The 70150-nt window shown below is 51.0% G+C and overlaps 1 protein-coding gene across 8 annotated transcripts; it reads left to right on the forward strand.

Moving 5' to 3' along the window:
- Positions 1 to 6692: 6692 nt before the first annotated feature.
- ASCC2 (activating signal cointegrator 1 complex subunit 2) lies at positions 6693 to 57226 on the forward strand (the record flags this gene model as incomplete). Of its 8 annotated transcripts, none has more annotated exons than XM_080717868.1 (19): positions 6693 to 6773; positions 14548 to 14706; positions 15042 to 15212; positions 16225 to 16354; positions 21269 to 21336; positions 22475 to 22585; positions 23577 to 23689; positions 32599 to 32673; positions 34213 to 34320; positions 34503 to 34571; positions 34756 to 34830; positions 35995 to 36175; positions 38716 to 38930; positions 39763 to 39882; positions 45655 to 45748; positions 45830 to 45951; positions 46884 to 47001; positions 47894 to 47973; positions 56842 to 57226. In XM_080717868.1, 19 exons carry the CDS (start codon positions 6693 to 6695, stop codon positions 57011 to 57013), a joined length of 2262 nt encoding a protein of 753 aa, XP_080573994.1. In that variant the 3' UTR covers positions 57014 to 57226. The 8 variants fall into 8 exon arrangements, with proteins under 8 accessions (XP_080573994.1, XP_080573995.1, XP_080573996.1 ...); XM_080717869.1 differs by having other exon boundaries at positions 46884 to 46986; XM_080717870.1 differs by having other exon boundaries at positions 45842 to 45951; positions 46884 to 46986.
- Between the last annotated feature and the right edge of the window lie 12924 nt (positions 57227 to 70150).

Below are 70150 nucleotides of genomic sequence, written 5' to 3' on the forward strand. Positions count from 1 at the left end.
GAATGTACCTGAATTCCATCACCAGACCCACAAGAAAGAAAGAAAGAAAGAAAGAAAGAAAGAAAGAAAGAAAGAAAGAAAGAAAGGAAGAAAGAAAGAAAGAAAGAAAGAAAGAAAAGAGGGTCTCACTAAGTTGTGGAGGGCCTCGCTAAGTAGTAGAGGCTGACTGCGAACATGTGATCCTTCTGTCTCAGCCTCCCAAGTACTGGGATTATAAGTGTGCGCTACCACACCTGGCTTCCCCACACCTTTATAAAATTTATTTTATTTTATTTTTTTGTGGTACAGAGGATGGAACCCAGGGGCCTTCTACCTCTAGGCTATACCCCCATACCTATTTTATATTTTATTTGGAAACAGGGTCTCACTATGTTGCTGAGGTTGGCTTCAAACCTGTGCCATCCTCCTGTCTCAGCCTCCCAAGTACGGGGATTACAAGCGTGCACCATCATGCCCAACGTAAAAGTTTTATTTTGATATAGGTTTTGTTAAGTTGCCCAGGCTGGTCTTAAACTTGTAATCCTCCTGCCTCAGCCTCCAGGTGACGGGAGTGATAGGCATGCATCCCCATGCCTGGCTCCTACTGGTGCTTCTTTTTTGCTCTCTCTTTCTGTCTTTCTGTCTCTTTGTCTCTGTCTGTCTGTCTGTCTGTCTCTGTCTCTCTATTCTTTCATCCTAGGGATTGAACCCAGGGGTGTTCTACCTTCAAGCTACATCCCTTGCCCCCCCCCATTTTTGTGGTACCGGGGAGAGAACTCAGGGGCATTCTACATTTGAGATACACCCCCAGTCCTATTTTAATTTTTGTCTTGAAACAGGGTCTCACTAAGTTGGTGAATCTGGCCATGAATTTGTGATCCTCCTGTCTCCGCCTCCCTAGTACTGAGATTACAGGCATGTGTCACCACCCCGGCTCCAGCCCTTTTTTTATTTTTTGTATTGAAATGGGGTCTTGCTGAGTTGCTGAGGGTTTCACTAAGTTGCTGAGGATGGTCTAGAACCTGCAGTTCTCCTGTCTTGGCCTCCCAAGTACTGGGATTATAGGGTAGCACCACTATGACAGCCTCACTAGTGTTTGTAACTGCCCTCCCACCATCATCAGGGGTTAGGAAAAAAGCATATCTTAGCATGTCAAGCACAAGAACCCCAAGTGCTGAGGCGAAGGAGCTGGGCATCAGATTCAATTGGACTGCCAGTGTATTTGCCTTGCATAAATCAGGACCTTTTTTGGAACAAGGTAATCCTTCTCATCCTTAATTGGGTTGTGGGGAAAGGCTAGTAAAATAATGACTTGATTGGAAGGAACATACATAAACTGGGCGTGGTGGCACATACTTATAATCCCAGTACTTCAGGTTTGAGGCCCGTTTGAGGTTGGCTGTGAACCTGCGAACCCGAGATCCTCCTGTCTCAGCTTCCCAAGTACTGGGATTATAAGCATGTGCCACCATGCTCAGCAAGACCCTATTTCAAAATAAAAGAATTAGCCGGCGCACACTTGTAATCCCAGCATTTGGGAGGCTGAGACAGGAGGATCGCAGTTAGCAGCCAGCCTCAGCTACTTAGGCCCTCCGCAACTGAGTAAGACCCTGTTTCAAAATAAAGAATGAAAAATAGGGCTGGGGGTGTAGCTCAGAGGTAGAATGCCTCTGGGTTCCATCTCCAGTACGATTAATAATAATAATAATAATAATAATAATAATAATAATAGAATAAGAAGAACTAGGGATGTAGCTTGGAGGTAGAAAGCCTCAGGATTCAGTGCCCAGTACCAAACACATACATTCACACAAGAAGGAGGAGGAGGAGGAGGAGGAGAAGGAGGAGGAGGAGGAGGGCGGCGGCGGCCAAGACATAGCTGGGAGCAGTGGCCCAAGCCTGTAGTCCTAAGCTAGGAGGCTAAGGCAGGAAAATTGCTTTGGGCCCAAGATTTTGGGACCAGCCTGGATAACTGTGAGGCCTTGTCTCCTAAAATAAATAAAAACAAACAACACAGACCAGAAGCAAGATTCCTGTACACCTCGCTGCTTCTACCTGCTTCCCTCTGCTCTCCTGTTCGCTCTGCCTCGGGGCACGGCCCTTCCCTGGCACATCTCTACGATCACGACTCCTCTCCTGACTCATTTGTGTGTTGGTATCTTTTGCGGTGCACATGCTACCAATGACTTGTACACCTGCAGCCCCTTTCCTGCCGCGTTGGCTTTCCTCTGGGAATGCTTTCCTGGTCCCCCCACCCCTAAGTTTGACTGAACACCAAACAAGATAGAACAGCAAGCGGCCAGGAGCCAGCCTGCCTCCCCGCTGGCCTCCCTGCCGGCTTCCCCGCCAGCTTCCCCGCCTGCCAGCCGTGAGGCCTGTTTCTTCATTGGCAACATGAGGACAGTGATGGCACCAACCTTGGAGTTGCTGTGAGCAGAGTAACATGGGAAGAAAAGCACAGAGGAGAGCACTGAGCATCTGGTCCTTGGCAGACTGCGCATGTCACCAGCCCTGGCCAGTGCTTGAGATGCCATGCCCCATAAGGCGAGTCAGGCCACACCCCTTCGCTCCTCTGTCAGGAGTTGGGGGTGACAGTTTCTCCTCCCGGCCTTGATCTGCCTTCCTGTTGTCAACTGAGACCATGCTGGCCTTTTTTGGGGCGGTGGAGAAGTACTGGAAAATTGAACTCAGGCATTCTACCTCTGGGCTCCACCCACGGCAGTTTTCTTTTTTTTTTTTTTGCGGGTTGGGGATGGAACCCAGGAGCATTCAAACTCCCAGCTACACCCCCTGCCCCTATTTTTATTATTTATTTTGAAACTGGGTCTCACTAAGTTGCAGAGGGCCTAAGTAGCTGAGGCTGTCCGCGAACTGCAGTCCTCTGGTCTCAGCCTCCCGAATGCTGGGATTACAAGCGTGCACCACCACGCCCAGCTCCCAGCACTTTTTTTTTTTCCTTTGGTACTGTGGTTCCTGGAAGCCCTTCTACTTCCGGGCTACACTCCCAGACCCATTTTATACTTTTTTATTTTTGGAAACAGGGTCCTGCGCGATCCTCCTGTCTCCACCTCCCAAGCATGGGGATTACAAGCATGTGCCACCACGCCCGGCCCAGCAATTTTTTTTATTTATTTTTTTAATGTTGAAACAGGGTCTTGCTAAGTTTCTGAGATTGGTCCTGAGCCTGTGTTCTCCTGTTTCAGCCTCCCAAATACTGGGATTATAGGAGTGCGTCCCCACGCCCGGCTCCTTGCTGGCCTGGGAAGGCATGTCTGTGGAGGGGCCTGATTCCTTTCTACTCCATGAGTCAGCCAATATGTGTGTCCATCCTGTGGGTCAGGCCAAATGGTATTGTGAAAAGAACATTGGACCACTGGATGGGAAGGCAGGAGACCTGGGGTCTGCCACTACTCCCGGGATTATTATGATTATTATTAGTTTTTATGCTTAGGGTTGAATGCAGGGCCTGACATACACTAAGCACACTTGGCCACCGAACTCCACCTCCAGCCCAGCTCCCTGGCTTTGAGGCCAGTTTCAGGCCTCTGTGGACAGGAGTTTGTGCTGGCAGAGTTCTGTGAACTTTCTCTTCATCTCCATTGTTCTGTTCATCATGTCAGTTTTTTCTTTGACACCTTAGAGAGGTTGTGAGATTTTTTTTTTTTTTTTTTTTTTTTTTGGTGGTACTGGGGTGGAACCCAGAGGTTTTCTACCTCCGGGCTATACTCCCAGACCCATTTTATACTTTTTTATTTTTGGAAACAGGGTCTCACTAAGTTGCCAAGAGCCTCACTAAGTAGCTGAGGCTGGCTTTGAACCTGCGCGATCCTCCTGTCTCAGCCTCCCAAGTGCGGGGATTAAAAGCGTGCACCACCACGCCTGACTAGGTTGTGAGATTTTAACATCCCCTACAAGCAGGGAAAGGCCTGTGGCTTTTTTTCTTTTTTTGCACTGGGGATGGAACCCAGGTGCATTCTACCTCTAGGCTATATCCTTAGTCCTTTTTATATGGAAACAGGCCTCACTTAGTTGCTAAGGCCGTCCTCTAACCTGTAGTCCTCCTGTCTCAGCCTCCCAAGTACTGGGATTAGAGGCATGTACCACCATGCCCAGCTTATTTATTTATTTTTGAAACAGGGTTTTGATAGGTTGCCGAGTGTCTTACTACATTGCTGAGACTAAGAGTCTTTCTACATTGCTGAGGCTGGCCCATGGCTCTTAAAAGGGTTAAGGTGTGTGTGTGTGTGTGTGTGTGTGTGTGTGTGTGTGTTGCTAGGGAATGAACCCAGCCTGATTTTATATGTGTGTGTGTGTGTGTGTGTGTGTGTGTGTGTGTGTGAGACTGGGAATGAAACCCAGGGGCATCCTACCTCCAAGTTACACCTCCAGCCCTATTTTTTATTCTTTATTTTGAAATTGGATCTCACTAATTGGAAAGGGCCTCACTAAGTAGCTGAGGCTGTCCGTGAACCGCGATCCTCCTGTCTCAGCCTCCCCCAAATGCTGGGATTACAGGCATGTGCCACCACGCCCGGCTTATTTATTTATTTTTGAAACAGGGTTTTGATAGGTTGCCGAGTGTCTTGCTACACTGCTGAGACTAAGAGTCTTCCTACATTGCTGAGGCTGGCCACGGACCTCAGTCCTCCTGTCTCAGCCATCTAAGTGCGGGATTACAAGTGTGCTCCACCATGCTCAGCTTAAGGGTTAAGATCTGGTGAGGGTTACAAGACCATCTTCACTAATTCATCAAACATTGGATGAGGCTGCATGTTCCAGACCTGTGCTGGAATGTAGCAAGAGGAGGAGAGCCTTAGGGAATGGTTTTTGGCGCTCACAGGTCTAAGCTATGGTGAAGACAGTCTTGGGAGCCTGCCGTCGTGGCTAATGCCTGTAATTCTAGTACTTGGGAGGCTGAGACCGGAGGATCACAGGTTCAAGGACAGCCTCAGCAGCTTAGTGAGGCCCTCAGCAATTTAGCAAGAGCCTGTTTCAAAATAAAAAGTAAAATAGGGCTACCGATCACTCAGAGGTAGAAAGCTTTTGGGTAAACCCCCCCCCCATACCAAAACAAATAAATTTTTTTTTCTTTTTTTGTGGTACTGGGGATGGAACCCAGGGACGTTCTACCTCCGAGCTGCACCCCCAGCCCTATTTTTTATTCTTTACTCTGAAATAGGGTCTCACTGAGTTGCAAAGGGCCTAAGTAGTTAAGGCTGTCCACAAACCACGATCCCCCGTCTTAGCCTCCAAATGCTGGGATTACAAGCGTGTATCACCATTCCTGGCTACAAATAAACTAATTTTTAATTTATTTTTATCTTATTTTTTTAGTGGTAATGGGGGTGGAACCCAGAGGCTTTCTACCTCCGGGCTATGCTTCCAGACCTATTTTATTTGGAAACAGGGTCTAAGTTTCTGAGAGCCTCACTAAGTAGCTGAGGCTGTCCAAGAACCACTATCTTCCAGTCTCTGCCTCCCAAGCTCAGGGATTACAGGCATGTGCCACCACGCCCAGCCAAATCAAGAAATTTTTAAAAGGGCTGGAGGTGGCCAGGTGTGGTGGTACATGCTTGTAATCCTAGCATTCAGGAGGCAGAGACTGGAGGATAGCAGTTCTTGGACAGCCTCAACTACTTAGTGAAGCCCTTTGCAATTCAGTGAGACCCTGTTTCAAAAAATAAAAAGACTAGCCAGGCAGCACACACTTGTAATCCCCGCATATGGGAGGCTGAGACAGGAGGATCACACAGGTTTGAAGCCAGCCTCAGCTACTTAGTGAGGCTCTCAGCAACTTAGTGAGGCCCTGTTTTCAAATAAAATATAAAATAGGTCTGGGAGTATAGCCTGGAAGTAGAAAGCCCCTGGGTTCCACCCCTAGTACCACCAAAAATAAATAAATAAATAAATAAATAAATAAATAAATAAACTAAAATATAGGGCTGGGGGTATAGCTCGGAGATACAATGCCCTTGGGTTCCATCCCCAGTACCACAAAAAGAAAAAAAAGAAAAAGGGTCTGGGGTGTAACTCGGATATAGAATGTTCCTGGATTTAATGCCCAGTACTGCCGGGCGTGGTGGCGCACGCTTGTAATCCTCGCCCTTGGGAGTCAGAGACAGGAGGATCGCGCAGATTCAAAGCCAGCCGTGTGAGCGCTGGCTTAGGAGACCCTGTTTCCAAAATAAAAATGTAAAAATAGGTCTGGGAGTGTAGCCCGGAGGTAGAAGGGCTCCCAGGAACCCCAGTACCACCAAAACAAACAAACAAAAAAAACAACAAACCCCCCCCCAGTACCAAAAATACCCCGAAAACAAAAGATAATCTGGGGGGCTTGGAGCATAGCTCCATGGTAGAGTGCTTGCTTAGCATGCAGGAGACCTTCAGAGGAGGGAGGAGGCCTTCGGTTCAATCCCTATAACCAAAAATAAATAGGTAAATAAATAAATAAATAAATAAACATAATCTAGATATTTTTAGCCAGTACTTCTCAAAGGGAGTAGGCGCTGCCTGGAATGCATTTCCTCCACTATTGACAACTATCGTGTTAGGCAGAAGCCTGGCCTTGGACACCCACAGGAGCGGCCCAAGGCCAGGGTTGACGCTTCTGCTCCGTCTCTGGGATCGCCCCAGCGCAGGCCCTACTCGCAGGAGTCTGTGTGTCTGCCCCCTTCTTCCCATCCTTATTCCTTTCAGGAGGGTCTCACAGCACAATGCCAGCTCTGCCCCTGGACCAGCTCCAGATCACCCACAAGGACCCGAAGACAGGAAAGCCGAGGACTTCACCAGCGCTGGTGAGCCGTGCCTTGAGGCCGTTCTGCCGGATGTTTTTGGTCTTGTAATTTCAGAAGCAAAAAGTAAATTCCTTCCTTATCTGTTCCAAGAATGACCCAAGAGCCATGGTCAGTAATTCAGCTGCTGAGAAGCCGCCAGGGCCCTTCCAGGCCCGGTGTAGAAGTTTCCTTCCGAGCAGCCGCCCAAATTTGAGTCGTAATTTCCATGTCACCAGCCCACCTCTCCCGACCACAGCACTTAGTCCCGTGACAGTTCTGACTCAGCCCAAGCTGGGCTGGAAATGGAGCCGGCCCACAGTCGGCTTCGCGGCTTTAACCCTGCTGGTGGTCAGGTTTCAGGTGGGCCTTTTTAGGGCACTCTAAGCTGCTGTCCACTTTTCGGTGAGAATGCCGATTCCGAGGTTGGGCGTCTTTTATCTTGCCTGGGAGAAGAAGTGCTACATAGAGAGACTCCGGCAGGGCCTGGGAGACTGAAAGCCAAGGAGGCTGGGAACCTGCTGGTTCCCAGCTGCAGAGAGATTAGAGCCGTGGAGAGGTGCCAGGCTACCAAAGAAAGGCGCACTTGGGGACCAGACGCCCTAGACCCGCTTGCTGATTTCCCAAGAATATGAGCTTACCGGGACGACTCGGGAGGAAGTATTTTCTAGGGGCTCGAGTAAAGTCGTGGGAAACAGGCACGCGGTATTCTATTTCCTGCCTTCTGGGACGGCTTCTTATTACTTCTGAAACAGCCTTTAGTAACAGTACCTAATATTTATAGACTACTTGTCTGGACCAGACCGTTCTAAACACTGTACCCAGATGATGCGATTTGAGCCGCAGCACAGTCCTGTGAATGGGTGTTTTGATTGTCCCCATTTTACACATGAGGAAACTAAGAGTTGAAGGTCACAGAACTAGGAAATCAGGAGTCAGGACAGGAGCTCAGCCAGGCTGGCCTCAGAGCCGCACACCCTTACCTGTTGCCATAAGCTTCCTTTCCTTTCCTTTCCAGAACGGGTGCGTGCGTGTGCGTGTGCGTGCGTGTGTGCGTGCGTGTGTGTTTACTGGGGATCGAATCCAGGAGTATAGTATTCTACCTCTGCACTATACCCCAGTCCTATTTTTTTGTTTTTTTCATTTTGAACAGGGTCTCCCTAGTTGTAGAGGGCCTTGCTAGGTTGCTGAGGCTGCCTGCGGATCTGCAATCCTCCTGTCTCAGCCGCCCAAGTACTGGGATTACAAGCGTGCGCTACCGTGCCCAGCTAAGACTCTGTTTCTAAATAAAAATAAAATTGGGCTGGGCATGTGGACACCCCTGGGTTCAATTCCCAGTGCTACAAAAAAGAAGTTGGAGGAGAAGGAGGAGGAGGAGGAAGAGGAGGAGGAGGAGGGAAGGAAGGAAGGAAGGAGAAAGAGGAGCCCGGAGGCTGAGACAGGAGGATCACAGGTTTGTGGCCAGCCTTAGCTACATAGTGAGGCCCTTTGCTACTCAGTGAGACCCTGTTTCAAAATAAAGAATAAAAAAATAGGGCTGTGGATATAGCTTGGAGGTAGAAAGCCCCTGGGTTCCATCCTCAGTTAAAAAAAAAAAAGGAAAGAAAAAAAAGGAATAAAGGAACAGGGTCTTGCTAAGTTGCTGAGGCCTCACTAGGTTGCTGAGGCTGGTCCCAAGCCTGTGATCCTGCTGTCTCAGCCTCCACGTACTGGGATACTGGCATGGGCCACCACACTTAAGTGGACGGAGCCCCGTGGCGAGTGCACACTCTGGAGGTGAGAGTGCCGAGAAGGGAGGCCTGCGGAGCTACGCAATTCCGTGTTCACAGGCAGTGCTGTTCCACAGTGCTCGTGGGGACTGGCTCCTTGGTGGTCGCGTCTGGTTTTCCCTCCAGCCCTTCTCTGTCTGCTGAGTGAACACCTGGCCTGTTAGCCGTGGGATCCGGGAGAGCTGGGGCCTGGTCTCTTCCCGTCTCCTCTGGCTGCCGTGCGCGGCACATAGTAGGCTCTCAGGAAACATTCAGTAAAGGAGTGAGGCAAGCCTGGAGCTGGGGGCTGAAGCCGCGAAGAGGTGTGGTCCCTGCCTTGTGGGAGGGATTCACGGTGAAAGAGAGCAGGCCAGTTTTCTGGCAGCAAGCAGCTGGGCAGCCTCCGGGAGGAGGGGCATTCTGAACTGGGTTTTGTTGCCGTAGCTGGGCGGGAGAGTGGGGGAAGGGAGGGCCTGGCTGGAGTCTTGAGGGAGCCTGGCGCTCACACCAGTGCCAGGTTGCTGGAGGTGGCAGCAGTATAGCAGAGCTAATGATCACAGGCTTTGCGTTAGCCTCATACATCCGGGGCAAATTACTCAGCCTCTCTAAGCCTCAGGATGAAAAGGGTAATAATGGGTCCAACTTGCCGGGCGTGGTGCGAACTTGTCATCTTAGTATGATGGAGACTGACACAGGAGGATAGCAGGTTCAAGGCCAGCCTCAGCTACTTGTAAGGCCCTCCACAGCTTAGTGAGACCCTCAAAATAATGAATTTTATAAAAGAGGGCTAGAGGTGTATCTGGGACGTAGAATGCCCCTGGGTTCCATCCCCAGTACCGCAAAACAAAATAATAATAGGTGCAGCTTGATGGACTGGCTGCGAGGTTGGCTTGTCCTTGACTTGGCCCTTGCCTAGCACATGGTGAGTGTGCAGGAAGTTGCAGGTGTGATGGAGATGACTACAGGGATGGCGAGAGCAGCGTTTGGGTGCTGGGAAGGGGGCTGTGCCGAGGCGGAGGGCTGCCTGGTCGAGGAGGCGCTCATTGGCCATACTAAGTTGCCGAGGCTGACCTCGAACCTGTGACCCTCCTGTTTCAGCCTCCCAAGTACTAGGATTTCAGGCATGCGCTGCCACACCCAGCTCTATTTTGACTGGGTCTCAGCTTGTGACTAGGTCTCCAGCCAAGGAGCAGTCGCTTTTGCAGAGTGACAGGTGGAGCTGGTTTTATGGAGTAGATACTATTTGAATAGCATAGTTGGAGACCACGCGAAACTGTCCAGGGCGGAATGGGTGGAAGAGCTCCTGAGGACTTAGAAGTAGACGGCTAGGGGGATGGCGCACACGGTTTCTTAATGAGACACACAGGAGCTGGGTGGACAGCGAATGGCCTCTGAATTCCCAGAGCAGCCGGGCCCTAACCCAGGCTCGCTGGAGACTGGGATGGCCCGGGGAGGGGAGCAGGTGCAGTGGGAGCTGCCGCTCCCTGCCCCAAGTCTTCTGTGGCTCCGATGAGTAGAGTTCCCAGCATCCCCCCTTTTATTTTATTTATTTGCTTGTTATTATTATAATTTTTTTGCAGTAATGGGGATAGAACCCAGGGGCATTCTACCTCTGGGCTGGTATATACCACCACTCCAGGCTGCCCTTTTAATTTTATTTATTCATTTATTTATTTTTATTTTTATCTTTTGTGGTTCTGAGGATGGAATCCAGGGACATTCTACCTCCATGCTACATACACCCCCAGCTCTCGTTTTTATTCTTTATTTTCAAACAGGGTCTCACTGAGTTGCGGAGGGCCTCACTAAGTAGCTGAGGCTGTCCATGAACCACAATCCTCCTGTCTCAGCCTCCCCAATGCTGGGATGACAACACCCGGCTCACCTTGTATACTTTAAATACGTAAGGTTGATATCCCTTGGTAGGTATATGGAAGGGAGGGTCTGCGTCTCAGCTGCCTCTCCATTAGTAGGTGTGGGGCAGGCGGAGCCTTGCCCAGCTCCTGAGCACAGCCTGGTACTGAGTGGACTCACTGGCTGAATGGCGGGGACCAGCGGCCAGATCCTGCTGAGATCTGTGATGCTCCCGGAAGGCCACGCTCCAGAGTAGGGACTCAGGACCACGGTCCCAGGACTTGGGAGGCTGGAGCAGGAGGATGGCAGGTTCTCGGCCAGCCTCAGTAACCTAGTGAGACCCTGTTTCAAAATAAAAAATAAAATAGTGCTGGGGTGTAGTTCAAAGGTAGAATGCCCCTAGGTTCATTTCCAGCACCAAAAATAAAAAATAAAGGAGGGAGAGCTGGGCGTGATGGTGCACACTTGTAATCCCAGCATTTGGGAGGCTGAGACAGGAGGGTCACAGGTTTGAGGCCAGCCTCAGCTACTTGGTGAGGCCCTCTGCAACTCAGTGAGACGCTGTTTCAAAATAAAGAATCAAAAATAGGGCAGGGGGTGTAACTTGGAAGTAGAATGCTCCTGGGTTCCATCCCCAGTGCCACACTAAGTAGAGGAGTAATTAAATAAATAGGCGGCTAGGGAGGTAGCGCAGAGGTGGAATGCCCCTGGGCTCAATGTCCAGCAGCCAAAGGGGAAAACGGCCAGCTCAGGCCCCTCCTCAGCCCCACGACTTTGCTTTCTTTCCTTCTCCATCCTCTGCCGTCGGACCTCACGGGGGGCGCAGGCGGGTCTGAGGACGCGGTCGCCCTGCGGGCCGCCTCGGCAGCGGGCGCCGGCGGGTCTGAGGAGCCTTCCCGCCTCCCCCGGCATCCTCCAGCAGCACCAGCAGCCTGTGCACCTCCTGGCCCACTTTTGTGCCTCTAGAAGAACGTGTTTCTTCCACCTAAAAGTCCTTTTCCTCCTCTACGCTCAGCTCAGGTGCCGCTGCCCAGGACGCCGTCCTCTGCCTCCGGCTCCTCTGAACTCCGCCTGCGTTCTCAGGTCCGCCGACAGGTTTCTGATGGGCCGTTTTCTGTGTTCGGGGCTGGAGCCCGGGCCTTGTGAGCACCAGGGCGCCTGCGTGCACACGCCGCCGCTGGCACGGTGCGGCCGGGAACTGTCAGCAGGAGTGCGAGGAGTGCAGGGCCGGGCGTGTGCGTGGCCGTGCGTGGGGGAGTGAGTAGGCAGGCCTGCCAGCTGAGCTGATGAGCGTCAGCAGCGCGGAAGGCGAGAGCTGAGGCTTAAGGCAGTTGTTCTGAATGCGTTTCGGTGAGATTTCCACCTGGAATTCCACGGTATAAAAAGGATTGCCGTGGCGGGGAGTCCCGCAGACCCACTCACCGCGGCCTGGAGGAACAGTGGAGCCTGCATCAGGCAGGAGGGAGGCCTCGGTGGTCCTTGGAGAGGCCGATCTGTCGGCCGTGGCTGTTCCATTCTCCCTGGAAGTGGGACCGAGGTTAGAATGGCTGAGTGGTTGGCGGGCCTTCCCCCGTCACCACTTGCCCAGACACGGCCACCCTCCTGTAGTCCAGGGCGAAACCGAGCCTGTCCGCTTTGTGGCAAACAAAGTGAGGTTTGTTCAGGGCATGCTAAAGGCTTGTGACTCTTGAGACCTGCAGCTATTTGATTAGAATCTTTGCTTTAAAAAAAAATTAGCAAGGGTTATTGTGTTCTATATATATATATATAAAAAGTGAAGAGCCGGCATGGTGGAGCTTGCTTGTAATCCCAGTACTTGGAGGCTAAGATAGGAGGACTGCAAGTTCCTGGCCAGCCTCAGCTACTTAGTGAGGACCTGCAACTTAGTGAGACTCTGTTTCAAAATAAAGGATAAAAAAAATAGGGCTAGGAATGTAACTCAGAGGTAGAATGCCCCAGGTTCCATCCCCAGTACCACAAAAAAATTAAAAAAATAAAAATAAAAAGTGATGTTATGTATAGCACAGTGCTTTTTGGGTCACAAAGAAAAACAGACCCAAACAAATTCTTTATATGGCTGTATTTTAGTTAATTACATTTATTTATTTATTTACTTTTTTCGTGTTACTGGGGATTGAACCCAGAGGCGCTCTACCCTCTGAGCTCTACCCACAGCCCTATTTTATTTTTTATTTTCAAACAGAGTGCTACTGAGTTACTGAGGGTCTCCCTAAGTTGCTGAGACTGCCACAAACCTGCAGTCCCAGGCAGGCATGGTGGCGCACACTTGTAACCCCAGCATTCGGGAGGCTGAGATTGGAGGATGGCAGTTTGCAGCCAGCCTCATCTACTTAGTGAGGCCCTCTGCAACTCAGTGAGACCCTGTTTTGAAATAAAGAACAAGCCGGGCGTGGTGGGCACGCTTGTAATCCCCGCGCTTGGGAGGCGGAGACAGGAGGTTCGCGCAGGTTCGAAGCCAGCCGCACTGGCTTAAGAGACCCTGTTTCCAAATAAAAATATAAAATAGGTCTGGGACTGTAGCCCGGAGGTAGAAGGGCTTCCAGGAACCGCAGTACCACCAAAAAAAAAAAAAAAAAAGAATAAAAAATGGGTGGGGGGGTGTAGCTAGGAGGTCAAATGCCCCTAGTTCCATCCCCAGACCAGAAACAAAAGGAAACAAAAAGGAAACAACCCTGGGACCCTTTTGTATCAGCCTCTCAAGTACTGAGGTTACAGGTATGCACCACAAAGCCTGGCTATATGGCTGTGTTTTAATGTCAATACCTAGAAAGCTTTGTGAGGATACCCAACAGATGCTGAGTGGTCCCGTCTGGGAGGTCACAGGGACTGGGGGTGTGATGCCAGGCGCGACTCACCTTCTCTGTTGCATTACTTCTTTCCTTTTATTTATTTATTTTGGTGCTGGGCATCAAACCCAGGGCCTCGTGGGCTAAGCATGTACTCCATCACTATGCTACACCCCAGTATTGTAAGTTTTTGAAAGGAAAGATGCTTATGTTTTACTTGTATAATTGAATATAATTAGTTAATTTTTTTTGTGTGTGTGGTACTGGGGGTGGAACCCAGGGGCATTCCACCTTTGAGTGACACTCCCAGCCCTATTTTTATTCTTCATTTTGAAACAAGGTCTCACTGATTTGCAAAGGGCCTCACTAAGTAGCTGAGGTTGTCCCCGAACCACGATCCTCCCGTCTCAGCCTCCCAAATGCTGGGGTAACAAGCGTGCGCCACCTCGCCCGGCTGAATATTAATTTAAAAATAACACCGTGTTAGCTAGGCATGGTGGCACACGCTTGTAATCCCAACACCGAGACAGGAGGCTCACCGTCCAAGGACAGCCTCAGCTACTTAGCGAGGCCCTCCGCAACTCAGTGGGACCCTGTTTCAAAATAAAGAATTAAAAATAGGGCAAGGGGTGTAGCTCGGAGGTAGAATGCCCCTGGGTTCCATCACTAGACCCTCAAAAAAATAAACATAAAAAAAAGAGTAAAAAAAAAATAGGGCTGGGCGTGTCGCTGAAAGGTGGAATGGCCCTGAGTTCCATCCTCAGTAGCACAAAAAAAAAAACAAAACAAAAATACCCACCGTGTTCATTGTTTAATGTTGGAAAATGTAGTTAAGCCACAATTCCCTCCTCCTCCACCCAGAAGTACCACTATTTGCTTTAGGATTTTGTCCACCTAACATTGTTTTTAAAAATCTCTACTGGTCAGCCGGGCGTGGTGGCACACGCTTGGAATCCCCACGCTTGGGAGGCTGAGACAGGAGGATCGAAGCCAGCCTCAGCTACTTAGTGAGGCTCTCAGCAACGTAGTGAGACCCTGTCTCTAAACAAAATATAAAATAGGTCTGGGAGTATAGCCCAGAGGTAGAAAGCCTCCGGGTTCAACCCCAAGTACCACCAAAAAGAAAAAAAAAAAATTCTCTACCGGTGTGTATGCACGTACACTTTTTATAACAACCCCGTAAGCTTCCCCTCGTGTCATGAATATTCTCCAAACACAGTTCCCGGGATGCGCCACGCCCCCTGCGTTAGCTGCGCCGGTTCTTGCTGCTTAGAAGCTCCGTGGAGGGGCACCGGTTGGAACAGCCGAGTGTTGTCTTGCCGTGGGTTGGCAAGTGGGCCCTCGCTGACTAACCGCTGCCACGGTAACACGTGGTTTTTGGATCCCTAGCACCCCGAGCAGAAGGCAGAGCGGTATTTTGTGTTATACAAACCGCCCCCTAAAGACAACATTCCCGCCCTAGTGGAGGAGTACCTGGAACGCGCCACCTTCGTAGCCCATGACCTCGACTGGCTCCTGGCTTTGCCTCACGATAAATTCTGGTGCCAGGTAACATCCTCTCAGCCTCCACGCTAAGACAGAGCACGTGGCTTGCCGTGTCGCTGCTGCCGTCTCTTCCCCCAGGAGGTGCTCCTTGTCTACTCCTCACACTGCATCCTTAACGGCAGCCGAGGGTTCGGATGGCCGTGTCTCGCTCGCGTCACGGTCCTAACGATGCTTACTCCTTCCAGACTGTCCTCTTAGAAGCTTGTGCTCAGCCCTCGGCTCAGTCGTCCTCCCTTGTCCCTGGGGTTGGGGAGCTGGCAGTGGCGAGGCTGAGGGCCACGCGCTGCGAGCCGCTCGCCCGAGGCTGCAGCCTCGCTCTCCTCTGCCCCCTGGCCTAGGTCGTCTTCGACGAGAGCCTGCAGACGTGCCTGGACTCCTACCTGCACCATGTGCCCCGGAAGTTTGACGAGTGGGTGGCCCCGACCCCCGAGGTGGTGGAGATGCAGCGGCGCCTGCACCGCAGTGTTTTTCTCACCTTCCTCCGCATGTCCACCCACAAGGAGTCCAAGGTACGCGCCTTCGCCAGGCCGGCTCCCACCCTGCCCGGGAAGCGCGCAGCACCAGCTTCCTCTGTGCCCTCGGCCTTTCTCCCCACTGGGAGTGTAGCCCGGAGGTAGAAAGCCCCTGAGTTCCACTCCTAGTACCACCCAAAATAATAATCATCATCATCATCATCGTCATCATCTCAGTACTCGAGAGGCCAAGACAGGAGGATTGCAGTTTCAAAGCCAGCCTCCTTATCAAGGCTCTCAGCAACCTAGTGAGACCGTGTTTCCAAATAAGAAATAAAATCATAAAGTTGGTTCAGGGCTATAGCTTAGAGATAGAATTTCTCTGGGTTCAATCCCTAGTACCACACACACTGAATTTTCTTTTTTTGTGTGCGGTTGGGAATTGAACTCAGGGATATTTTACCACTGAGCTACACTTCTAGTCCTGTTATTTATTTATTTATTTATTTATTTATTTATTTAATGGTACTGGAGGTGGAACCCAGGGCTTTTCTACCTCCGGGCTATACTCCCAGACCTATTTTATACTTTATTTGGAAACAGGGTCTCACTAAGTTGCTGAGAGCCTCACTAAGTAGCTGAGGCTGGCTTCGAACCCGTGCGATCCTCCTGTCTCAGCCTCCCAAGCGCGGGGATTACAAGCGTGCACCACCACGCCCGGCAGCGTCCTATTTTATTTTTCTATTTAAAACAGGGCCTCAGTAAGTTGCTGGCCTTGAACCCGTGACCCTCCTGCCCGGTCTCCCAAGTACTGGGATTCCAGGTGTGCGCCACCACACTTAGCTCCCAGGGCTGTCCTGCGGGGTGTGTTTGCTTCCCTTTACTTCGGACGGGAGAATGGCTGTTGTCGGGTCTGCGCGTGAGGTAGGATGGCGTGTCCACCACGTGGGCAGATCATCACTGACTAGCTGGTCCTGCCGAGGGCCTGAGGTGGCTTCCCATGGGCTTGCTCTTACTGTACAGTGTCTGCGCATCCAGTCTCATCCCTCCCCTCTCTACTTTTCCTTAGGATCACTTCTTTTCCCCCTCTGCATTTGGAGAAATCCTCTACAATAACTTCCTCTTTGACATCCCAAAGATCCTGGACCTCTGTGTGCTGTTTGGGAAAGGCAACGCGCCGCTGCTCCAGAAGATGATAGGTGCGCAGGGTGGCGTTTGGGGCGCACAGAGGGGCTCCGTGCCAAGCCAGGGGTCACAGTGGGCCAACGCCTCGATGTACGGGGGCTGCAGGGCAGTTGGGAGTGCCAGTGCTGGAAATTACTCCACAGATAAATGAGCGGCAACTCTGAAAGCAGAGACTAGGTGGCAGCTGGTGGGTGGAGACAAAAAAATGTGTGCCATATGGTCTTTTAAGAATTTGGAAGAGCCAGGCGTGGTGGCGCATGCTTGTGATCCCAGCATTTGGGAGGCTGAGACCGGAGGATCGTGGTTCAAGGACAGCCTCAGCTACTTAGTGAGGCCCTCTAAGACTTTGTGATAAAGAATAAAAAATAGGGCAGGGGTTGTAGCTCGGACGTCAAATGCCTGGGTTCCACCCCAGACCCGCACACAAAAAAAAGAACCTGGAAGCCGGGCGTGGTGGCTTGTGAGTTTGTAATCCCAGCATTCAGAAGGCGGAGGCCAGAGGATTGCCGTTTGGGGGACAGCATCGGCTACTTAGCAAGGCCCTTTGCGACTCAGACCTTCTTTCGAAAAATAAAAAGACTAAAAAGTAGGGCTGGGGTGTACTTATAGGTAGCCAAGCTGGGACATATGGCTGCGGGGACCTGCCCCCAAGTTCTTGCTTTTTCTGCGCATCGCTTCAGGGATGATGGGACTGGCTCGGACGTGGTACTAGCTGGGCACGGTGGTGCACGCCTGTACTCCGGGGCCTGAGAGGCTGAGGTAGGAGGATCACAGATTTGATCTTCGTAGGTTAGAGGCCAGCCTCAGGAACTTAGTGAGAATCTGTTTTAAAATAAAAAGTAAAATAGGTCTCAGGGTATAGCTCAAAGGTAGAATGCCCCTATGTTTAATCCTTTGTCTGTCTGTCTGTCTCTGTCTCTCTCTGTCACACACACACACACACACACACACACACACACACACACTCACACATCCTAGGTCATAATGTATAAATGAAATTTTGTATCCAGCCTTTTTCTTTTTGTTTGTGTAAGTGGCGGCACCAGGGCTTGAAGCCAGGGGCATTCTACCCCCAAGCCACATCCACAGCCTATTTTATTTTTGATTTGGAAACAGGGTCTTACTAGGTTGCTGAGGGTCCTGCTCGGTTGCTGACCTGGAGCCTCCTTTCTCAGCCTCACAAGCACTGGCATCGCAGGTGTGTGCCCCCACGCTGGACTGTATCCAGCCTTTTCAGTGGAACGCCTCGGTTTTTCATTTTAGCCGCTGGCTGCCTGATCGCCAGTTAACCTTTTTTCCCCTGGGGAAGACCCTTTATGTTACTGGAGACCGAGAGGAGGCGTGTGCGAGCAGCAAGGCCCACTCAGGGAGCCCGTCGCTGGCTGGGTGGCGAGGTGTGGTCCAGGGCGGCTCGGAGCCCTCTGCTCTGGCCCCCAGCATGGTGTTGCTCAGAGGCTCTAGAGTTGGTCTGCTTCTGCACATCCTGGCTGTTCCTGACCGTGCCAACTTAGCCAAGGTGGTGAGCCCCTCTTGAAGTGGGTGACCGGTGCCTTCTCCCAGTGTGGCCCTGGGGACTACGTAGAGTGCCGTGAGTGGCACGCTCGGCGCAGCGCCTGGCACAGCACCAGAGGTCAAGGCCTAGAGCCTCCGGGGAGTTGGGAGCAGGGTGAGCGGCCGTCTGGTGACGAGGTTAACGTGGCCGCCTGCAGGTGGGAGACGGAGACAGGCGGCAGTGCGGGCGCATCCCTGGGTGTGCAGGCGAGAGGCTGGGCTGGGGAGGTCAGCCGGAAAGAGAGGTCTTAACAGTTCTTAGGAAAACAGTTTCAACTACAGAAAAAGGGCAGGGGGGCAGGGGTTGTGAGCTGACAAATAAAAATAATAATAATAAAATAGAGCAGCAGGTGTATCTCGGAGGTAGAAAGACCCTGGTCTCAATCCTCAGAAACACACACACACACACACACACACACACACACACACACTCTGTATTCTCAGATTCCCAGGTTGAGAAGCCTCTTTCTTCTTCAGCTCCTAGAGGGTGGTTAAAAAAATCTAGGGCCAGGAATCCTGAAACCCTTCATGGACGTGTAATGGTGGGTGCAGAGAATCGTCTGCAGTCAGGTAGACAGACGCATGCACACACGCACGCCCCAGCTCTCTTCAACCCTTCGAAGCCACAAGAGCAGCCTCTACTTTCAGTGTCACAGAAACTTGTGCAAAGCCGTAATTTGTGAGGCTCCATTGAGAGGGACGGGCCCGCTGGGCAGCAGGCCAGGGCTGGCCTTGTCCTTCCTTTTCAGTCCCCAAGGCCGGCATGTGAGTCAGCAAGTAGGATTTAAAAGCGGGCCGCGCCCCGAGTCTCTCTGGAGTCAGTTGGGTCCCTGCCCTTTCGCAGACACTGATCTGCTCCGTGGTATCTCCATTCACCCTGGTTTCTCAACTGCGCTCACCTGAGAAAGGGCAGTTCAAAGGATGCGCTGCTGTCTCTTCCCTTTTTATTATTTCCTTAAGAGATCAAAAGCTAGAGATCTTCACTGTCCCTGGAATAGGATAAAGGAGAGAAAAGGGACACAGAAGCCCTGAGGTTAGATTGTGAAATCTGAGCAGTCTTGGTGCTTGAAAACGCTAGCCTCTCCAGGCCTTAGCCCTGGGATCCGCGAGCCTCCTCAGGCCAGGTGGTCAGGGTGGGAACACAGTGGGGCCCTGTTGTTGTTGTAGAGACTTTTTCTAGCTGCCCATGTCGGGAGGGCTGCCTGGAGGAGGTGGCACCTGCTGCGTGGTGGAGTCAACTCTGGAGGTCATTCACGTTAGAGGGAGGGGACAGGGATTGTTGTCTGAGGTTGAGGATGGTGTGAGGGAGGGCTGCCATGTGGGGAAGGAGCGAGGGTGGCCGGGATGCTATCAGGCCCCAGCTGTCTCAGGGCCACTTGTACCGATGGAGTTCAATCTGACCTTGAGGAGGAGGAGCAGGTGAGTGGGGCAGCCTGGGCAACCCTCGCTGTCCAGAGAAGGCTGCGCAGATGTGCGCGCAGAAGGCGGGAAGCGCCGGGCGAGGCCAGGCTCCTGAGACCGGCTTTCCGAATCAAGGAACATCTCAGAAAAGTATGACAGCGCCAGCTACCTAGTGACTGAAGTGCTCCTCGCCCCGTCTGGGCTCTGATTTTCTTTTCCTTTCTTTCTTTTTTCTCTTTCTTTTTCTATTTTCTTTCTTTTTCTTTTCTTTCTTTCCTTCTTCTTCTTCTTTTTTTTTTTTTTTTGTGGTCCTGGAGATTGAATTTCCAGAGGCATTCTGTGTCTGAGTTCATCCTCGGCACCTTCCCAATCCCCCCCCCCTTTTTGGTGGTACTGGGGGTGGAACCCCAGGAGCGGAACCCCAGGAGCTTTTCTACTTCTGGGCTATACTCCCAGACCTATTTTATATTTTATTTGGAAACAGGGTCTCACTAAGTTGCTGAGAGCCTCACTCAGTAGCTGAAGCTGGCTTCGAGCCTGTGCGATCCTCCTGTCTCAGCCTCTCAAGTGCCAGGATTACAAGCGTGCGCCCCCACGCCCGGCTCCCAGCCCCCCTTTTTTTGAAACAGGATCTGAGTGGCTGAGTGTGTTGCTAAGTTACTGAGGCTGGCCTCAAACCTGTGACCCTCCTGTCTCAGCTCCCAAGTACCATGTGCACCACCACTCCTGGCAAGTTGATTTTATTCATTTTTAGATATTCTGGGATCAGGCCAGGACTGCAGGGTAATCAGCAAGGAAACCATGGGCAGAACCCCTGAGACAAAGGACCCCTAGAATTCAGGCCATGTGACCCGCCATAGCGCAGGGCTGCTCCAGTTACCATGTGCTCTAACCTACGCAGCGTCACGCGTAGCAGTCAAGAGAACAGCAGACACTGGAGACAGGCTCCTCCTACAGGCGCGACCTCAAGTGTGCGCTTTTCTTTTCTTTTTCTTTTTTCTTTTGCAGGTCTGGTGATGAAACCCAGGGGCATTCGACCTCCAAGCTACACCCCTACACTCCCTGCCCTACTTTTATTTTAATTCTTTATTTTGAAACAGGGTCTCACTGAGTTGCAGAGGGCCTCACTAAGCTGCTGAGGCTGGCCACGAACTGCGCTCCTCCAGTCTCAGCCTCCCGAATGCTGGGATTACAAGCGTGCGCCGCCACGCCCGGCTTCAAGTGTGCACTTAGTCCGCCTCCAGGTCCCGCACAGGCCACTGGCTCGCAGGAGCATGGGCAGGGATGGTAGCACGTTCAAGGCAAAGGGCAGCAGCCGGCGTGGTGGCCATGCCTGTGATCCCAGTACTTAGGAGGCTGAGAGGACGATTGTAGGTTTGCAGCCAGCCTCAGCAACTTAGTGAGACTCTTAGCAACCTACCAAGACCCTTTTTCAGAATTAAAAAAAGATGGAGGTGTAGCTCAGAGGTAGGATGCCCCTGGGTTTAGTCCCCAGTACCGGGGGAAAAATTTTTTTCAAAGAAATTTCTCCCTGGAGTCTCCTCACATTTTTGGAGGTATGGCCTGGCAGGCACCCTGGATTGTTCCATCCAGGTTTCTTGAGCAAAGAGATCATATTTCCTAATTTTCCTGGATGGCTAACTCCCACTTCCAAATGCCAATGCCGTCACGCAAGGCGCGGTGCCCAAGCGTGGTCACTCCCTGGGGAGGCCAGGCCGAGCCGGTTCGACCAGGCCGGGCTTTGTACTTACGTAATTGGCTAGGCAAGGTGCTTAAAAGGTGAGACTACCGAGGAAGCCCCTCCCTCCCAGCCAGGGGAGGGCTCCAGGCCGCAGCTCAGTGCCAGCAGGGCCTGAGGCCAGGGCTCGTCCTGGGTCCTAGCCACAGTCAGGCTGGGCAAGGGACGAAGGTCCCAGGGCTGCTGGCGACACCAGCCTTCTGCCTTTCCCACTTCTCCCTTTCTCTTTTCTTTCTAGGAAACATCTTTACCCAGCAACCAAGTTACTATAATGACTTGGCTGACACCATGCCCACCATCCTGCAGGTACCTGCTCCCAGCCCTGCCCGGGGGCGGGGGGAGCTGGAGGCAGGCCCCTCCCCACTTGATGTGTTCTCTGAATTTTCTGGAAGAGCCTGGGAGAAATGCCCCCCCATCCGCCCTGACCACACCCTCCCACGCGCCCTTTTCACTTCGGGAACAGGACTGAAATCCCAGCTCAGTCTGGGGCTCACAAAGAGTTTGCCTTTGTGTTCTCTGTGACAGCCATATGCCTCTAAGGATCCTTAGAAGAGTCCCATGTTTCTCCATTGAGAGCTCTACAGTTTTCTATGTAACTTCAAAAAAGAATAGTGTTCACTGTCGAAGCCAGGCATGGTGTCCCGCACCTGTCACCCCAGTTTGTGGGAGGCCGAGACAGGAGGATCCTATGTTTGAGGACATGTTAAGTCTTAAAGTAGGATTTAGATGGGCTGTTTTCCGCCCACTGTTGAATTGTCTTTTATTTCAGTATAGCTCCCATAAGTATCTAGCTACAGGGGTTCCAGAAATCTGCCATTTATTATTGAAGGTGTATCTCAAATGTTCATTACCATACACTTGCCCAGCCTAAGCAGTCAGATCATGTCTGCAGGGTTGGGGGAGCTTTACGTACACGTGGGGTTTTTTGTTGGGTCTTGGTGTTAGAACTAAACTCAGGGCCTCGCTCATGCTGGACCAGCACTGGGCCACATCCCAGGCCCATGTGGTTTTATATTGTTGTTTTGTTTGTGTTTGGCAATGAGGATTGAACCCAGGAATGTCCTGCATCTAAACTATACCCCCCAAGCCTTTTGTACTTTTTGTTTTCAAAACAGGCTCTCACTGAGTCGCAGAGGGTCTCGTTAACTTGCTGAGGCTGTCCTTGAACCTGCGATCCTCCTGTCTCGGCCTTCCAAGCACTGGGATTACAGGCATGTGCCGGCATGTGTTCTGTCTGTCATCTCCCCCACCGACCTTGTAAGAAGGATGCTTTCATCGTCCCCATTTTACAGTCTCTCTGGGAAGGTCATTGTCTCGGTTGGTGTCCCGGGAACATATTCCCGAGATTCCAAGGCAGCTTGGGGGCCCCTATCCCTGCGGTGAGGCGAGGGGTCTTAGGTGCCGGTGCAGCAGGATGGAGGGAGTCCCTTCTTGCCTTCCACAGGTCTTCAGCAATATCCTCCAGCACTGTGGTTTGCAAAGGGACGGGGCCAGCGCCACGCCCCAGAAGCTGGAGGAGAGGAGCCGCCTGACCCCCAGCGACATGCCGCTCCTGGTGAGATTGCCCTCCAGCCCAGCCCTCTCCTGCTGGGTCCCTGCAGCCAGAGCGGGCAAGACTGCCATGCTGGAGGGCCCAGTGGCTTCTTTCCCTTTCTCTGGCTCAGCCAGCAGCTGTTTGTTCTCATCACACAGGTTAAGAGCGTCTTCAGCAGGTTGAGTTTCTCTCTGGCGGCAACAGGGAGCTAGAACTCAGAGTGCAGGGGTCTAGTCCTCACGGAGGCCGCTCACTCCTTGAGCTGGCTGTTTATTCAGTGGGCTTCCGGGGAGGAGCCCAGTGGGGCCAGGCGCTGTGCAGGGCCCCGGGGGAGAAGCAGTCAGCTGAAGCAGTCATAGCACCTGCCCTTGCAGAACAGTCTAGTGAGGCGGCGGGCGGAAGGCAGACATTTAAGGGGCCTGGGCACGTGTCAGGTGCTGTGCTGGACGAGGCAGCCAAGAGTGGCTCTCCTGGTGCTCGCCGACTGCTGGAGAGAGAGCGGGGACAAGTGTCAGGGCGAGTCCTTTCCCCCTCCGCACCTCAGCGTCCTTAGCTGTGAGGTAGAGGTCCTGGCAGCCACCCAGCCTGCCCTTCAGAGGAGAGCAGAGCGCCCTGTGTCCTGGGAGCCCTCTCGAGAATGGAAGCAAAGCTGGCCTTCACACTCTCGTCCTCCCTGGGCTGTGCCTCCTCTCTGGGAACAGGGCTGTCGTGTTCAGATTGGAGGGCTGGTTTTCCTTCAGCACAGAGGACCGCATCCCCTTAGATCTGGAAACAACTCTAGCAGGGCCGGCAGTGAGCTCGCAGGAGCCGCAGGCCTGAGGCGTGGGGACAGTAGGCGGCCGCCCACGCCCACGCGGTGCTCCTGGAGGTGCGACAGGACCTCCGCTCTTCTCTTGCCCCCCAGGAAGCCCCCTTTCTGCTGGGAACCGTGACTTTGCTAGCTGTGTCAGACCCTCTGTAGAGCTGTTTGTGGTGCAGAGGAGAATAATGCGCTGTTTTCTTTTGGTGACAGGAATTAAAGGATATTATTCTCTACCTTTGTGATACCTGCACTACGCTTTGGGCCTTTCTGGATATCTTCCCTTTGGCTTGCCAGACCTTCCAGAAACACGACTTCTGTTACAGGTAGGGTAGAAGTTCTGGCTGTTGAAGTAGAGGCTCTGGCCCATGTACTCATTCAGCGCACAGGGACTAGGTCCCTGGACTCTGGTGGCCCCTCTCCGGCCCGGGATACCGCAGTGAGGAGACAGATGAGGCTCCGACTTCTGAGGAGCCCATGATTTAGAAGCACTGCCAGGTTTGGACAAGGGAGGGGGAAAAAACAAGAAGAGGCCGGTTTCAGTTGGCTTGGTTTGCTTCACAGCCCGAGTCACGGGCAGGTGCAGGGAGTGACAGTCCACAGGAAGCAGCCTGCCCACGGGGGGATGCGCACAGCCAGCGCAGCCCCTGCCGGCCGCCTGGCAGCCTGACACTTGGGAGGCTGAGGCAGGAGGGCTGCAGCTTCAAGGCCAGCCTCCGCAACTTAGCGAGACTCCATTTCAAAATAAAAGAATAAAAGGCTGGAAGTGTAGTTTAGAGGTAGAATGCCCCTGGGTTCAAGCCCCAGTACCAAAATAACAACAATAATAATAATAGTAAAATGATGATGGGGTTATGATGAAGAAAAAGAAGAACAGGAAGCCCAGGGAGACACAGGCCCGTCAGCTGCTCGCTCGGGAGGCTGAGGCCGCAGAATGGCTGAGCCCAGGAGTCCCAGGCCAGCCCGGGCAGCATCTCAAAAGAACATACCTAAAGAATTGAACATGTAATATTATTTTCAAATAAACATAATTTTAAGCCGGGTATGGTGGCGCACACTTGTAATCCCAGTACTTGGGAGGCTGAGACAGGAGGATCAAAGGTTTATGGCTAGCCTCAGCAATTTAGTGAGGCCCTGTTGCAGTTTTTCTGTTTAATTGTTTTTGCGTTACTGGGGATGGAACTCGGGGGCATTGTATCTCCAAGCTACACCCCTAGCCCTATTTTTTAATCTTTTTTAATTTTTCATTTTATTTATTTAATTTATTTATTTTACTTTTGTGTGTGTGGTACTGGGGGTGGAACCCAGGGACTTTTCTATCTCCAGGCTATATTCCCAGACCTATTTTATACTTTATTTGGAAACAGGGTCTCACTAAGTTGCTGAGAGCCTCACTAAGTAGCTGAGTCTGGCTTCGAAGCTGTGCGATCCTCCTGTCTCAGCCTCCCAAGCGCAGGGATTACAAGCATGCACCACCACACATAGCCCTAGTCTTTTTTTTTTTTTTTTTGAAACAGGGTCTCACCAAGTTGCAGAGGGCCTCACTAAATAGCTGAGGCTGTCCGCAGACCATGATCCTCCGGTCTCAGCCTCCCAAATCCTGGGCCTGTTTGAAAGTAAAAGAATAAAATAGGGCTGGGAGTAGAGCTCAGAGGTAGAATGTCCCTGGGTCCAATCCCCAGTACACACACAAACAAAACATAATTATAATAATTATTAATAAAGAAAGAAGCCAGGTGTGGTGGCACACGCTTGTAATCCCGGGACTTGGGAGGCTGAGACAGGAGGATCGCAGATTCTTGGCCAGCCTCAGCTACTCAGTGAGGTCCTCTGCAACTTAGTGAGACCCTGTTTCAAAAAAAAGAATAAAAAAATAGGGCTGAGGCTGTAGCCGGGAGGTGGAATACCCCTGGGTTCAATCCCTAAAACAGGAAAATGTAGAAAACAACTACCAGCAGCTCCTCCCTGCTGCAGCTCCTGTGTGGGGTGCGCCCACACCTGGCCCAGCTCAGCCAGCCTCGCCACTCACACTGACACTCCCCGCCGCAGCCGCAGCCTCAGACCCCCAGAGCGGAGCGTGCTCTCACAGCCCCCGCTTCCCCTCAGGTCAGTGCTGGTGGCCTCCTCCTCCCGCCCTTGCCACGTTCCAGGCCTTTCCTGCATGTGCTTCCTGGTAGTACTCCCCAGTGGGATTTCTTCTTCCTGGACCCAGATGCGCTGTGCAGGAAATATGCTGCCCAGCCAGTTAGAAATACAGCTGCCAGCGGGCATGGTGCCACACGCTTGTCATCCCAGTACTTGGGAGGCTGAGACCGGAGGATCGCAGTTCGCAGACAGCCTCAGCTACTCAGTGAGGCCCTTTGCAACTCAATGAGACCCTGTTTCAAAATAAAGAATAAATTCAAAAAACACAGGGCTGGAAGTATCACTTGGAGGTAGAATGCCTCTGGGATCCATCCTCAGTACCGCTACAAAAAAAGGGCAGCTACCTTCCAGAACCAGACCCCAGCTTCAGTGCCTAACCCAGTGCTGGGTTTGTAGCCGGTACTCTGTAATCACTTGTCTGTCCATTGGCCAGATTCCAGCAACATCTATCTTACTGTGGTACCATACGTAGCAGAGGGTAACTAAGCCAAAAGGGGCAGGCCTCGCCAGGCATGGCTCCAGAAGAGAACAGAGGGCAGTTTGGCCCCAGCTGGTTCAGCCGTTGCCAGGATACAGTGCTGGACTGCCGGCAGGAGGGTGAATTGGAACATCTCCTCTGGAGGGCAATTTGGCAAGAGCTGTGAGAATTAAAGATGCACATACCATCTGCCCCCGCACTTCTCCTTCTAGGAATTATTATTGCTCGGATACACTCATGAAGGTGTAGTGTATCCGATCTGAGTGCTAAGTTATTCTGGGAAGAAGTTTTTGTTGTTGTTGTTATAGCAAACAATTTAAAAATCCTACTAAAGACTCATCTATAGGGTCTGGTAATCCATGATTGTTTTTTTTTTTTTTTTTTTTGTCTTTGTTTTATTTTTTTCTTTGTTTTTTGGTGGTACTGGGGATGGAACCCGGGAGCATTCTATTTCTGAGCTATACTCCAAGCCCTATTTTTTATTCTCTATTTGGAAACAGGGTCTCACTGAGTTGCAGAGGGCCTCACTAAGTAGCTGAGCTGTCTGCGAACTGCGATCCTCCTGTCTCTGCCTCCCAAATGCTGGGATTACAAGTGTGCGCCACCACGCCCGGCTTTTGTTTTTGTTTTGCACTACTGGTTTACCCAGGAGCATTGTACTTTTGAGCTACACCCCAGCCCTATTTTAAATTTTTAATTTTGAAACAGGATCTCACTAAGTTGTGGAGGGCCTTACTAAGTAGCTGAGGCTGGCTGTGAACCTGCAATCCTCCTGTCTCAGCCTTCTAAGTACTGGGATTGCAAGCGTGCACCTCTGTGCCTGGCAGTACAGTGGAATTCTACTCAGCCATACCAAAGGAAGAGGATGTTCGACACACACAACTGTGGCACTGCCATCAAGTGAAAAAGTAAAGTGCAAGCCGGGCGTGGTGGGCACGCTTGTAACCCAGCGTTTGGGAGGCTGAGACAGGAGGATCACGGTTTGCAGACAGCCTCAGCTACTTAGGCCCTTTTCCACTCAGTGAGACCCTGTTTCCAAAATAAAGAATAAAAAACAGGGCCTGGGCCGGGTATGGTGGCGCACACTTGTAATCCCCACGCTTGGGAGGCGGAGACAGGAGGATCACGCAGGTTCGAAGCCAGCCTCGCTGGCTTAAGAGACCCTGTTTCCAAATAAAAACATAAAAAATAGGTGTCTGGGAGTGTAGCCCGGAGGTGGGAGGGTTTCCAGGAACCCCAGTACCACCAAGAAAAAAAGAAAATAGGGCCGGGGTATAACTTGGAATTAGAATGTCCCTGGGTTCCATCCCCAGTACCAAACAAACAAACAAACAAACAAACAAAAGTAAAATGCAGACAGTATGTATAGCACTCATGATATGCCAGTGTTTCATTTTTAAAAAGTGGAGCGAGAGCAAGGGGTGTGGTTCAATGGTAAAGCACTTTTTTAGTATGTTCCAGACCCTGGGTTCCAACCCCAGCCCTGTAGAAAGAAAAAAAGGCAGGGGAATATATCATGTGTATACTTTATTATTTATGCATAAATATATACAGATCTTTGGAAAATTCCACAAAGATAAACTAATGACAGTGGTTGTGAGGAACATAATTGGAGAAGGGAGACTTCACTTTATATTTTATATTTTTTGAGGTTTGTTTTGTTTGTTTTTTCATTGTTTTCTGTTTTGCAGTACTGGGGATGGAGCCCAGGGGTATTCTACCTCCAAGATTCACCCCCAGCCCCTATTATTTATTTATTTATTTTGCAGTGCTGGGCATGGAACCCAAGGGCATTCTACCTCCGAGCTACACCCTCAGCCCTATTTTTTTTTTTTTTTTTTTTTTTTTTATATTTTGGTGGCACTGGGGTTCCTGGAAGCCCTTCTACCTCCGGGCTACACTCCCACGGGCTACACTCCCAGACCTATTTTTTAACTTTTTTATGTGGAAACAGGGTCTCCTAAGCCAGCGAGGCTGGCTACGAACCATCGCGATCCTCCTGTCTCCGCCTCCCAAGCACGGGGATTACAAGCGTGCGCCACCACGCCTGGCTGTTTTTTTATTTTTTATTTTGAAACATGGTCTGAGTTTCAAAGGGCCTCACTCAGTAGCTGAGGCTGTCCGTGATCCGCAGTTCTCCTGTTTCAGCCTCTGAAGGCTGAGATTACAAGCATGTGCCACCCTGCCCAGTTACTTTTTGAGTTTGGAACTACGGGAATGTGTTCATTTATAAAACCACGGGGCAAAGGGACAAAGGGACACACTGGGACACACTGAGTAGATGTGAGAGGAAGGGAAGGTTGGAAGAGGGCGGAGCAAAGCTGGTGTGGTGTCGCTCTCATTTCATTATCTGGGCAGCTGTGACAGAAGGATCACAGTTTTAAGGCCAGTATGCAGTAATTTATCTAGCAAGAACTTATTATTTTTTTTTTTTTTTTGGTACTGGGGATGGAAGCCCAGAGGCCTTCTACCTCTGGGCTACACTCCCAGACCTATTTTATGTTTTATTTGGAAACAGGGTCTCTTAAGCCAGCTGAGGCTGGCTTCGAACCTGCATGATCCTCCTGTCTCCGCCTCCCAAGCGCAGGGATTACAAGCGTGCGCCACCACGCCTGGTTTAGTCTTTTAACTTTGAAACAGGGTCCCACTGAGTTGCAAAGGGCCTCACTAAGTAGCTGAGGCTATCTGTGAACCACTATCCTCGATTACACGGGTACGCCATCATGCCTGGGGCGACATTATTTTATTTTATTTTATTTTATTTTTTTAAAGGCTGGGGGTAGTTGGGTTTGGCTGAGTGTGGTATAGTCCATGTCTATAATCTCAGTACTTGGGAGGCTGAAAAAGGAGGATCACGGGTTTAAGACCAATCTCAGCTATGTGTCAACACTTTTAGCAACCTAGAAGACTATTTCAAAATAGGAAGTAAAAAAAAAAACGGGCTGGGATGTTGCTTGGAGGTAGAATGCCTCTGGGTTTCAGTCTTCCATAAACACACACACACACACACACACACACACACACACACACACACACCCGGGGTGTAGTTTGGAGGTAGTTCACCCCTAGTAGTAACATGCATAGAAAGTGCCGCCCAAGTGACACACCCTTCCAGAGAGCCATGGGCTGGAGTGGCTGCATGTGCCAGCGTGAATTCCTGTTCTCTGCCACAGCTGGCACAGGCTGGGCCAGCTACAGATTATTTGGGCATCAAAGGCAGGATCACAGCCGGGCGTGGTGGCGCTTGGGAGGCGGAGACGGGAGGATTGCACAGGTTCGAAGCCAGCCTCGCTGGCTTAAGAGACCCTGTTTCCAAATAAAAAATATTAAATAGGTCTGGGAGTGTAGCCTGGAGATAGAAGGGTTACATCCCCAGTACCACAAAAGAAAAAAAAAAAAAAAAGGCAGGGTTACGCTGGGCGTGGTAACGCACTGTGACAGGAGGATCGCACAGGTTCAAGCCAGCCTCAGCTACTAAGTGATGCTATCAACAACTTAGTGAGACCCTGTTTCCAAAAAAGTATAAAATAGGTCTGGGAGTATAGCCTGGAGGTAGAAAGCCTCTGGGTTCCACCCCCAGTACCACCACCAAAAAAAAAAGGCAGGGTCACTTTCAGTCAACATGCTTCCTCCCCACCCCAGCTGAAAGTTGGATGGGGCTCTTTCCCTTCTTTGCAGTCCCTTGCAAGAAGCCCCCTCTCCAGAACTTACCCCCATCTCCAAAGACCCTCAGAGCCATCCGTGATCCATGTGAGGAGACACCGTAATGAAATAAAATGCTCTGGGGAGTGCAAACACACAGGGCGCAAAATTCTAAGAATAATACAATCTCTTGTAATTTTTTTTTTTTTTTGGTGGTACTGGGGGTGGAACCCAGGGGCTTTCTACCTTTGGACTATACTCCCAGACCTATTTTATACTTTATTTGGAAACAGGGTCTCACTAAGTTGCTGAGAGCCTCACTAAGTAGCTGAGGCTGGCTTCAAACCTGTGCGATCCTCCTGTCTCAGCCTCCCAAGCGCAGGGATTACAAGCGTGCGCTACCACGCCCGGCTTCTCGAGATTTTAATTTTCTACTTTTCTATAGTTTCCAAATTTCTACCACCACATGCCTCTTTTATTATCATGAGATACCTCTTGCTGGGCATGGTGGTTCATGCTTGAGATAGGAGGATCACAGTCTTGAGGACAACCTTAGCAAATTAATGAGGCCCTCAGCAATTTAATGAGACCCCGTGGTGGTACACACACATAATCCTAGTACTTGGAATGTTCAAGGCCAGCCTCAACAACTTATCGAGGCCTTTAGCAACTTAGTGAGACCCTATTTCAAAATAAAAAATAAACTAGGGCTGGGTGTGGTGGCACATGCTTGTAATCCCAGCATTCAGGAGGCTGAGACTGGAGGGTTGTGGTTCGTGGGCAGCCTCAGCTCCTTAGTGAGGCCCTCTGCAATTTAGTGAGACCCTTTTCAAAATAAAGAATAAAAACAGGGTTGGGAGTGTAGCTCAGAGGTAGAAGGCCCCTGGGTTCCATGTCCAGTACTGCAAAAAAGAAACAGTTTCACTAAGTTGCTGAAGCTGACTACAACCTGTGATTTTCCTGTCTCAGACTCCCAAGTACTGGGATTACAAGCGTGGGCCACCATGCCTGGATTGACCTTTTTATTTTGAAACATAATCTTTCTGGGTCTTGCTAACTAGCTGAGGCTGACCTCCGATCTGAGATCCTCCGGTCTCAGTCTCCCAAGTACCAGGATTAGAGGCGTCCCTTGCTGGTCCACATTCTATTCTGACACGCCCTGGGAGGCTGACCAGCCCTGGGGTCTGATTTGGGGCTGGAGCACCAGCTGCCCTCTCTGGCTTGTGCCAGCACTAGATCAATGTTTTATTGAATGGGTGAGACAGTGGCAGAAAGGACGGACGGATGGGAGGGACACAGAGTGGGCAGCTCCCAGCAGCTGCGAGGATGGCGGGGAGAGACGCAGCAAAGGCGGCAAGCAGAGGCCACTGAGGAGGGCCAGCGCCTCCCGCTGCCAGGCCGTGTGCAGCTGCCAGCAACTTCAAGCTGGCCCGGGAGGCCCACGCCTGTGCCCGTTTCTGTTGTGCACAAGGAAGATGCTCGTGGTGTCAAGTGGACAGAGTGGCCTCCCTCCCTGCCCCTCCTTGCCCTCCTCCGTCCCAGCAAGATGCTTCTGTGGCTTCTTTGGTAAAAGCCCCAGTGGCTGCCACCGTCAGCAGAGTAAAAGCCGGAGCCGACAGCTCCTCGTGACCTCCTTCCGCCGAGAGTCGCCTCTCGGTGTCCCCGGCTCCTCGTCCTGCTGCTCTGCTGTCCTGCTGTCCTGACCCCCTGCTCCGTGGCCTGCTCCACTCTCTGGCGCAGACACACTCGGGACCTTTGGGTGCTCCACTGGCCTGCTGAGGACGCCCTCCTGCCGCCCTTCGCTCCCTGCAAGGCTCCTGCTCCCCTTCCCTAACGTGGGGTCTCACTCGGTTTCGCAAGCTGGCCCTAGACTCAAGCGATCCTCCTTGAGTAGCTAGCACTACAGGCTACGCACCTGCCCGGCTCATGTTACATATGTTATTTTTAATTTTACAAGGGTTATTAAAAACCATGCTCACTGGATTAACTTATAAGACCCGCGTAGACAGTATGATTGACGTAAACTGTGAGCACATTTAGCTTGTTTTGAACAAATACAAATATTGTGTTGACATTTTCATGTTAAAATACCTTCCATGTAGGGTGTGTGTGTGTGTGTGTGTGTGTGTGTATGTGTGTGTGTGTGTGTGTTTTACTGGGGATTGAACTCAGGGACATTCTACCTCTGAACTACACCCTAGCCCTATTTTTTTTCTTTTTTTGTGGGTCCGGGGATGGGACCCAGGGGTATTCGACCTCTGAGCTACACCCCAGCCCTATTCTTTATTCTTTGTTTTGAAACAGGGTCTCACCGAGTTGCAGAGGGCCTCACTAAGTAGCTGAGGCTGTCCGCGAACTACAATCCTCCAGGTCTCGGCCTCCCGATGCTGGGATGACGAGCGTGCCCACCACGCCCGGCTCCTGTTTTATTTTTTATTTTTGAAACAGGGTCTTGCTAAACTGCTGAGGGTCTCACAAAATTACTGAGGCTGGCCTCAGACATGTAATGCTCCTGTCTCCGCCTCCTAAATACTGGGATTTTAGGCATGTACCACCACACGTGGCTTAAAACAACTTTTAAAGATTCCAAATCATGCCCAAAGTAGAGCTTTTTCTTTATATTCCTTAGAGAATATAAGAAATTGTAAATGCTCATTTTGGTGCACATAAAGCTGCCGGCTTTTGAGCAAGAAGGAATGATAATCTTGTACATGTCGCTCAAGCCTCAGCAGGCGGCCCTCTGGGTGCTCTCCTAGAGTGGACGCGGCCACAGTCACTTCCCAGGAGGCTGGCGGTGGGACCAGCCCAGCGGGCCAGTCTTGGGCTTGGGAAGTACCAGGGTGTCCCAGAAGGAAATGGCCCTAGGAGCAAGAAGTGGGTCTTTCGCTCCCTGGGTTGGCTTTTGGTTTTCTAATGAAAACGTGGTATTTAGAAACTAATCCAGCGTGTTACCCACCTGTGCCTCCACAGACTAGCTTCCTTTTATGAAGTGGCAATTCCGGAAATGGAGTCTGCAATTAAGAAGAGGAGGCTTGAAGACAGCAGGTGAGGCGGGGACAGAACTAAAAGAGAGTGGGAAAGGGAGGCCCCAGCACAGGCACTGCCTCCCGCCGCAGCATCCCTGCCGTGGCAGCATCCCCGCCGCAGCAGCATCCTCACCGCAGCAGCATCCCCCCACAGCAGCATCCCCCCACAGCATCCCTGGTGCAGCATCCCCGCTGCTGGGCGCCTTCCGCCGGCAGCATCCCACCTCACAGCTTCCTGGCCTTCAGTTTGGTTTTTATTTCCTTCACTCCCAAGATTTTTTTTTTTTTTGTACTGGGAATCCAACCCAGAGCATTGTGCAGGCCAAGCACGTGCTCTACAACTGAGCAGTACCGCCAGCCCTTAAGACTCTGTGTGTGTGTGTGTGTGTGTGTGTGTGTGTGTGTGTGTGTGTGTGTGTTACGGGAGAGTGAATCCAGGGGCATGCTACCTCTGAGCTATACCAAAAGCTTTTTCCTTGGGTGGGAAACAGGGTTTTGCTAAATGTCTGAGGCTATTCTCAAACCTGTGACCCTCCTGTCTCAGCCTCCCAAGTACCAGGATTATAGGTGTGGGCCACCACATCTGGTTTATTTTGATTTTGAATTTTGAAACCGGGTCTCGATAAGTTGATGAGAGTCACTACTTGCTGAGGCTGTCCTCAAACCTGCGATTCTCCTGTCTCAGCCTCCCAAGTACTGGGATTACAGGTGTGCACCACCCTGACCAGTTTAATACTTTTTGTTTTTTGAGGTACTGGGGATGGAACCCAGGGGCATTCTACTTCTGAGCTATATCCCTAGCCCTAATTTTTATTCTTTATTTTGAAACAAGGTCTCACTAAGTTGCAAAGAGCCTTACTAAGTAACTGAGGCTGTTCATGAACTGAGATCCTCCTGTCTCAGCCTTCCAAATGCTGAGATTACAAGCGTGTGCCACCATGCCCAGCTGACAATACTTTTTTTTTTTTTTTTTTTTTTTTTTTTTTTTTGCGGTACTGGGGGTGGAACCCAGGAGCATTCTACCTCTGAGCTACACCTACAGCCCTATTTTTTAGTCTTTTGTTTTTGAAACAGAGTCTCACTTGAGTTGCAGAGGGCCTCACTAAGTAGCTGAGGCTGTCTGGGAACTGCAATCTTCCAGTCTCCACCTCCTAGATGCTGGAATTATAAGCGTGCACCACCATGCCTGGCTAATACTTTAAAAAAAAAAAAAAAGTGCTCTTAGGAATTTGTGTGAGGACCTCAGAAGAAAGATTTTGACAAGTAGAGGTTAAGTATTAAATGCACAAAGGAGATTAGTTCCAAAGTTCAGTTTGATAATTAAGTCCATTAACCCAATGCCCCTAAATAGCAGCAGTCAGTAGGATGGTGGCCCCTGCGTGGACCTCCCCTCAGGGCTTGCTCCAAGCTGTGGTGACCGCCCCACTGGTCCTGAGCCTGTCCCTAGAGCCAGCTGACCACCCAGACACAGACGTGAGGCCTTCTCAGCCCTAGGAAGAGTTCCCTCGATGCCTTTTTGTCTCCTGAGTCTGTTTCTTTTTTCCTCTGGCCACCCAAGGCTGCTCAGTGACCTGTGGCAGAGGCTCTCCCACTCGAAGAAGAAGCTCGTGGAGGTTTTTCACATAATCCTGAACCAGATCTGCCTCCTGCCCATCCTGGAGAGCAGGTAACCGCGTAGAGCCCTTCCCTGGCGCCGCAGGCGTGTTCCCAGCGCTCGCTCGGGGAGTGGCCGAGATGGGGACCCCTTTCCTCCAGCTGGCCAGAGCCCTGCAGGGGGGAGGGGACCTGGAAGGGCCTGCAGACCATCCTGCACCGCGTGGGCTCATCTTCCCTGGTGTCCCGTTCCAGCCGTGACAACATTCAGGGCTTCATTGAAGAGTTCCTTCAGATCTTCAGCTCCTTGCTGCAGGAGAAGAGGTGAGCACGGCGGAGCTGGGACCCGAGGGGGCAGGCCCGTGACGCCTTACCCAGAGTGCCTTGCGCCTGGCTCAGCGCGCTTAGGCGTCAGATGCTGGCTGGGTGGGTAGCAGACCCAGGGAGTGACCTGTGGCAGGAGTCCCTGTGACCCAGCCTATGCCTCCTGCCTGCTCTCTGCCCCCAGGTTCCTCCGGGACTATGACACGCTCTTCCCTGTGGCTGAAGACGTTAGCTTGCTGCAGCAGGCCTCGTCGGTCTTGTATCCTCCTTCCACAGCCTCTGGGGCCGGCCTGGCCTGCCGGGCTCCCACCTGGTCGGCCCAGGACACACGGGCCAGCCAGCTGCCCTTGAGCCCCACCCAGGCCCCAGCCTCGACGGTCGTGCCAGTGCTCAGGCCAAGGGACATACAGCCCTGCTTCCTCTGGGTGACTCTGGAGCATCTGGGCCTGGGCCACCAAGTTGGGTTAGGCCCGCCCTCCTACCTCACCATGCAGGGGAGGACCAGGAAACCGGCAGTTAGCGGGCGCTGTGCACGAGGAATTCAGATGGCACTCACCAGCAGAGGTCAGGGTGAGGGGGTCTGAAGGAAGTGATGTCAGCTGAGCACAAAGGACCAGGAGATGACCAGGCCGAGAGCTGAGGGTGGCGACAAGTGTTCCTGGAGGTTGGAGGACAGAAAACTAGCTTCTCAGAAGGGCGTCAGGCACATGGCGGGTGGTCTGGGGGCCACAGAACTACACAGCCCTGGGCGACCCTCGCTGAGAAGCTTGGCTCTGTGCTGTAGGCGCTGCGGGATGCCAAGGCTGTGGGCAGGACGTGATAAGCAGGAGGACTGCACTGGCCGGGGGCCGCGGGAGGCCCGGGGTCAGAGAAGAGGCTGCTGCAGGTTCCAGGGGGGGTGGTGGGTTTGAATAGAAGCGGAGTGAGGGTGTTGGGGTGACTCTTGGGCCTCTCACTTGGCAGTGCCCAGGTGGTAGGTAGGAGCAAGCCTATGGGCCACTGTCATGGCTGGGCAGGTTGCTCAGTCCTGCCTCAGGGACACCTGTGGGCTCCCAGCCTCCGCAGAATCTCCTCAGCTGGCTGGACAGGAAGCCCAGTGAGCTTGGCCCTGGGCTGTCCACCTAGAGGTCTGTGCAAAGGAGGAGCTATCCTAGGACACAGTCCTAGTCCTGCCCTGGTCCTGCCCTGCCCACAGCTACTCTCTACTGAGTGACAGGTGCTGGGGTGCATGGCTAGCACAGCTGTGGTCTGACCCAGTGCCCATGCAACCCAGGTGCCCACGACACCCTCTACAGCATCCCAAGAAGTCCTTGGCAAGAGCCACATGGTCTGATGCTGGGAGAGACTGAGAAATAGCATAGTCTCAAGCTGGAGAGGCTGAGAGGGCTGCGAATGAGAAAGAGCCCTTAACATGGCCTCCTAGGGACGAGACTCGGGCTGCTTACATCATTCAGGCGGTGGAGAGCGCCTGGGAAGGTGTGGACAGAAGGAAAGCCCCGTCGCTGGCTGAGGATCCCCATGGGGATTCTAATGGGGTCATGCTGACAGCAGAGCCAGACAGTCAAGCGCCGTCACATCTGGGGAACTTGGAGGAAGAGGAGGAGGTGTGTGTCTGGGGCGCTGCCCACTTGCTCTCGGGCTCTCGTGGCCCTGCTGAAAGGGTAGGACCTCCTTTGTTCCTGTGCTTAGGGAAAAGGTTGCTATTGCTATTGACAGCCTGGAGTTACTGGTCTGCGGGGCCTGGAGGCAGCAGACTGAGGCCTTACTAGACTAGGCAGGAAGAGCCTCAGTTTCCCCTCTACAAGATGAAGGGATGGAGCTTTATCTGTGTGTGGTGCCTACCCCAGCCCCTGCTCCAGCAGGTAAAAGTGAAGCTCTTTTGCCGCCTGCTCCCACATCTTGCTCTCCTGGGCAGCCCCTCTGTGGACTGCGGGGTGCCACTGAACAAATTTGGGGTCTGGCGCTTCCTCGCTAATGGGCAGACCTGTGGCTGTACTGCAGGGCCCTGACCCAGCACTCTCCCCTGCATGTTGGGGCAGCGCAGTGGAGGGATGGAGGCCCGCCACAGGGACTCCAGTGGAGGGATGGAGGCCCGCCACAGGGACTCCAGTGGAGGGATGGAGGCCCGCCACAGGGACTCCAGTGGAGGGATGGAGGCCCGCCACAGGGACTCCAGTGGAGGGATGGAGGCCCGCCGCAGGGACTCCAGTGGAGGGATGGACCGCAGGGACTCCAGGCACCTCAGGTGTGGCCTTTTCTGCTGCTGACCTTGCGTGGCCTTGGCCCCACCACTCCCATCAGCCTTGCTTCCCCATCAGCAAAGTGGAGGCAGATGTGGTGCCCACTTCCAGGAACGCTCCGAGCCCCATTGGCCCTCTGGCCCGTTAACCAGTGGTTCTTCCTGTGAGACCCCAGACACCAAGGTTCTCCCAGGGCCTTCAGGATGAGTCTTCTCCACATGTTCCCACCCTCTTCTAGCTTTGGCTTCTCTGAGTCATGAAGGATCTTTATTTTTCATTTTTGCAGTGCTGAGAATTGAACCTAGGGCATTATGCATGCTAAACATGCACTGTACTTCTGAGCTCACCGCCAGCCCTTTACTACTACTACTACTACTACTACTACTACTATTATTATTATTGTACTGGGGTTGGATTATAGGGACATTCTACCTCCAAGCTACCCCCTAGCTCTATTTTATTTTCTTTTATTGTTCTGAAGGTTGAACCCAGGGGCATTCTACCTCTGAGTTGCATCCCCAGCCTTGCAGAAGGCCTAAGTAGCTGAGGCTGGCCTCGAACCCAGATCCTCCTGTCTCAGCCTCTCAAGTACTCGGATTACAAGCGTGTACCACTATGCCTGGCTTTTTATTTTTATTTTGAAACAGGGTCTCACTAAGTTGCTGAGAGTCGCACTACTTGCTGAGGCTGTCTTTGAACATGTGATCCTCCTATCTTAGCCTCCCAAGTACTGGGATTACAAGTGTGGGCCACTGCGTCTGGCTTATTATTGTTTTGATTTGTCGGCTTCCTTTCAGAGATTAACAGAATTAAGCTGCACTGAGTAGTATATAAAGGGAATCTCCCTTACTAGAAATAATCTAATTAAAGCCAGTTGTGGTGGCGCACGCTTGTAGTCCCAGTACTCGGGAGGCTGAGACAGGAGGATCCCAGGTTCATGACCAGCTTCAGCTACTAAGTGAGGCCCTGTTTCAAAATAAAGAATAAAAAAATAGGCCTGGGGGTGTAGCTTGGAGGTAGAATGTCCCTGGGTTCAATTCCCAGTACTGCAAAAAAATTTTTTAATTAAAAAATAAAAGATAGAACATGGCTGCTCTTTCCTTCGAACCTCAGCCATCCTGTGAGAGTTGGTGAAGGACCTTGGTCAGCAGGACGGTCTGCAGTCCTTAGTAGGACAGTCTGCAGTCCTTACGGCGCACTTGTCTGCACGTGCTCAGTGGCTGGTGCACGTCATTTCTGTGAACCAGTTGGAACAACTCCACACGGTGGATAATTACCACGTTCACTTTATGAGGAGGAAACTGGCCAGGCGTGATGGTTCACACCTGTGATCCCAGTGCTCAGGAGGCTGAGACAGGAGGACCTCAGGTTCGAGACCAGCCTTCGCAACTTAGCAAAAGCCTGTTTCAACATAAAAAAGTAAAAGAGGCTGGAGGTGTAGTCCAGAGGTAGAATGACCCTGGGTTCAATCCCTAGTACCAAAAAACAATAAAATAAAATAGGGCTATGGGAGAATGTCTCTGGTTCTATCTCTAGTACCAAAAAAGAAAATTAATTAATTAATGGAGCTGGAGTGTAGCTCAGAGGTAGAATGCCCCAGGGTTTAGTCCCCAGTACCAAAAAAAAAAAAAATGCAGTAAATAAGGAGGAAACTGAGGTTCATAGAGGAAGGGCCCTGCCCAAATCCACACAGCTAGAAACAGCCCCCCTGTGAGTCGCAGGGCCCCCTCTTCACAGCGGAGGAAATGGCGGCTCAGAGAGATGAGGCGCTTGGGTAAGCGGGAAGCCAGCCGGGAGACTCCCGAGGCCCCGAAAGCCACGCCCAGGCCGTTCGCTGGGCTCAGCCTCCCCTTCGCCGGGCTCAGCCTCCTTCCCTCCCTCCCTCTGGCTCTTGCTTGGCCCAGTGCTTGGGAGCAGCGGCCGCCCCGGGCCCTGCCGTGGACGGCGTGGAGCTGGACTCGCTCATCTCCCAAGTAAAGGACCTGCTGCCAGACCTGGGCGAGGGCTTCGTCCTGGCCTGCCTGGAGCACTACGGCTACGACCCGGAGCAGGTGATCAACAACGTCCTGGAGGAGCGGCTGGCCCCCGCCCTCAGCCAGCTGGACCGCCACCAAGACAGGTGGGCAGAGCCCGGGCCCGCCGCCTCCACCATTCCTTCCCATTCCTTCCCGCGGCTCAGAACAGGCCTGCTCTCCCTTTCCGGCTGCTGGGATTTGCAGCGTTTAAACTAATGCCCTCTTGGGGGGAACAGCCCCCACCCCTGTGGGGTGCTTAGCACACCGCTGGGGTCTCTGCTCCACTTGCAGGAAGACCAGTTAAAGTCAGAGCTGCTGAGCCCTTCAGACCCTGCGCTCCTGCTCTGCCCCGGCCTTACCACCTTCCCTCATACTTGCGCTTTCTCAGTTGGGCCACTGCTGAGGACAATGGGTGGGTTTTCTGTGGAAAGGTGTTTACTGAAGGAATGAGTGAAGGCAGCTCTGCTTTTGGACAAGTCTCTCAGCCTCTCTGGACCCCATTTCCCAGATGAGGACGCTGAGGCGCAAGGAGTCTGAGGAGGGCCAGGTGTGGCTCAGAGCACATGCTCGGCAGGCATGAGGGCCTCAGTTCAGTCCCCAGCACCAAAGCAGAGGTTGAGGGCCTCCGAAGCCCTGCCTCACATTCACTGAGTGCTGGGGCTTTGAAAGTAGAGCAGAGAAGCCGGGCGTGGTGGCGCACGCTTGTAATCCCGGTGCTTGGGAGGCTGAGACAGGAGGATCATGGGACCATGGTTCCCGAGCCGCCTCAGCTACTTGAGGCTCCGGTGTTGGTCCAGTGTTTCTCTGCTAGGGATGGTGTCTCAAACTTTGGGAATCTGTAAACTAGCAAAGCAAGTGCATGGTGCACAGAGACCGCGGGGAGTGTCGCTGGTGGTGCTGTCGGGCCCACAGACTGATTTCTGTGCTGTACTCCAGACAGGCGAGGCCAGACCCCACGCCCCTGCTCACATCTCGACACAACGTCTTCCAGAACGATGAGTTTGACGTGTTCAGCAGGGACTCGGTGGACCTCAGCCGGGTGCACAAGGGCAGGAGGTGAGTGGACGGGCATGGGAGGGAGAGGCCGCTGCGCTGCAGAGCTGGGGCACGGGCTTCCCCTGTGCGCTCCCAGCGGGGAGCAGGTTGTGTAATGATTGCGCTTCCGGCTCCAGCTGTGCCCATGAATCACGTTAATAGCAAAAGGCCAAAGGGATCAAAATCTGTCCCCACTTCTCATATCTTTTCCTGTGTTGACCGTCGACACTGCAGTTGGCCGAGCTGGGCAGTGTTTCCCAGAAGCCACTCTTGGACCTGATTTCCCCAGGCTGTGACAGGCCGGGGCAATGCCTGACTCACCCTGAGTGAGCGTTTCCAAAGGGGAACACATTCTATTTTAAGTTCTTTTTATTTATTTTTACTATATGTCCTTCCTACTTTTTCAGCACTGAAAAATCTATTTATGACTTCTTTATTCATTCAACAAATATCTGTTGGGTACTTACAGCGTTCTAGGCCCTGGGTTAATTAGGTTCTGGAGCTGTAGTGAGGCGTGAAGCAGACACAGACCGTGCGCACATGGAGTTGACGTGAATCGCTTGTCAGACAAGCACCTGGCAGATAGAACAAGGGCTGCTAGGTGGAGAGTCGGACTTCTGCCACCTCTGGCAGGAAAGGCAGAGAAGACGATGTGGAACAGAGGAGGAAGAGGAGGAAGGAGATGCTTCCCCATTAGACTGAACCACAGAGCAGTGGCCCCAAATCCGTCCTGAGTGGCGAGAGTCCCAGACAGGCCTTATGTTTCAAAAAGATCACCGAGCCTTGGAATGGTCACCCAACAGAGGGCCCAAGAATCAGTGGCAGTGGCAGAGGGATGGCCGCCAAGTCGAAAAGGGCAGAATAAGACACTGGCAGGCTGGGCATGGTGGCACATGCCTGTGAGCCTAGTACTGGGTGGCTGAGATAGGAGGATTGCAGCTGGAGGCTGGCCTCAGCAGTACAGCAAGCCTCTCAGCAACCTAGCAAGACCCTGTTTCAAAAACAGAAACATAAGCCGGGCCTGGTGGCACATGCTTGTAAGACAGGAGGGTCACAGGTTCAAGGATAGCCTCAACACCTTAGTGAGACCTTGTTTCATAATAATTTAAATAGGAATTGGGGGTGAAACTCAGAGGTAGAATTCCCCTGGGTTTGATCTTCAACACCAAAAACAAACATACAAAAACATAAAGGGATAGAGGTATAGCTCTTTGCTGGAATGCCAGCCAGGTTCAATCCCCAGCACCAAAAAAAAAAAAAAAAAAGATGTTGACAGTACTGTGCTAGTCTCCCAAAGTTCTGAAGTAGTGTCGATTCGTGCATCCCAGAAATCTGGGATCCCTGCACAAGTGCAGCCGCCTCTTGTGGCAGGAGCCTGGCACAGAAGTGCAGGCTGCCACTTCACTTAGGGCCCGGTGCTCTCGTCTGCCCTCGGGCTGCCCAGTGCTGGAAGCTTGGCAGGGAGTAGGCTCAGGGCAGCCCTGAAGCCATCTGGCTGGCTGGCAGGAAGCATTTGTGAACTGCTTAGTCACACACATTGCGGCACCCCGGATCCCAGGCCAGAGGCGTTGTCCTGCGGTGGTGGCCACCGGGCCAGGCCAGCATGGCTCCGAGCAGCTCCTGTGGAGAGCCGCACACGGGGGTCCCTAGGCTGACAGGCCAGCTCTCTCCCCGACCCAGAGGGCCCGACGGGGACTCCTGAGCCCGGGACAGTGCTTCTCCCCTTGACCCTGATCTTTGTGTCTGCCAGGCCTAAGGTCTCATAAGGGTCCACTTCACCCACAGGCATTTGCCAAGGGCTGGTCCCAGCTGTCAATGTTGTGCCTCTCGTCCTGGGGTCTAGGGACTGCCAGGCCAAGACTGGAGGCCAGTATGTACTGAGCCCACTGCTGGGTAGCCCAGGGCCAGGGGATTACAAAGAGATGAAGCCTCCATTCATGTAGTCATTATTTAATTATTCATTCAGCAAATATTTATTAAGCAATTTACTAGCACCAGATCCTGTCCTAGATACCAGGAGAACCAGGTGAGCCAGACGCCTGGGCCTTGACCTCAAAAGACAGAAACCGTGGGAAAGACAGACCATAAGGGCTGGCGCAGAGTGGGAGGCACTGGCATGGGGTGCTGGGCTCAGCAGGACCTCTGTCCTCATCAGGCAGGGCACAAGCTCAGGGCCCTGCGACCCACAGCACATGGAAGACAGCAGCTCAAAGCAGACAGCACTCGTGTCGCTGGACGGTAGGACGCTCCCAGTGGCTCAGGTCGTAAGAGACCAGCAGTGCAGGCAGCAAAGGCTGGGATGCAGTTTTTTTTTTTTTTTTTTTTTTTTTGTGTGTGTGTGTGTGTGTGTGTGTGTTACTGGGGAATGAGCCCAGGGGTGTTCTAACTGCTAAACTCTACCCCCAGCCCTATTTTATTTTTTATTTTGAAACAGGATCTCATTAAGTTGTGAGGCTGGCTGTAAACTTGTGACCCTTTCTCAGCTTCCCAAGTACTGAGAATAGAAGTGTATGCCACCATGCCTGGCCCAGGCTGCATCTCTTTTGACTTTTAGGGTCTCATCTTGGTGGTCAGTTTGGTTCTGTTGAAACTGCAGTGGGTCTGCAGCTATTCCAGCTGTGGCTTTCAGAAATAATCATGCCGAGGGGAAATCTAGCCTGGGTGTCCGTGTCTCTCTTTTAGAGACTAGGAAACTTGCCCAGACATTTCCAGATTCCCCTCACCTCTCTGGGAGAACCAAGTCACAGGGCCAGGACCTGGGGCTGTAGCAGGCGGGTGCAGGAGGAGAGGAGGTTTAGCGAGGGGAGGGGAGGGGACTTGCCGTGGTCACAGCTCGGGAAGCCGTAGGAGACCTGGCCCTGGCTCAGGCCCTGGCTGTACTTTTGGAAGCTGTGTGATGCCAGGCATGGTGCCGCACACCTGTACTCCCAGCACTTGGGAGTACCTGTTTAGGTAGAGACAGGAAGATTGCAGGTTTGAGGCCAGTGCATTGAGGCAGGTAATTTAGAATATTTCAAAATAAAAATTAAAACGGGCTAGGGAAGTGCAGCTCATGGGTAGAGCACCCCAGGGCTCAGTTCCTTGTGCCACGAAAACAATGAAACAGAAGCCTTGCGGCCTTGGGAAGGCTGCTGGGCCTCGCTGGGCCCCTAGCCGCTCGCTTGCAAAGTGTCTCCGCAGCGCCCATTTGAGATGGGCCTTGAAGAGCGGGCCCAGGGAAACCGGGAAGGGATGGGTCTCAGACACGTTTCTGCTACGTTTCAGGAGAGCAGTGTGCCCTGGCTAACTGCCATTGGCCTTGTAGGAGGCCCAGGAAGCGCCTTGCTCCAGAAGGCTCTGAAGCTACTGTCGCCTGCCTTGCTAGACCCTTTCCCCAGCTGGCTGTGCCTGGGTTTCTTTTCCTTCCTGGCTTCAGATGGCGTCATGGACCAAGACCCCACTCCCCTGCCCAGGCTCCACAGGCCCTGCTGTGTTCACGCCCAGGGCCCCACTGGGCGGGTGCAGGTTGTCAGGCCTCTTTCTAGTCCTGCCAGGGGCCACGCAGCAAGAGGCCACTGGCACCAAAGAGCCTTCAGGAGCCTAAGACAGGAGACTCTGGGTTCACAGACAGCCTCAGCTACTTAGTGAGGCCCTTTGCAACTCAATGAGACCCTGTTTCAAAATAAAGAATAAAACGTAGGGCTTGGGGGTGTAGCTCAGAAGTAGAATGCCCCTGGGTTCCATCCCCAGTATTGCAAAAAAAAAGAATGTTGGAGAGAGACAGAGCCAAGCCCGCCCAGCTGCGCTGCGGCCCCCACCTGCCCGAGCTCCCGGGCACACAGCGGGGCAGACCTGGACGCCCGCGCCTCCCTGCACCACGAGCCTGTTGATAAAGGATTTGTATAGACGCTGCATACAGCTTTGTGCCTCTTCTGGCTTTTCCCCCCTTACCCTTGATACATTCCAGAGTCCCGATTTCACAGCTAAGCTGGATTTTCTCGTCTGGCATCTCATATTGATTTTCCCCTGCGGGGACAGAAACTACATTCCACGGGCCTGTGTACACATCTGACAAGCCAAGTATTTCTACAGGTTTGCAAAACCATGGCTAGGAGACCTGAGTTCCCACTGAGGCTGTGACCCCAAGTCCGCCTCTTTCCCCGGCACTGCCCTTGTGTCCTCTCCTGCGACGGCATGGGATCAGACTTTCAGACTTCTTCCAGTGAGACTGTAGGAAAGCCCGGACTGTGGAACACATAGGTGGAGGCTGCTGTGAAGTGGGGTGAAGCAGAAGCCACCCTTCCTCACCCCACACCCCAGAGGCTCCTAGGGCTCCCCCTGAGCTCAGGAAGAAAACCACGGTGAGCAGGAGTGGTGACGCACCCCTGTGATCCCAGCACTTGGGAGGCTGAGACAGGACGAGCACAGGTTCACAGCCAGCCTCAGCAACTAGTGAGACTCTGGGCAGCCTAGCAAGACCCTGTCTCAAAAACGAAAAATAAAAGGGCTGGGGGTATAGCTCAGAGGTAGAATGCCCCGGGTTCATTCCCCAGTACGAGAAAGAGAGAGAGGGAGAGGGAGAGGGAGGGGAGGGGAGAAGAAAAATCACGAGAACGAGCTGCTTGTGGCCAGGTGTGGTGGTGCACACCTAGTATCCCATCAATTTGGGAGGTTGAAACAGACGGAACACAAGTCTGAGGCCAGGCTGGACAACTCAGCGAGACCCAGTTTCAAAATAAAAAATAAAAAGGGCTGGGACATAGCTCAGTATAGAGCACCCCTGGGTTCAGTCTGCATGTGGTCTTGTTCTTTTTTTATCTGTTTTCTTTTTTTTTTTTTTTTTAATTTTTGGGGCCAGGCGTGGTGGTGAACACTCGTAATCCCAGTACTTGGGAGGCTGAGACAGGAGGATGGCAGGTTTGCCGACAGCCTCAGCTACTTGGTGAGGTCCTCTGCAACTTAGTGTGAGACCCTGTTTCAAATTAAAGAATAAAAAATAGGGCTGGGGTATAGCTCGGAGATAGAATGTGCCTGGATTCCCTCCCCAGAACTACATATACAAAAAATAAAATAAAACATGGGTACGAGGGATCAAACCCAAAAGCATGCAACCTCTGAGCTAGAAACCCCCAGCCTTTTTAGTTTTTATTTTGAAACGCTGAGAGTGTCACTAAGTTGCTGAGGCTGGCCACGAACCTGCAATCCTTTCTAGCTCGGCCTCCCTGGTAACAGGATGGCAGGTGTGTGCGCGGCTCCCAGCGTCTGTCTTTTTTGTGTGTTTTGTCTTTGTTGTTGGCCTTCCTCCTCCTTTTGGTTTGTTCCCAAAGATTCAAAGACTCCCGGCCCTCCCAGGGGAGGCTGTGCCCCTTTGTGTGGTGCTTCCTGGGCCTCCCTGTACCCACACGCATGCACATGCGCCCTGACACAGCGGGTGCCTTTGCTCGGGGATCATGCTGGAGGTGCTAAAAGCTGGATCTTTCCCTGGGAATCTTAGACATGTTTCCTCGTCAGCACAAATGGGTCAGCACCGTCCTTGAGAACTGAGGGTGCAAACCTCTAACACGTGTGGCCATTTCACTGTGATGCCAGGGGACGCTTTGTGTTTTTCACTCTTACCATCAATGCCGAAAGCCCCTGAGCAGACCTGTGTGTGCACACAACCGGGGCCTCCCCAGGGAGTTCACGGCTTGAAGGGTGGGCCCCCTTCAAGGGTCTCCGCCTGGGCCAGTCCAAGGGGCGCCACGGCGAGCCCGTCTCTGGGCCCTCTGCAGACGCCCCCACCAAGCCTGATGGTTTTCCTTCTTCTCTCCCCAGGAAGGAAGAGAGCACGCGGAGCCTGCTCAACGACAAGCGGGCGGTGGCGGCCCAGCGCCAGCGCTACCAGCAGTACAGCGTGGTGATTGAGGAGGTGGGCCGCCCAGCGGGGCCTCTGCTGGGCTCGGGAGAGCTGCCGGCCCGGGCCCCTCACACCACGCTCCTGCCGTCGCAGGTGCCGCTGCAGCCGGGTGATTACCAGGGTGACGACTACGAGGATGAGTACGACGACACGTACGACGGCAACCAGGTGGGCGCCAACGACGCCGACTCCGACGACGAGCTCATCAGCCGCAGGTGAGGCGCAGGCTCCGGGTCTGGGGGCTCAGAGCATATGCAGATGGGGACGCCCAGCCTCGTCACGGGAGCAAGTCACGGCAGAACCAGGGGCTCCACCCCGCGTCCGGTGCTCTTCCAGCCCCATCCTCCCTGAGCCGGGCAGCATTTACTCGGGCCCAGGAAGTAGTGTCATGTTTTCCTTCTTAGTTTGCAGAAAACATTTCCCAGGGAAATCTTAGAGATTCCCCAACACAGCAGGCATGGTGGCACACGGAAGGCTAGGACAGGAGGATCACAGCTCCCAGGACAGCCTCAGCAACAAAGGAGGACTTTCAGCAACATAGCATGACCCTGTTTCCAAACAGAAGATAAACCCAGGCTGGGCATAGCTCAGAGGTAGAATGCCGAAGGTTCAAATCCCAGTACCACATGCATGCCTGCACATACACACACACACACACACACACACACACACACACACACACACACACTCCCACCAGCCGGGCGTGGTGGTGCACCCTTGTAATCCCAGTATTTGGGAGGCTGAGACAGGAGGATCACAGGTTCATGACCAGTCTCAGAAACTTGGTGAGACCCTGTTTCAGAATAAAGAATAAAATTGGCCTGGGGTGTAGCCTGGAGGTAGAATGCCCCCGGGTTTTCTCCCTAGTAACACACACACACACACACACACACACACACACACACACACACCAACACAGATCAAAGTGGAAATGCCCAACTCCAGGGAGAACTGCAGAGCCCCAGGCCCAGCACAGCCTCCCTGATACTCCACAGCACACCCTGGTACCCTCAAAGAATCCAGGGCCTGGAGCCATGCTGGCTTGTAAGCCCTCTGGGGTTCCCCAGCCCCTGAGTTTCCCTCTCCCAGCCAGACTCCCTGTCCCTGAGGCCTAGCCTAGTTCTCAATCTCCCTTCTAAACCCTCAGGCCCTTCACCATCCCTCGGGTACTGAGGACCAAAGTACCCGGAGAGGGGCAGGAGGACGACGATGACGACGACGAGGAGGAGGTTGAAGACGAGGCCCCCAAGGTACCTCCTTGGCAGGTGGTGGGTAGGGCGGCAGATGAAGAAGAGGGCCGATTCTGAAGGGTGAATGGGACTGCGCACTCCTCTCCCTCCCTGCACCGGCCTCGGGCAGCCCAGCGACGCCGACACCACTGCGGAGGGGCCGGGTGTTTGCCTGGAGAGCTTGCTGCTGGCTGGCATAGAACGCGCCCAGTGAGGGCCCCGGGGAGAGATTAGAGGCTGGGCCTTTGAGCTGCTGCACTCATTAGCCTGGGAGTCCAGGAGGAAGAAGGAACCTGTCAGCCCTGTGCCTAGGGTGGCAGTTCTTGAGATCAGAGAGCAGCTAGAGCCCCGGGGCGCAGAGGTCTCCTGGACCAGCGTGTTTGAAAATTCTGTTTTTCAGCAGCTAAGCTTTTCTTCAACTGAAATTGTAGCTAGAACCTCACACTACAAAACAGATAAAAGCAGTGCTATTCAAGCGAAAGGAAGAAGTAGCTGGGGACCCTGGACCCTAGCGCCCTCCCACCAGGGTGAAAAGTTCAGATGTTTTGAGGGCAGGTCACCAGTAGACATCCTCAGAGGCTGGGATGTCTGTGAGTTTTCCTTCTTCCCGGTGCAGGTGTCAGCCCAGATTTTTATGTAAAATCTCCCAGTTTTCATATTACTAATTCTACTTGTTTTGGGTTTCTTAAAACCTGGCTGGAGCTGGGCATGGTGGCACACGCTTGTAATCCCAGTACTTGGGAGGCTGAGACAGGAGGATAGCACAGATACAAGCTGGAAGCCTGAGCAGCAGGTCCAGCTCCGAGCAGGTACCCCGCCGTGCTGCACCTGCCCATGCCTGGCCCAGGATGCACTGAGCATGGCCCACCACAGCACAGTGGAGCGGGGCAGCTCCTGATTGCAGATTTTGTCTCCTCTCTCTCCACAGCCTGACCATTTTGTGCAGGATCCTGCAGTGCTGAGGGAGAAGGCAGAAGCCAGGCGCATGGCTTTCCTCGCCAGGAAGGGGTGAGCATCTGGGGGGCTGATCCTGGTGGGAGGAGACCCATCGGGGAAGGCCCAGCTGACCACCCAGGAAACCCACAAATAAACCAACCAGGCCCAGTGGTGCGTGCCTGTCATCCCAGGACTTGGGAGTTTGAGACAGGAGGATCACAGGTTCCAGGCCAACCTCAGCAGTGAGACCCCTTTCAAAATAAAATGTTAAAAAAATGGGCTGGGGGCATATCTTGGAGGTAGAATGCCCCTGGGTTCAATCCCCGTACCAAAACAAACAGAAACACGAACTGATTCTTGTGTGTTAATTTAGCTTTCATGAAAACCTGAGAAAGTATCCATTATTATCATGAGCTCCATTTTACAGACAAGGAGACTCAGCCCAAAGTCACAAATTGATGCAATTGGTGGGTGGTAGATCAAAGACTGAGGCTAAGCCAGCCGTGGAGGCGCACGCCTGTAATCCCAGCATTTGGGAGGCTGAGATAGGAGGATCGCGTTCAAGGACAGCCTCAGCTACCTAGTGAGGCCTCTGCAACTCAGTGAGACCCGGTTTCAAAATAAATAAAAATAGGGCTGGGGGTGTCGCTTGGAGGTAGAATGTCCCTGGGTTCCATCCCCAGACCCGCAAACACACACACACACACACTCTGAACTCAGATGGCTCAGCTTTGGAGTCCACATTCGTAGCGGACACTGCAAGGTCCGTCACTCAGCCTGGGGACATGTATGTCCATGGCTAGCTAGTGTGGGGCAGAATATAAAATCTGAGAGAAGCCGGGTGTGGTGGCGCTCACTTTTAATCCCAATATTTGGGAAGCCAAGACAGGAGGATCGCAGGTTCACAGCCAGCCTCAAATACTTAGTGAGGCCATCGGCCACTTAGTGAGACACTGTTTTGAAATAAAGAATAACAGAGCCAGGCATGGTGGTCACACTTGTGATCACAGCATTTGGGAGGCTGAGACAGGAGGATAATGGTTCGTGGACAGCTTCAGCTACTTCTTAGTGAGGCCCTTTGCCACCCAGTGAGACCCTGTTTCAAAATTAAAAAAAAAAAAATAGGGCTGGGGGTTTAGCTTGGAGGTAGAATGCCCCTGGGTTCCATCCCTGGTACTGCAAAAAAATAAAAAATAAAAAAAAATAACAAATAGGGAGCCAAGCGTGGTAATGGACGTTTGTAATCCCAGTACTTGGGAGGCTTAGACAGGAGGATTGCAGGTTCTCAGCCAGCCTCAGCAACTTGTGAGGCCCCCTGCAACTTAGTGAGGCCCTGTTTCAAAAATAAAAGATCAGACTGGGAGTAGAATTCAGAGGTAGAATGCCCCTGGGTCCTATCCCTGGTACCACAAAAAAAAAAAAAAAAGAAAAGAAAAGAAAAGAAAAAGAAATAGGGCTGGGGAGGTAGATTGCCTCTGAGTTCCATCCCCAGTACCACAAAAAGATAGATAAAACAGGAGAGCCCACCAGACGTGTCATTCCTGGCTGATAGGCATGACAGGGACCCAGAACGCTTGAGCCCTCAAGGGAGGGAAGGGTCAGAGGCGCTGTCAGGAAGCAGAGGCAAGGACTCAGGCACGCAGGGCAGGCTCTTCAGCAGGCAGCCCAGCTCCCACCAGCCCCACCTTCCTGCGGAGGACAGTCCAGAGGGACCAAGGAGCCTCCAGCCAGGCCGGATCCTCACCCTGGGCCTCACACAGCAGTGCACTCAGGTGCCGAGGCCTCGCCAGGCGGGGAGGCATCCAGATCTCATTCTAAAGGCAGTAGGGAGCCACAGAAGGTTCTTTTTTTTAAATGTTTTTTGTTGGTGCACTGTATTCATACATCATAATGGGGTAAAAAACTTGTGTGGACATACATGCACACAGCACCCACTTAGCCCCTACCCAATTCCCACCCCATTCCCTTCCCATCCCTCCTTCCCTTGCTTGGCCTGGTGGTTGATTTCGATATGTTTAAGTACATTGTGTGCTTTAGAGAATTTCCTTCTTCCCCCCTCCCATCCCCTCATTTAGGTTGTCTTGTTTGCTCCTCTGTAGGATTTCCTTTTTCATCTAGAGTTCCTCCTATGACCCATTTCCCCTTAGCTTTCACATAGTAGGGAAAGCATCTGATTTCTTTTTTTGTGTGTGTGACTGACTAATCTCATTTAGCATAATGTCCTTCAGTTCCATCCATTTCCCTGAAAATGATGTAATTGTGGTTTTTTTTGATGGCTGAGTAAAATTCCATTGTGTACATATCCCACAGTTTTGTAATCCATTCATCTGTTGATGGACATCTTGGCTGGTTCCATAGTTTGGCTATGGTGAATTGTACAGCTATGAACAATTTTTTTTTAATATTTTTTTGGAAACAGGGTCTCACTAAGTTACTGAGAGCCTCACAAAGCAGCTGAGGCTGGCTTCAAACCTGCGCGATCCTCCTGTCTCCGCCTCCCAAGCGCGGGGATTACAAGTGTGCGCCACCATGCCCGGTGCTTTGAACAATTTGGTAGTTTGGTTTGGTAGTTTGGTTTCCTTTCTTTTGGGTAGATACCCAGAAGTGGTATTGCTAGATCAAATGGTAGATTTGTTCCCATTCTTCTGAGGATTTTCCATACTGTTTTTCAAAGTGGTTGCACTAATTTGCAATCCCACCAACAATGTTTTAGAGTTCCCACATCTCCACATCCTCACCAGGATTTGTTGTTGTTTGTGTTTGCCATTCTAGTTGGGGTTAGGGTAGTTTTGATTTGCATCTCTCTGACTGCCAATGATGTTGAGCATTTTTTCATGCATTTATTGGCCATTTGAATTTCTTCTTTCGTGAAGTATCTATTTAGTTGCCCATTTTTTTATTGGATTATTTTTTTTTTAGTGTTGAGTTTCTTGAGTTCTCTGTATATTCTAGATATTAATCCTCTATCGGAGGAGTAGGTGGCAAAAATCTTCTCCCTTTCTGTTGACTCTTGATTGAGGTTCTTGACAGTTTCCTTTTCTGAACAGAAGCTCTTCAGTTTCATGCAATCCCACGTATTGATTCGCCTTTTAGTTTGTTGTGCCTTTGGGGTCTCGTTGAGAACGTTTTTATCTGTGCCTATGTGTTGCAGTGTTGTACCTATGCCCTCCTCTTCAAGGAGCTTCAAGGTGTCAGGTCTAATTTCCAAGTCTTTGATCCATCTTGAATTGACTCTTGTGCAGGGTGAGAAAGTGGGATTAATTTCCAATTTTCTGCACGTGGTTAACCAGTTTTGCCAATAGCATTTGTTGAACAGGCTATCTTTTTTTTCCAGTGTATGTTTTTGGTCTCTTTGTCAAAAATCAATTGGCTGTAAGTGTGTGGATTTGTTTCTAGGTCTTCTGCTCCATTGGTCTATGTATCTCTTTTTGTGCCAGTACAATGCTGTTTTTATTACAATGGTTTTGTAGTATAGCTTAAAGTCAGGTATTGTGATTTCTCCTGCTTGGTTTTTGTTGCTGAGAACGACTTTGGCTATTCTGGGTTTTTTGTTGTTCCAAATGAATTTAAGACGGGCGTAGTGGCACATGCTTGTAATCCCAGCATTCGGGAGGCTGAGACTGGAAGATTGCAGTTTGCGGACAGCCTCAGCTACTTAGTGAGGCCCTCTGCAACTCAGTGAGACCCCCCCACCCCAGTTTCAAAATGAAGAATAAAAACTAGGGCAGGGGGTATATCTTGGAGGTCGAATGACCCTGGGTTCCATCCCCAGACCGGCAAAAAAAATAAAAAAAATTAAAAAATGAATTTAAGGACTGATTTTTCTATGTCTGTGAGGAATAATCTTGATAATTTAATGGGCATTGTGTTAAATCTATAGATCATGTTTGGAAGGATGGTCATGTTAATGATATTTATTCTGCCTATCCATGAACATGGAAGACCTTTCCATCTTCTAAGATCTTCGATTTCTTTTTTCAGTGTTTTATAATTTTCTTTGTAGATGTCCTTTACCTCCTTGGTTAAGTTTATTCCTAAGTATTTTATTTATTTGCGGGAAATCCCGAGTGGAAGTGTTTTCTGAACTTCTTTTTCAGTGGATTTATGGTTGGTGTACAGAAAAGCTTCTGATTTTTTGAGATTGATTTTGTATCCAGACACTTTGATGAATTTGTTGATCAGCTCAATAAGCCTTTTGGTTGAGTTTGTTGGGTTTTCTAAATATAATACCATGTCATCTTCAAATAGTGAAAGTTTGAGTTCTTCTTTCCCTATTTGTACTCCTTTGATTTCCTTTTCTTGCCTTATTGCTCTGGCTAGAGTCTCTAGTACTATTTTGAAGAGAAGTGGTGATACTGGACATCTTGTCTTGTTCCTGTTTTTAGGGGGAATTCTCGAAGTTTTTCCCCATTTAATATGATGTTGGCTGTGGGCTTTTTGTAGATTGCCTTTATGATGTTGAGATATGTTCATTCTATTCAAATTCTCTGCAGTGCTTTTTATCATAAATGGATGCTGGATTTTATCAAATTCTTTTTCAGTGTCTATTGAGATGATCATGTGGTTTTTGTCTTTGATTCTGTTTATATGATGAAGTACATGGATTGATTTTCATATGTTGAACCATCCTTGCATCCCTGGGATGAACCCTACCTGGTCATGGTGTATGATTTTCTTGATGTGGTTTTGAATGCATGTTGCTAGTATTTTGTTTAGTAGTTTTGCACCCAAGTTCATCAGATATATAGGCCTGTAGTTTTCCTTCCTTGAACTGTTTTTATTCGGTTTTGGTATTAGTGTGATCTTGGCTTCATAGAATGCATTTGGGAGAGTCCTGCTTTCTTCTATTTCACGAAATAGTTTGAGGAGTATTGGGGTTAGCTCTTCTATAAAGGTTTTATAGAATTCACTTGGAAAACCATCTGGTCCTGGGCTTTTCTTTGATGGTAAGCTCTTTATTACAGTTTCGATCTCTTTGATTGCTATTGGTTGGTTTAAATTTTCTATATCTTCTTGACTCAGTTTAGGAAGGTTGTATTCATCTAAAAAGTTGTCAGTTTTCTCCAGATACTCCATTTTGTTGGAGTATTTTTTCAAAGTAGTGTCTGATAATCCTCTGGAGTTCTACACTGTCCGTAGTAATGTCTCCTTTTTCATCTCTTCATAATTTGGGTTGATTCTCTCTTTTTTTTTAGTTAGGTTGGCTAGTGGTTTATCTGTTTTGTTAATTTTTTCGAGAAACCAGATTTTGGTTTTGTTGATTTTCTGTATTGTTATTTTATTCTCTACTTCGTTGATTTATGCTCTGATTTTAATAATTTCCTGTCTTCTACTGGCTTTGGAGTTAGATTGTTCCTGTTTTTCAAGTGCTTTGGGGAGTGTCATTAGGTTATTTATTTGAAGATTTTCTATTTTTCTTATGTGAGCACTGAGTGCTATAAAATTTCCTCTTAATACTGCCTTCAGAGTGTTCCAGAGGTGTTGATATGTTGAATCTCTGTTTTTGTTTATTTCTAGAAATTTCTTGATTTCACCTCTTACATCTTCTATGACCTATTCTTCATTCAGAAGTGTGGTGTTCAGTCTCCACATATTTATGTGTTTTTTCTGAGTCGTCATAAATGATTTCTAGTTTCATTCCGTTATGGTCTGAAGAGACACAGGGAAGTATGTAACAGTTTTTGAATTTGCTAGTGCTCATTTTGTGGCCCAGGATGTGATCTATTTTGGAGAAGGTTTTGTGAGCAGTTGAGAAAAATGTAAACTCCATTGTAGTTGGGTGAAATATTCTCTATGTGTCCAACAGGTCCATTTGATTAATGATGTTCTTTAGGTCTGAGGCATCTTTACTGACCTTTTGTCTGGAAGATCGGTCTAATGGTGTGAGAGGGGTGTTGAAGTCTCCTAGTATTATCGGGATTTATTTGTGACTTCATGTCACAAAGACTTCGTTTTATGAAAGTAGCTGCACCTATGTTTAGGGCATAGATGTTGATTATTGTTATTTCCTCTTGCTGGATTGTTCCTTTTACTAGTAAAATATGACCTTGTCTCTTCTAGTAAGCTTGAGCTTGAAGTCTAACTTGTCTGATATCATAGTTGCTACTCCTGCTTGCCTTCGAGTTCTGTTAGCATGGATGACCTTGCTCCAGCCCTTTACCTTAAGTTTGTTACTATCTTTACTTGTAAGGTGTGTTTCTTGCAAGCAGCAGATAGATGGATTCTGGTTTTTAATCCATTTTGCCACTTTATGTCTTTTTATTGGGGATTTGAGGCCATTTACATTTAGTGTGATTATTGAGAGATGATTTTTAATTCCTAACATGTTACGATTTTATTTCTGTTTGAGATACTGTTTATTCTTCTTTGCTTAGTTGTCTGCTGGGTGGAAATTCTTGTTTCTCTGGTTCTTGTGTGTGTTACCTATTTCTTCTTTGTAGTAATCTCTGAGTATTTTCTCTAGTGCTGGTTTAGAAGACATAAATTCCTTCAGTTTCTGTTTGTCATGGAAGCTTCTTATTTCCCCATCTAATCTGAAAGATAGTTTTGCTGGGTAGAAATTTTTTGGCTGGAAGTTGTTTTCTTTCAGAGTTTGGAATATGTTACTCCAAGCCCTTCTGGCTCTCATGACTTGGTTTGTGAAGTCTGGAGTGATTCTAATTGGTTTGCCTCTGAATGTCACTTGGCCTTTTGTTTTTGTTGCCTTTAAGATTCTCTCCTTGGCTTCTACATTGGTCATTTTAACAATTATGTGGCGTGGGGAACCTTTTCTCTGATCTTGTCTAAAAGGAGTTCTTTAAATTTCCTGAACCTGTGTATCAACGTCTTGCTCTGTGTTTGGAAAATTTTCTATTACTTCTTTGAAGAGATTATTTTTTTGATGGTACTGGGGGTAGAACCCAGAGGCTTTCTACCTCCGGGCTATACTCCCAGACCTTTTTTTTTTTTTTTTTTTGGAAACAGGGTCTCACTGAGTTGCTGAGAGCCTCACTAAGTAGCTGAGGCTGGCTTCGAACCCATGCGATCCTCCTATCTCAGCCTCCCAAGCACAGGGATTACAAGCGTGCGCCACCACGCCCGGCTCTTTGAAGAGATTATTGATCCCTTTGGTTTCACCTTCTTTTCCCTCCTCTAATCCAATTATTCTTAGGTTAGCTCTCTTAAAATGGCCCCATATTGCCGGGCGTGGTGGCGCACACTTGTAATCCCCGCGCTTGGGAGGCGGAGACAGGAGGATCATGCAGGTTCGAAGCAGCAGGGCTGGCTGGAGAGACCGTTTCCAAATAAAAAATATATAAAATAGGTCTGGGAGTGTAACCCGGAGGTAGAAGGGTTTCCAGGAACCCCAGTACCAAAAAAAAAAAAAAAAAAAAAATGGCCCTATATTTCTTCAGTGCCCAATTCTTGCTGTTGAATTGTTTTTTCTAAGTTATAAACTATGCGTTCGTTTTTGGAGTGATCATCTTTTAGGAGCGAGATTCTATTCTCCATGTGGTCTAATCAGTTGTTTATAGTTTGAATTGATGCCTTTACTTCAATGATTGCATCCTTTATTTCTTTCAGACTCTCTCTAAATTCTTTTCAAAAGTTCTGTATTATTTCTACAGTTACATTCCTGATTTGATCATCTGGAGATCACTGCTTTTCTGATATTATGGGGTTGTGGGAGTTCAGTGCTCCATTGTTGTTCCTCCTTCCCATGATTTCTGGAGTTTGTGCCTTCTCTGGGTTCTTCTTCAGGTCACCACAACTTCACTTAGGGTGCTCTGGATCTCTGGGGTTTGTGGTAATCTCAGCCGCCGCTACTCCTTTACTGAATTGTATCTCAAAGTCTCAGACCCAGGGAGTTAGTCGAGACTGCGCAAGATCCAGGGGAAACCGGGCTGGGTGTTTTCCCATGGGGAGCTGTGACTAGAATGTGGTATCTCTGCCACTCCTACTCCTTCACTGGGTTGAACTGCAAGATCTCAGACCCAGGGAATTTATCAAAGCTGCACTAGTCCCTGGGAATGCAGTGCTAGAATTTCTCCTGTAGGGGCCACAATTTCACTTACATTTTTGTCGTGCGCTGGCCTGAAGCTCTCAGAGGCGTGGTGAACTCGCCTCAGCTGCTGGTAATATGGTGCCGCTGCCATGCCCTCGGCTGTGAGACTGACGTATTTCTTTTCTGGTTTTGAGCTCCATTCTGAGTCCCCGGAGGACGTGATGAGCTTGGCCACTGGGAGTTCTAGACGTTCTTTGCACTGAAAAGACTCCTGAATTACACCCGACTGATCCGTAGCTGCTCGCGTCAGCTCCTTGTTTACCTTTCCTCTCTGGAGCCTGGTGCTCTGAGGCAAAATAGCACTGGCACTGCACCCGCCGCCACAAGCCAGGCAGGTTTCTTTTCCGCTCTTTGGTTGTTCTTCTAGTCTTCTTTTTCTCTGTCCCTTGTATTTACAGTTTTAATTTCTCTACTGATAGTGTTTTCTGGCTATGTAAAGAGCTGATTTTTGTGGCAATAGAGATCAAGTGTTAGCAGGACTTGTAAACACTGCTTTTCTTGGTCGCCATCTTCCCGGAAGTCCCAGAGGTTCTTGAGCAGAGAGCAAAGCCACCCTGAATTCTCATCCATCTCAGCCCCCTGAGCTCTGGGCCATCCTAGCAGCTGAGATGAGTAAAAAGATCCTAACCGAGTGTCTGAGCTCATTTGGTTTTTAGAGGGTGTACGACAGCACCGGCTAGCGTAGTCTGTGGTCCTGGATGGGGAAGGGAGGGGCCGCACCGGGCCGCCTCCTCCTCACCAGCTACGAGCACCTGCCCCTCAGCTCCGCTGCCCACGTCTGGAGTTGACCCGGGATGTGGGGTGTGTCCTTGCCTGGTGACCCTAGGTAGGCCCTGGGTCACCCCGCAGAGCTCTCCTGACCAGCGGATTCTCCCCATGGTGTGTTGCTCCCTCAGGCACCGGCATGACAGCTCGGCAGCAGTGGCCGGCGGCCCCCGGGGCCACGGGCAGAGCCGTGAGACCACCCAGGAGCGCAGGAAGAAGGAAGCTAGCAAGGCAACAAGAGCCAACCACAACCGCAGAACCATGTCCGACCGCAAGAGGAGCAAAGGCATGATCCCATCCTGAGGCCGCGCCTCGCCGGCAGGGCTTCCTAGAGCCAATTAGACACCACCCTCAAAGCCTGCGCTCGGCAGCCCCAAGAAGGCCGCGGCGGCGTCTACCAGCCAGCCATGAGCGCCTTCCTATGAACACACAGTGCCTTAACCCTGGTGGGGGCCTGGGACCAGTGAGTGGGCTCCTCCCCAGCACACTGGCCGGTGGCAGGGACGAGCCCCCCGCCCTCGCAGGACGCCACTCCCTTGCTCCCTAGAGGCAGGAAACCTCTATGCTCAGAAACAGCAAAAGGCCTGCGAATAAAGTTTCTGACTCTTTCAAGCAGTGATCCATGAGGTGCCCTTAGCCAACTGGCCTGTATCTCATTCTTCCGTGACAACTACCAGCCAGAGGGCAGGGCCGTGTGGGCCTGTGCCTTCCCACTGACCTGTGTCCTCACCCTTCAGCCCAAGTTCTCCTGACATTGCTCTGCCTTGCTGCATGGCCCTGAAAACACCACGCCTTCTCTGGGCCTCCAGCCCCTGCCTGCTGGACGGAAGGCCACAGTGTTGAAGCTCTGTGGTCTGTGCGTGAGGCACTGAGGGTCCAAGCTGCCTGGCCAGGCCACAGCCAGGAGGCGGCAGGGCAGGGATTAGACACTGTCTGACCCCTGGCCTTCGCGGCTCCTGGCCCCCCAGGTGACGTCAGCCTCTTCACATGGGGACCCTTGGCCAGCGGAGAGCCAGCGTTCCAGTCTGCACGCTCACTGCTGTGGCCCAGAAAGCTGAGGACACAGTCTAGAGGAAGGATAATTATTTGCTAGCAGTTCTGGAGATTTCAGGGGTTCGGGCCAGGTAAAGTATGTGAAGCTCAGGGCACGGTGGTGGGAAGAGATTGAGAGAAGGAAGAACTCTGCTCTCACGCCCAGAGGCCAGAAACAAGAGGGAGAGTTCAAGCCGGGCCTGGGGGCATGGGGTGGCACACTCTTGTAATCCCAGGACTTGGGATACTGAGACAGGAGGATCACAGGTGTGAAGCCAGGCTCAGCAACTTAGTGGGAGCCTCAGCAGTAGGGCTGGGGTGTGCCTCTGGGTAGGCTGCCCCCGGCTTCAATCTCCAGTAACCACAGAAAAAGACAAAGAGAGAACCAGGCCTGGTGGCACGTGCTTGTCATCCCAGCATTTGGGAGGCTGAGACAGAAGGATCGCGGTTCTCAGACAACCTCAGCTACTTAGTGAGGCCCTCTGCAACAGCAAGACCCTATTTCAAAATAAAGAATAAAAAACTAGGGCTGGAGGTGTAGCTTGGAGATAGAATGCCCCTGGGTTCCATCTCCAGTACTGTAAAAAAAAAAGGGGGGTGGCTCATGAAGGGGACTCAAGGGCACAAGCCGTCCTCACACCGCTCACTAAGCCCCAGGCTCCTCGTTGATCCACGGATGAGGTAGAATCCTCAGGTTCTATTATTTTACATCTGAACATCAGTATGCTTGCTCTTCTAGGGCCTCTGTATCCAGACCGTGACAGCCAGTAACCAGCCTGCTGCCTCACACTTGAAGCCTAGGGAAGGAGTCGGCCTCCCCCGCAGCGGCACCACCGCACCTCCAAGTGCAGAGGCGGCAGCTTGGGGGGCGGGGCAAAACACCCTGGTCAATGGCGAGTAGGCAGGGGTGTCTGCTAGGGCGTGTCTGCCCAGCCCAGCCTGCTGTGCGATCCATCAGCTGAAGCCGGGGCCTGGCCAGCTGCACCCTGACGAATCACGCAGGACACTGGTACCATCTGTCTGCACGAGGTTAGACGAGGTGGGAGCGAAGGCAGACAGGCACTGACAGATTGGTTTGGTTAGGCGGTTAGGCGGCCCACACAGGGGAAGAGCAACGGCGGGCCCTCTGCTCTCACAGCACCCCCACGAGCTACCCAAGCAGCTCAGGCTCTGGTCCCCTGCCCCTCCCGGAGGCATCTGCCAGCACCCTGCAGGGGTGGGGACATTCATTTCCTCCTCACTGAGCCAGAGACCCAGCTCTCGTGCCTGGGACACAGCAAGGCTGGCCGAGGAGCCTGGGCGTTGTCGCTCTCCACACCGTCCCTGGCACCTTGGCTGGGTCACATGGCCTCCCAGCCACCTGTCGAGGTTTCCCATGAGCCTCCTGGTCTAAAGGATTGGAGAAGCCGGGCTTGGTGGCGCACGCTTGTAATCCCCACCCTTGGGAGGCTGAGACAGGAGGATCGCGCAGGTTTGAAGCCAGCCTCAGCTACTTAGTGAGGCTCTCGGCAACTTAGTGAGACCCTGTTTCCAAATAAAATATAAAATGGGTCTGGGAGTATAACCCAGAGGTAGAAAGCCTCTGGGTTCCACCCCCAGTACCACCAAAAAAATAAATAAAAGGATTGGAGAGGACCAGTCATCGGAATGTGGTGCTGGTTCAAGCTCAGTCTCTCTGAAGGAACTCTCCCTTCTCCTTTCAGGTCTCCAGGCATCCAGTCAAGGTTGCTTTGTAAACAGCTCAGAGGCAGGCATGTTGGCACACTCCTGTAATCCCAGTACTAGGAGGCTGAGACAGGAGGATCACAGGTTCAAAGCCAGCCTCAGCTATTTAGTGAGACCCTGTTTCAAAATAAAAATAAATAAAAATGGGAGCCAGGCGTGGTGGCACATACTTGTAATCCCAGTACTTGGGAGGCTGAATCAGGAGGATCTGAATTTGTGGCCAGCCTCAGCTACTTACTGAGGCCCTCTGCAACTTAGTGAGACCCTGTTTCAAAATAAAGAACAAAAAATAGGGCTGGGGGTGTAGCTCAGAGGTAGGATGCCCCTGGGTTCCATCCCCAGCACCACACACAAAAAAAAAATAAATTAATTAAAAATTTAAAAATAATTAAAAATAGGACTAGGGGTGTAGCTTGGAGCTAGAAAGGCTCTAGGTTCAATCCCCAGTATCACAAAGTAAAAGGAGGAGGGGATGGGGATGGGGCTCAATGACAAAGCACTTGCCTAGCGTATGTGAAGCCGTAGGTCCAATTCCCAGCACCAAAAAAAATGTAACGGTGTCAGTTACCCAGGGGTGCTGGTGCACGCTTTTAATCCCAGTCCTTGGAAGGCTGAGACAGGAGGATCACAGGTTTGAGGACAGTCTCAGCAAGTAGGTGAGACCTCAGCAACCTAGCAAGAGCCTGTTTCAAGTAAGAATAAGCCAGGCGTGGTGGCACACGCTCGTAATCCCCGCACTTGGGAGGCTGAGACGGGAGGATCGCGCAGGTTCGAAGCCAGCCTCAGCTACTTAGCCCACCCACCGCCACGGCTGCTCCTACACAGGCGTGTGCCAAGTTCCTTCTCTGTGCCTTGGCAGAGATGAGCCTGTCGAGGTGATCACAGGCGCTCCCTGGGAAGATTTTAAGACCGCCAAGAGATTCTGTGGCTCCAGGAGAACACAGGAGCAAGTGTCTGTTTCTAGTCCTGGGGAGGCAATGGTGGGGGTCACGTGTGAACTGAAACACAGCCTCTGTCCCCTGGAAGGTGCCAGGGCAGAGCTGATGGCTGTTAATGAAAAGGGACCAGGGTCGTGTGTGGTGGCACCCGCCTGTGATTCCAGTACAGGGGAAGCTGAGACAGGAAGATCGCAGGTTCAAAGCCAGCCTCAGCCAGCCTCTGCAACTTAGCAGAACACTTAGCAACCTAATTTTTGTTTCAAAACAAAAATGAATAAATAAGGCCGGGCGTGATGGCGCACGCTTGTAATCCCCGTGCTTGGGAGGCAGAGACAGGAGGATCGCGCAGGTTCGAAGCCAGCCGTGCTGGCTTAGGAGACCCTGTTTCCAAAAATAAAATAGGTCTGGGAGTGTAGCCCGGAGATAGACGGGCTTCCAGGAACCCCAGTACCACCAAAAAAATAAATAAATAAATAAAAATTTAAAAAATGAATAAATAAAAAGGGCTGAGAGTATTGCTCAATGGTAGAAGGTCTCTGAGTTCAGTTCCCAGTACAAAACGGAAGGGAGGATGGGAGGGAGGGAAGAGAAGGAGACCTGGGCACAGTGGTGTGTGCCTACAATGCCAGGACTCGGGAGGCTGGGACAGGGGGAGCGCAGGTTCAAAGCCAGCCTCGGCAATTTATTAAGGCCCTCTGCAACTTAGTGAGCCACAAAAAATACTTGCTTTTTTTGTGTGTGGTACTAGGGATGGAACCCAGGGTCGTTCTACCTCTGAGCTGCCCCCCAAGCGCTATTTTTTATTCTTTATTTTGAAACAAGGTCTCACTAAGTTGCAGAGGGCCTCACTAAGTAGCTGAGGCTGGCCTCAAACCACAATCCTCCTGTCTCAGCCTCCCCAATGCTGGGAAGCGTGAGCCACCGCACCAGACTAAAAATTACTTGGGAGGCAGAGACAGGAGGATCGCGCAGGTTTGAAGCCAGTCTTGCTGGTTTAAGAGACTCTGTTTCCAAATCATATATATATATATATATAAAATAGGTCTGGGAGTGTAGCCTGGAGGTAGAAGGGTTTCCAGGAACCCCAGTACCACCAAAAAAAAATATTTTTTAAATTAATTTAAAAAGCTGCCAGGCGTGATGGCGCACGCTTGTAATCGCCGCGCTTGGGAGGCTGAGACAGGAGGATTGTGCAGGTTTGAAGCCAGCCTCAGCTACTTAGTGAGACCCTGTTTCCAAATAAAATATAAATTAGGTCTGAGAGTGTAGCCCGGAGGTAGAAGGCCCCTGGGTTCCATCCCCAGTCCCACCAAAAAGGCTGAGCAAGGTGATGTAGCTCATAATCCCAGAACTTGGGAGGCTGAGACAGGAGGATTGCAGGCTTGAGGACAGCCTCAACAAATAGTAAGTCTCTCATGGACCTAGAGAGATCTTTAGTCAAAATAAAAATAAAATAAAGCCGGGCGTAGTGGCGCACGCTTGTAATCCCCGCGCTTGGGAGGCGGAGACAGGAGGATCGTGCAGGTTTGAAGCCAGCCACGCTGGCTTAAGAGACCCTGTTTCCAAATAAAAAAGTATAAAATAGGTCTGGGAGTGTAGCCTGGAAGTAGAAGGGCTTCCAGGAACCCCAGTACCACCTAATAATAATAAGAAGGAGGAGGAGGAGGAGGAGGAGGAGGAGGAGGAGGAGGAGGAGGAGGAGGAGGAGGAAGAAGAAGATGATGAAGAAGAAAAGAAGGCGGCGGCTGGGGGTGTAGCTTGGAGGTAGACTGCCCCAGGGTTCAGTCCCCAAAAGAAGGAGGAGGGCTGAGGGCATAGCTCAGACCATCCTGGATTCAATCCTCTCGGCACTGGAAGAAAATCTTGTTTTTGTTTATCCTGTCTAAAGGTTGCTGCAGCCCTTGGTGCGTGTGAGATGGGGGTGAGGGGCCCTTAATGCAGGCGTGAAACTGACTCCACATACAACAAGCAATAACCACTAAGAGAATTTTACAGACTGCCAGAATTCAGAGAATCTCAAAGGACATTTAGTCCCGGTTTTCTCAGCCTGTTTAGACCCCAGCCAGCCCATCTCGGGAGCTGGCATTTCCCCTGCCCACGCCTGGGGGATAGGAGAGGGGAGCTTTGTCCTGTTTAAGAGTTCTCTGAGCAGGGGGCCATGGCACAGCCCTTTAATTCCAGTATTTGGGAGGTTGAGACAGGAGGACCGCCAGCCTCAGCAACTTAACAAGGCCCTCCACAGTTTATGGAGACCCTGTTTCAAAATAAAAACCCAGGCGTGCGGGCCGTGGTGGCCCACACTTGTACATACTTGGGAGACTGAGACCGGAGAATCGCAGTTCACAGCCAACCTCAGCTACTTAGTGAGGCCCTCCATAACTTAGAGAGACCCTGTTTCAAAATGAAGAGTCAGGCGTGGTGGCGCACGCTTGTAATCCCCGCGCTTGGGAGGCTGAGGATGATCGCGCAGGTTCGAAGCCAGCCTCAGCTACTTAGTGAGGCTCTCAGCAACTCAGTGAGACCCTGTTTCCAAATAAAATATAAAAAAGGTCTGGGAGTATAGCCCGGAGGTAGAAAGCCTCTGGGTTCCACCCCCAGTACCACAAAAAAATAAAAAAATAAATTAGAAAAAATAGGGCTGGGGCTGGGGCTGGGAGATGGCATAGTCCTGGGCTCCATCCCCAGTTCAGGCTGAATTCACCGATTCAGTCACGCACGCCCTCGCTCTCTGGAGAGTCCCAGCCACTGTGGCGCTGTGCAGCTTTTATTGCTGTGGTCCAAATAAAAAATAAAATAAAAAAACAGCAGGTACTAAATTCCAGTTTTCCAAACACAACACTCTGACTCCAGCTGTGCTTTTTCTGGCTGCAGTTTGCTGTGTCCTTTAAGTGTCCTGCTGTCCCAAGGAGGTCATTATGGTCTCCTTCTCCCAAAAGTGGTTTTCTCTTTCTTTTCTTTCTGTTTTTTTTTCTTTTCTTTTTTTGTGTGTGTAGTACTGGGGATTCTACTTTCAGCTATATCCCTAGTCCTATTTTATTCCTTATTTTGTTTTATTTATTTATTTATTGTGGTACTGGGAACGAAACCCAGGGGCTTTCTACCTCCAGGCTACACTGCCAGACCTATTTTATATTTTATTTGGAAACAGGGTCTCACTGAGTTGCTGAGAGCCTCACTCAGTAGCTGAGGCTGGCTTCAAACCCCTGCGAACCTCCTGTCTCAACCTCCCAACGCGGGGATTACAAGTGTGCGCCACCACGCCCCGCTAGGACGAGTGATTTTTAAATGTCTTTACATTTTCTTTCATTTTTTTTTTTGGTGGTACTGGGGTGGAACCCAGGGACTTTCTACCTCCAGGCTATACTCCCAGACCTATTTTATATTTTATTTGGAAACAGGGTCTCACTAAGTTGCTGAGAGCCTCACTAAGTAGCTGAGGCTGGCTTCGACCCCGTGCGGTCCTCCTGTCTCAGCCTCCCAAGCGCGGGGATTACAAGCATGCGCCACCACACCTGGCTCCAGCCCAATTTTTTATTCTTTATTTTGAAACAGGATCTCACTGAGTTGCAGAGGGCCTCACTAAGTAGCCGAGGCTGGCTCGGAACGTGTGCCATCCTCCTGTCTCAGCCTCCCAAGCGCGGGGATGACAAGCGCACGCCACCGCGCCCGGTATAGAATAAAAGATTTAAAAAACAGGGCTGGGGGAGCCAGGCATGATGGCACACGCTTGTAATCTAAGTACAAGTGGAAGGGGGGCTGAAACAGGAAGATTGCAGGTTTGAAGCCAGCCTCAGTAACTTAGCGAGGCCCTCCTCAACTTAGTGGGACCCTGTTTTAAAGAATAAAATAGTGGTAGGGGTATAGCTATGAGGTAGAACGACCCTGGATTCTATCTCCAAAAAAAAGGAAAAAGCCCAGTATGATATCAGCATGCTGGTAAGCTGAAGTTTAGTCACCTGCTCAGGGCTCAACAGTGGCCAAGCAGGATTCGAACCCGGGTTTCCCAGCAGCGTCCTCCGCGCACACTCTCGGCCCCTGGGCTGTCCTGTCTGCGATCCTCCGGTCTCAGCCTCCCAAGCGCGGGGAGGAAAAGCATGCGCCACCATGCCTGGCTGCAGGCCCATTCTTGAAATGGAGTCTTACGGGAAGCTGCCAGCAAACGGGGCCTTCTCTCCAGACCCGGCACTGTCTGCCCTCGGCGCCGCTGCGGTCTGCCCTCGGCAGTCGGCATATAAATTCAAGCACAGCGGGCCAAGGCCCCAGTGAAAAGAGAATAGAGGTTTTACGTGGCACGGGGCAGTCACCGCTCCAGCCGGCCGTCTTGCAGTTAGCTCTTACTGCTGTCCTGAGCTGGGCTGCCCGCTCAAGACTCCCATTTTCCATCTATACAATGGAGCGCAAGCCGGGCTTGGTGGCACACGCCGGGAATCCCAGGGCTTAGGAGGCTGGGACAGGACAACTGTATGTTTGAAGCCTTTGCAACTTACTGAGGATACCCTCAGCAACGTAGCAAGACGCTGTTTCAAAACAATTGTGTGTGTGTGTTACTGGGGTGGAACCCAGGGGCTTTTCTACCTCCGGCCTATACTCCCAAATAATATATTTTACTTGGAAACAGGGTCTCACTAAGTTGCTGAGCGCCTCACTAAGTAGCCGAGGCTGGCTTTGAACCTGTCCGATCCTCCTGTCTCTGCCTCCCAAGCGCAGGGATTACAAGCCTGCACCACCACGCCCGGCTCCCTGTTTCAAAAATTTTAAATGCTGTGGGAGTATCTCAGAGGTAGACTACCCTGAATTTGATCGCCAGTACCAGAAAAAAAAAAAAAAAAAAGGCACCTACCTAGAAATGAGGTGCGCCAGAGCGCACCGGAGAGCCCAGGCGCTGGCAGCTCCTCGGGAGGGCCGGCCTCCGCCCCCTGCGCGGCCCGGGACACTGCGCTGGTCCTTCCCTGGAGTTCAATCCGCCTCTGAAACCTCTGCTTTGCCCGAGGAATTTGTATTCCCTCCAACTCGGCACACTGCTCAGACACTTAAAATTCATGGAGTTCTGCCTCTTCCTTGGAAGGCTTCAAACTCATCTGTAGGACGGTCCGTGTCCCTGGCTCTTGGAAGGGCTGAGTTTCGGGGATGGAGTCTATTTCTCTTTAATAACTGACATCGCTCTCCCTTATCACGAAAGCAGGAACAGGCTGGGGACGGTTCCCACAACAGCAAAGGAAACCCGCTGAGAGTCCCACAGGCAGCAGTAATTGCTGCTAGGATTTGAATTCTTATCTTTCTGGCACTTTTGGAGAGAAAAGGGATACACAGATTGGTTTTCTGCAGAAATAGGATCACACTATACCTGCTATTATAACCATTTATTCAGATAATCAGACTGGACAGATTTCCATTTCTCTACATCATTTTTAATAGCGTGCCCAGCTGCTATTGCACTGTGCTTTAACCAGGCAATTCCCTGTTGTTGGACATTTAGGTTGTTTTAAATTATTTGCTATTAAATAAAATGAAGAACCCCCTGGCTAAATACTGGCTCACATCCATGATTATTTTCCCAGAATAAATTCTTAGATGCAGCCGGGTACGGTGGCACACGCCTGTAATCCCAGTCCTTGGGAGGCTGAGACAGAAGGCTCACAGGTTCGAGGACAGCTTCAGTAAGTAGGGAGACTCTCATCAACTTAGCTAGACCCTTTTTAAAAATAAAAATATAGCCAGGCGTGGTGGCGCACGCTTGTAATCCCAGTCCTTGGGACACTGAGAAAGGAGGGTCTGAGTTTGCGGCCAGCCTCGGCCACTTAGTGAGGCCCTCCACAACTTAGTGAGACTCTGTTTAAAAATAAAGAATAAAAGATAAAGCTGGAGGTAAAGCTTGAAGGTACAAGGTCCCTGGGTTCAATCCCCAGTAATACAGTAACACAGACAAGGGAAAAAAAAAAAGGACTTGGGGTATAGTTTCAAGGTAGAATGCTCCCAGGTTCAATCCCCAATATAAAAACAAATAATAAATTTTTTAGTTTAGTAGATCAAAACATATCCTTTTTTTTTTTTTTTTGCAGTTCTGGGTATTAAACCCAGGGGCATTCTACCTCTGAACTATACCCCAGCCCTATTTTTTTATTCTTTATTTTGAAACGGGGTCTCACTGAGTTGCAGAGGGCCTCACTAAGTAGCTGAGGCTGTCTGTGAACCCAGATCCTCCTGTCTCAGCCTCCCAAGTACTGGAATTACAAGTACTATCCTGGGTTTATTTTAACCTCCCAAATAATGGGATTACAAGTATACTCCATCATGCCAAGCTTCCATTGGTGTTTTATGTGTATGTATGTATGTATGTATGTATGTATGTATGCATGCATGCATGCATATATTTGTGTATTTATTTATTTATTTATTTATTTATTTATTTTTGTGGTACTGGGAATGGAACCCAGGGGCATTCTACCTCCGAGCTACACCCCCAGCCCTATTTTTTATTCTTTATTTGGAAATAGGGTCTCACTGAGTTGCAAGGGGCCTCACTAAGTAGCTGAGGCTGTCCACAAACCACAATCCTCCAGTCTCAGCCTCCCGAATGCTGGGATTACAAGCATATGCCAGCACACCTGGCTTCCCACTGGGGTTTTAAAGGGCCCTCCACTGTGAAAGTTCCTCCTATTTAGGGAATTCCCAAGTTCTGCAGAGACCTCTGTCAAGATTCCATCTACACTAGCTGGGCGTGGTGGCGCACGCTTGTCATCCCAGCATTCGGGAGGCTGAGACTGGGGAATTACGGTTTGTGGACAGCCTCAGCTACTTAGGCCCTCCGCAGCTCAATGAGACCCAGTTTCAAATAAAGAATAAAAAGTAGGGCAGGGGGTGTTGCTCGGAGGTCGAATGCCCCTGGGTTCCATCTCCAGACCCCCCCCAAAAAAAATTTCATCTACATGACTTCTCCCTCTGCCTTTTTTTTTTTTTTTTTGTCCTGAGGATTGAACTCAGAGGCATTCTATCTCTGAGCTACAACACCAGCCCTTTTTTTAATATTTTGTTTTGAGAGAGAATCTCACTAAGTTGCTAAGAGTCTTACTGTGTTGCTGAGTCAATCCTGAGCCTGAGATCCTCCTGTCTCAGCCCCCCAAGTACTGAGATTACAGACACGCACCTCCACGCCTGGCCCTTCCTTCCCTTCCACTGGGGTTGTGCTGGGCACTGACAAGGCTTCCACACACTCGCCCAGCCCAGGCCACGGATCGCAAGCACCCTCCCCTCCCAGGACAATCTCAAGGTGAGCTCGTGTACAAACCCAGTGTGCCCACACGTGGGCGGCTCGCTTGCTCTGAGCAGCCAGCTGAAGAGGGTCAAGCCTTGGCAGGTAGCCAAGAGTTCCAGAAGCTTCCCAGGTGACCACTGGCTGGGACACCTAAGCAGGCAGCTGGGTAGAGATTTACTGTACAGTCTACACTTCTCTCGACACCCCTCCGAGGTGAGCCCTCCAGAAACAACAGGCCATCGTGCAATGCCAAGGGGTTATTTAACTGATAAGGGCTAAACTCTTTTGGTGAGAAGGTTAATATTGGCTTGTTGCAAGACAAAATAAATAAATAAATGAATAAATAAATAAACCCGGGCATGGTGGCACAAGTTTGTAATCCCAGTACTTGGGAGGCTGAGACAGGAGGATGGCAAGTTTGGGGCCAGCCTCAGCTACGTAGTGAGGCCCTCGGCAACTTAGTGAGACTCTGTTTCAAAATAAAGAATTAAAAAAAGGTCTGGGAGGCAGGCGTGGTGGCGCAGGCTTGTAATTGGGAGGCTGAGGCAGGACTCTGCAGGTTCAAAGCCAGTCTCAGCTACTTAGTGAGGCTCTCAACAATTTAGTGAGACCCTGTTTCCAAATAAAATACAGCCTGGCGTCCCCTCTTTTTCATCTTGGTTGATCGCATGCACAGAGCATGGTATTTTTTGCTTTCAGCGCTAAACCCAGGACCTCACACATGCGCAGCAAGCGCTCGCTCCGCCCCGGGCTCCATCCAGAACCCTTGCGGGTTTTTTTTTTCTCTTTTTTCTTTTTTTTCTTTTTTTTTTTTTGATGGTGGTACTGGGGTTCCTGGAAGCCCTTCTACTTTGGGCTACACTCCCAGACCAATTTTATATTTTTATTTAGAAACAGGGTCTCTTAAGCCAGTAAGGCTGGCTTCGAACCTGCGCGATCCTCCTGTCTCCGCCTCCCAAGCGCGGGGATTACAAGCGTGAGTCACCACGCCCGGTTTATGTTTTCTTTTGAGACAGGGTTTGACTAAATTGCCCAGGCTGGCCTGGAACTTGCAATCCTCCTGCCTCTGCCTCCCGAGGAGCTGGGAATACAGGTGTGCACTGCCACACTGGCAAAACACTGGCATTTCATTCTGTGTGTGTGTGTGTGTGTGTGTGTGTGTGTGTGTGTGTGTGTGTGAGAGAGAGAGAGAGAGAGAGAGAGAGAGAGAGAGAGAGAGAAAGAGAGAGAGAGAGAGAAGGAGGAGGAGGAGGAGGAGGAGGAGGAGAGAAAGAAGAAGAAACTGGGCATCTTCTCATGTTATTTTTATTTTATTTTATTCTGTGGTACTGGAGATGGAATCCAGGGACTTTCTACCCCTGGGCTACACTCCCAGACCTATTTTATACTTTATTTGGAAACAGGGTCTCACTAAGTTGCTGAGAGCCTCACTAAGTAGCTGAGGCTGGCTTCGAACCCCTGCGAACCTCCTGTCTCAGCCTCCCAACGTGGGGAATACAAGTGTGCGCCACCACGCCCCGCTAGGACGAGTGATTTTTAAATGTCTTTACATTTTCTTTCATTTTTTTTGGTGGTACTGGGGTGGAACCCAGGGACTTTCTACCTCCAGGCTATACTCCCAGACCTATTTTCTATTTTATTTGGAAACAGGGTTTCACTAAGTTGCTGAGAGCCTCACTAAGTAGCTGAGGCTGGCTTCGACCCCGTGCGGTCCTCCTGTCTCAGCCTCCCAAGTACAGACATGTGCCACCATGCCTGGCTCTTTGGTTGTGTTTTTCTTACTAATTTGCTTTATGTATTTATTGTGGTACTGGGGCTTGAATGCAGGGGCATTCTACCTCTGAATTATACCCCCAGTCTTACTTTATTTTATTTATTTAATTAATTTCTGTGGTGCTAGGGAGTGAATCCAAAGGCATTCTACAGCCCAGCCCTCCTATATCCTCATCATCGTCATCATCTTGTGGGTCTGGGGATGGAACCCAGGGGCGTTCTACCTCTGAGCCACACCCCCAGCCCTGTTTTTACTCTTTATTTTGAAACAGGGTCTCACTGAGTTGCAGAGGGCCTCACTAAGTAGCTGAGGCTGTCCTTGAATTGTGTGATCCTCCTGTCTCGGCCTCCCAAATATTGTGATTACAAGCATGTGCCACCATGCCCAGCTATTTTATTTATTTATTTATTTATTTATTTATTTATTTATTTATTTACAGGTTTGGGGATGGAACCCAGGGGCATTTGACCTCCGAACTACACCCCCTGCCCTATTTTTTATTCTTTATTTTGAAACAGGGTCTGACTAAGTTGCAGAGGGCCTCACTAAGTAGCTGAAGCTGTCCAAAAACCGCGATCCTCCAGTCTCAGTCCCCCGAATGCTGGGATTACAAGCGTGTGCCACCATGCCTGGCTTGCCCAGCTATTATTTTTTATTTTTTACTTTATTTTATTTTTTGTGGTAATGGGGATGGAACCCAGAGGCATTCTACCTCCAGG

The sequence above is a fragment of the Muscardinus avellanarius genome, assembly GCF_963383645.1.
Source record: "Muscardinus avellanarius genome assembly, chromosome: 21".
In the NCBI taxonomy this organism is placed as follows: Eukaryota; Metazoa; Chordata; class Mammalia; order Rodentia; family Gliridae; genus Muscardinus; species Muscardinus avellanarius.